Below are 72,089 nucleotides of genomic sequence, written 5' to 3' on the forward strand. Positions count from 1 at the left end.
ACATATGTTCACATACTTTATGGTCACATTTTTACCCTTTTCACACATAGTCAGCTAGGTTCACATTATTTAGCTTACTTCACATTTCATACAATTTATTACCACATAATTGATATCTTAATCACATAACAATAACATACATTCACACAGATCATACCACATACACAATAATGTATCACAAATATGCTAATGTCAATAACATGCTTATACGTATGCTAATATGGGAAATAGACTTGCACAAGTCTTATTTCCATTCATCGTAATATACTAACTAATACGCACTCACCTTGCCTCACTAGTCAATTTGAGCATTTATAACTCTTTGTCTTTACCTCGATTGATTCTACTTGCCAATTACTCCGGACTTGTTTAGGCTCCATATCTACATAAATATAATTTCTAAGATGATTATCAAAAGCCTAAACCTTATACTTCGATGCTAATAACTTAAACAAATTTAATAGACCAATATTCACTTTTTCCTTTAGGGGGTATTGATTCACTATGGGTGCATCGATACCCAAAATAGTTTCAAAATTTCCATGCATCGATGTCTTCCTGGGTGTATCGATACACCCCTGAATGTATCGATGCACCTTAAAGTTGTTCTTCAAATTTGATCTTAGTGCATCAGGACCTATTCATAGTGTACCGATACACCTATCCAGAATAGACTGGTTTCACCCAAAAATCATATACACTTCACCTAAATTTTCATGAATATAGTCCTTATTATGCTACTAACTCATCTATAACAACTTTAACTAATTTTTATCATTCCAACACTTTATAATCTCCCATATTTCATCCAAATTCTTAAAGCTAAGAATCATACCAAATTTTCCATGATATTCAAACTTAATTCTAACATTTATAACTTCTTATTCTCATAGATGACAAGTTAAATTTGGTTTTGAAATCTAATTAATACATTTCTATCAAAATTTCACTTATTCCCATCTTTTCTTTAATTCCAACTCACTCTCTTATCCTTGAATTTTAGGGTAACTTAAGCTTTCCTTAAGCTTAAGTATAATCTAAAGAACAAAACCCAACTTAAATTTTAACTAATTATCAACTAACAATAAAACTTACCTTTACATGGAGGCCTTCAAGTAGGAAAAAGAGAGGAAAAACAGATAACTCTGGAAGTTTTTCATTCATTTTCTTAACTGTCCACGTGTATATAGCCCCTAAAGGGAAGAAATAAAAATATTTATTGCAAAATGACCATTTAACCCTTTTTTCTTTCCATCTTTACTAATCAATCCTACTCATATAATTTCCAATTAAATCCCTAAACTTTTCACTTATTTTGAAATTGAGCACCAAGTTTCCAAAATTTACATTTTAGTCACTGATCCGATTATTGGGATGTTACATGTAATCATTTGGAACATATATGTGGTACTTCGATACACTTATTTGGTCCATTGGAATATGTATATGGTTCTTAAGGAGTGGTCCTTCGAGACATATGTGATATGTGGTCATTCGGGACATATTCTAAGTGCCCCTAGTGGGAATTATACGAGATGTGGTGACATCATTAGTACACAACCTCTATGTACTCGCATATTTTTAGTTCTCACATGTGTACATGGGCTAATAAAGAGGTTAAACAAAGATATTGTATGAAATATGTATATGTGATTTGTAATATGAAATAGATTATATGATTTATGTAATGTTATGTATTGCTTGGTTAATGTATGATATGGTGATTATGAATGTTATGTATAAGATTATATCATTATAAGGACTAATGATAAGATTACTAATAATGGAAGTGATTATATATGAGTATGTATGAATTGGTATATAATTTGATGTGATATTATAATATTTCATGTTATTGCATTGTCAGAAGTTAGAGTTATATCATAAGTTTTATATGCCTCACTAAGTCATCGGCTTAGCGTGTGAGTGTTTCACACGCAGGTTCCGGAAAGCGAGAAGAGAAGTTAAGAGGAGCAAGACATGTCAGCATATCCTTTACGAAGTTCAGATCAGAAAAGAATTTTGAATCATGTGTACCTTGTTATATTTAGTTGGCATATACTAAAAGAATTGTATTGGATATGCTCTGATATATTTTGTAAAATCAAATGTTTTAATTAAAGAACATTATTCATTTTCCTGAATTTTGGATTTAAATTTTTACCAACTTGTAAAGAAAACATTTTAAAAGTCAATGTGATACCTCGGACTCGGATCCGGGTCAGATGCAGGTTGGAGGTGTTACATTTAATGGTATCAGAGCTAAGGTTTAGTCGATTCTAGGCTTAAACCGAAGGTAAAAGAGTTTTAAAATGTGTACATACCAATACAAAGTGAAAATTTCTGATCTGATAGTGTACGGAGTGTGTTGTCTTGCTAATAGAATTAGATTATTACGTTATAATATAAGTATGATAATGAGAGTTTTGAAAGACGTGAAAGGTGATAGACCTGATGGTGATAGCAATTCACCTGTCCTGGCCAGGCAGGATGAAGAGCGGAAACCTCAGGAAGTGCCTCATAAGATCAAAGGTTGATTTCATAAAGTTGAAATCATATTAGAATAGTGATAGAAGGTCTTCACTGTTTTAAATCGGAAAAGCTATAAGTAGTTTTGTTATTACGTGGATAAGATAGAATATGGTGAAAAAGTGTCACCATAAGAACGTTAAAGAGTCTCCACTATTATAAAGTGGAGAAGTTAGATGAAGTAGTTTAGTTATTATGTGGATGAGTTGAAGTATAGTGAACAGATGTTAACATAAGAATGATAGAAGATCCAGAGATATGGTTATTAGTTTAGAAAAGTTTGAGAATAAGTATTTGGTGATAAGTTTATCATATATATGAAGTCAGAGTTTATAAATTTGAAATAGGGGAAGCGTAACGTGTATGGATAAGAGTGCAGTTTGATAAGTTGAAAGAATTGTTGTTAGGCTAATTTTAATGAAAATGAGGTATGCAAGTGGTTTGTGAATGGCTTGTGCCCAGATTAAAAGAGTATTAATGGTGCTTAAATGATCATCTTTTTATGAAGTGATTAATTGTGCTAAAATTCTAGAGAGAGAGCTCAGAAGGATTAAGAGAACTGGTATTTCATAGAGATTAGCACTATCAAAGAGAAACAAATATTTTGGGTTTCAAATACAACCTTGGTTGGAATTGGTTGTATTTCATGTCAAATGATCAAATCTAGACACGCTTGAGTAGTAGGTTCTGGTATTGGAAGATTAAATAAGGAGTTAAGAATGGATATGAAGTTAAGTTTAGAAATGAAAATGATGGATTGGATTAAAAGTTCTGCTAGAAATTATGTAAAGTGAAGTATAAGAAGCATTTTAAATGGATCAAGTGATATATATATTGTTTTGTAAGAGTTTAAGAATGGGTACATCGATGATTGGTTTATAAGATAAAGCAAGTTGTAATGCTTGAGTTTGAACCCAGGAAATTGCATTGTGAATGAGTAAGAATGTGAGTTTGATAAGTCAAATAAATTATCGATGAGTTAGTTTCGACCGGAAAAAGTGTATTTGATTGGAAGAATTGTTTCTGACTGGCAAAGTTAGGTGATGATGAATGTATTAAAGTTAAAGGATTAGAAGATGAAGTCAGGTTAAGCTAACAAAGTATGGTGTGAATTTGAAAATGGTGGTGTATTTTGATTATGTAAATGTGATGTGGTAAAGAAAATAAAGATTGATAGAAAAGTTAAGATGATAAAAAGGGATAAATATAGGGGTATGATGATTCGAATAAGGATATTGCAAAGAATAAGGTTCGAGCAAGTAATGTTAGCTATCAAAGTTATAAATGCGTTAAAGATTGGTAATCAGAGATAAGTATAAGTGATATGAAAAGAGTACGGGAATATGAAGGAAAAATATATGACCTGTGTTATAAGGAGATTTTGATTTGTAGAGAAATAAATAGATAAGGAAATTAAATGATCAAGTATGACAAGGGTTATATGGATGTGTAGATTATAAATTTGATATAGAAGTGAGAAACGTGTGTAAGGTAATATGGAAAGATTGTTAGATTTCGTAAAGTATATGTCTTAATTATATTTGATAAAGATGATATAAGAACAAAAGGTTTGAGTATTATGGTAAGGTAATTAGAGATTAATAAATGAAGCAATTTGACTCATGATTTTGAATGGAAATGATTGAGGCTATTGGTTATTGTTTATATGATAAGTGACATTATATGAATGTACAAAGGAAAAAGGTAGTTTAAGAACAAAACGAATTAAGGCAAGTTTCTGAAGGTGGCGGGAAATATTAAGGGAATGAAACAATATGAAAACATTAGAAGATATGTCTTATCGATGTATGTAGTGAAAATTCAAGGACAAATTTTCTTAAAGGAGGGAAGATTTGTAACATCCTAAAATCAGGGCTAGTGACCAAAATAGAAGTTTTGAAACTTTGAGGTCTGATTTTGAAAGATTAAAAAGTTTAGGGACTAAATTGGGAATATTTAGTGAATGATTGTTCAGTAAATATTTAATAAAGTAAGGGTATAATAATCATTTCATAAGAAAGATTTTTATTATTCCTTTATAAAGGAATTAACCACGTGGAATTAGGGAAGCAAAGTTAAGTTTCCAGAGTTCTCTTCTTTTTCTTCTTCTTCTTCCTTCCGGCGTGTAAGCTAAGTGGAAAAGGTGAGTTCCTTGTTAAGGGATTTTTCATTAAATTTTAAGTTAGTTTATGTTCTTTAGATGATACTTAAGCTTAAGAAAAGCTTAAGTTAATTTTAAATCAAAGAATGAAGGAGTTAGGAGAGATTAAATATTAGGAGTTTTTAAATGAAATCTTAGAAAAGAGTTGATAAGTAGAATTGGAAGCTAAATTTGACTTGTCAATAGTTGAATTAAGAGATATGAAGTGATATAATTGAAATTAGAACATATAGAAAATTTGGTATGATTCTTGATTTCCATTTTGAAAATGGGATTTTGAAGATAAAGAGGTATTAAATGTATAGGAATTGGTTTGGGTATGTATATGTGAGTTAAGAGTATAAAAGGGTTAAGATATGAAGGATTTAATTTGATATGGAGTAATTTTGGGGCTTAAAAAGGAAAATCTGGGCTATGGGTATCGATACTTATTCATCAGGTACCGATACTTCATGAGAAAAAATAAGGAAGGCATTCATGAGGTATCGATACCTGAAGAACAGTATCGATACCAATGGGTACCGATACTATAAGGATGGTATCGATACCATCTTTGAACGAGAATTTCATAATGCAAAATGGGTATCAATACCTAGGCATGGTACTAATACCTCAACTAGGGAAATATCGATACCCTACAGGGAGTACCGATATTACTTTAAGTAGAAAACGAAATTTAATCTTTCTTCTAGTCTAAGAAATTAAGGATTAGAATCATGATATTGGAATGCTGATATGTGTATAAATGTATTATTATGTAGATCTCAAGTGTAAGCATATTCCAGAACAACCTCAGAGTTAGGATTCGATTCAAAGAGAGAAAATCATAGAGGTAGTTTTGGAAATCAAGTGAGGCCAGATGAGTGCATACTAGTTAGTATATAATGTTTAGAGGAAATAAGACTTGCGACGAGTCTATTTCCTACCTTAGAATGTATAAATTCATAAGTATAAGCATGTGTTTATATGAGTATATGTGATATATGTTATTGTATATGTTATATGATTTATATGTATTCATGTTATGTGATAATAAATCATGAGACTATGTGTGAAATGGAGTAAAACATGTAATTATATGAGTATAAAAGATAAGTTATGTGATATGATATATGTGACAAGTAATATGAAATGACTTGGAAAGTTAATATAAGTTATGTGAAAGTGATATATTTGTCTATATGTGATATGTGATTTATATGACAATGAGTTATATGAAAATATATGATGTGATTACATGATCACAAGAGATAAGTCATAAGATATGAATGATATGATAAGAAGCTGTGAGCCTATGTGATATGAACAAGTAACTATGTGATAAGTATAAATATAATGCCCATGTTATGTGTAAGGAGAGATAGAGGTATAGTTGGCATGCCAAGAGTCGAGGGTTCTACGTGATCCTTCGGGACATATATGTAATCCTTTGGAACATATATGTGGTACTTCAGTACACTTATTTGGTCCATTGGAATATGTATATGGTTCTTAAGGAGTGGTCATTCGGGACATATGTGATATGTGGTTCTTCGAGATATAGTGGTCCTTCGGGACATAGTGGTCCTTTGGGACAAATTCTAAGTGTCCCTAGTGGGAATTATACGAGTTGTGGTGACAACATTAGTGCACAACCTCTATGTACTCGCATATTTTTAGTTCTCACATGTGTACATGGGCTAATAAAGAGGTTAAACAAAGATATTGTATGAAATATGTATATGTGATTTGTAATATGAAATAGATTATATGATTTATGTAATGTTATGTATTGCTTGGTTATTGTATGATATGGTGATTATGAATGTTATGTATAAGATTATATCAGTATAAGGACTAATGATAAGATTGGTAATAATGGAAGTGATTATATATAAGTATGTATGAATTGGTATATAATTTGATGTGATATTATAATATTTCATGTTAATGCATTGTCAGAAGTTAGAGTTATATTATAAGTTTTATATGCCTCACTAAGTCATCGACTTAGCGTGTAAGTGTTTCACACATAGGTTCCGGAAAGCGAGAAGAGAAGTTAAGAGAAGCAAGACAGGTCAGCATATCCTTTACGAAGTTCAGATCAGAAAAGAATTTTGAATCATGTGTACCTTGTTATATTTAGTTGAAATGTACTAAAAGAATTATATTGGATATGCTCTGATAGGTTTTGTAAAATCAAATGTTTTAATTAATGAAAATTATTCATTTTCCTGAATTATGGATTTAAATTTTTACCAATTTGTAAAGAAAACATTTTAAAAAGTCAATGTGACACATCGGACTCGAATCTGGTTCAAATGCGGGTTGATAGTGTTACAAGGTAAATTACACACTTGCTGAAATTTATTTTATTTACTATTTTACTCATCGCACTTTTAATTTTTTTTATTTGCTCACTAAACTTTAAATATTGAATTTTTTTGGTCACTCGATCATTTTTACATAATTTTTAATAATAAAACCTGCTATATGAGATTTACAATTTTGAAAAATAAAAAATTATTAAATTTTTATTATCAAACCTCAATCTTAAAACTTCAACCCCAATTGACCCCTTCAAATGAGCAGATCAGGGCAACCTCCAGATCTCAAAAATTACATGGACAAGAAGGTCCAAATCAAGCTGAATGCAAATCGGATGGTTGTTGGTACAGTTCGTGGGTTTGATCAGTTTAAGAATCAGAGTGGTTGACAACACTGTGGAGGTGAATGGCAAGGAGAAAACTGACCATAGGATTGGATTTGTTATCTAATTGAAAATTCTAGGAATTTAGATGGATCTCCATGGATTCTGCTCTTTCATTTCCAAACATTAATTGAATGTAGAGAATGGTTACATAAAAAATAAAGGGAAAAAAAACTTCAACCCCAAATCCAAACTCCAGATCTCAAATCATCGTTGGGACTCTTCTCCTCTCTTTTAGACCAAAATTCTAAATCTCAAATATCCTTATCCTGCGAAAAAGATAGAAGGCATGCAAAATAAAGGAAAAGCCTCAGATTAGTAGAGGAACCAGAGCAAGGAAAATATAATGAAAGCAAAAAAGTAGTGGTGCTAAAACCCACCAAAGCTGCTGTTGAAATAAAATAAAATGAACCCTAATCCCGAACTTAATCCCAACTCCAAGCTCAAACCTTTCCATTTCATATGTATTCTTCTCCTTCTTGTGTTTTGAAGGAATGAAGCTTTGGGGGATTGAGAAATAAGATGAGAAGGAAGATTCTGGGCAAAAAAAAGTATCATTAGAAGGAAGATTTCATCTCCTAGGTTAGCCTTTTCAATATAGTTCCATTATCCAAGAGAAGGAAGGAAGGAAGATTTTGGGGGAAAAAGGGTAATCAAGAGAAGGAAAGAAGATTTTGGGGGAAAAAGGGTAATTAAGAGAAGGAAGGAAGATTTTGTTGCTGGATTTTTTCAAGTTGAAGAGAGATAGAGAGAGAGAATGAGAAGAATAGGAGGAAGGAGAAAGAACGAAAGTGGAGAAAGTGGAGGATTTTTTAATTATTTTTTAATTATTTTAAAAAATTAAAAAAAATTATTTAATTTACGTCATAATACCGTTAAAAAGTTAATGGTGAAATGATTAAAAAAAAGTTTAATATATGTTTAGTGAACAAATTGAAAAAATTAAAAATACGGTGAGTGAAATAGGAGAGAAAATAAAATTCAGTGAGTAAACTTATAATTTATCTATTTTAATTTAAGCTTTATTTAAAAAAAAATCATCGACATCCATATATTGTATACATTTTAGCACTTTAATCCATACACTAAAAATTTAAAAAATATACAAAAAATTTAGAAATTTACGTTAAATTAAATTTTATTGAAAAGAAATTTTCTTAATTCAAGTTTTTCTTTAATCTGATAAAAATTATAAATGGATTTTATAAAATTCTAAAACATCAAATTTCGTAGGGACAAACAAACTTCAATTCAAAAAATCGATAAGTTAAACTCAATTTAAATTGACTCAACTCAATAAAAATTTAAATTCGAGTAAAGTTATTAATAGAACTCAATAATTCAAAATTTTTAATAATTAGTGGATTGATTTTTTATGTTTGAGTTGAGTCACTCAATATATATATATATATATATATATATATATATATATATATTGTTTATAGTTATGGAAACTAGTTTAAATTGAAATCAAATAGTATCATACTATTATAAATATTTATAATTAAATTTAGACAGAAACTCGAATAACTTGACTCGACTCGAAAAAATATTAAACAAAATTTTAGTATCAACTCTAATAAGATTTTAGAGGATAATATATATTATAGGACCTCAAAATTTTAGGGGCCTCGCACCTTAAAAAATGATAATAAAAAGTTTTTTTCCCCTTAAAAAAATTGATATCATTCTTTTATTAATTTTCATGATAAGATTTAAAGAAATATCTTTTAGTTTTTTTATTATCATCTCAATAAATGAATTGTAATTATTCTTCCTTAAAAAACCCAAAATAAATTAATTGTAATCATTTCTTCTTAAAACTTCATAATAAATGAATTGTAATCATTTTTTTTCTTAAAAACTCCCATTAAAATCATGATTCCTAATGAAAAAATATTTTAAGGTCCTCAATTTTTAATTTCGTTTTATTATAAAATATTTTAAGGGTCTCATTTAAAAAAGTAACACAAAATTTCTAGTTTTTTTTAGACGACGTTGCCCATTAAGACCACCTTATCTCCTCCCCAAAGCCACCAGCTCACATGAGATCCTCCAAACCATCATAAGTTCACAAGCCTAAACCTCACCTTCATCTAGGGCTGTAAATGAGACGAGACAGATCGCGAGCTACTCGAGATCGACTTGATCAATACTCGATAAATACTCGGATCTAATGGACTCGACTCGAGTTATTAACGAGCCGAAACGAGCTACTTGATATTCGACTCGAAAAGCTCGTGAGCAGCTCGAAAATATAATATATTAAGATATTATTATTTTTAAATAAATTATTAATAATATTAATATTTATGTATTGATTTTTTTTTAAATACAGTAAGATTTTCATATATTTAAAGTTCAGGTTCGAGTTTGAGGCTTCAATCGAGTTAAGTTTAAGAATTTTTTTCATTTCGAGCCTTTTCGAGCTGCTCACGAGCTTTAGTTTAGGATTTCGAGTTTGAGTCGAGCTTGAAAATTTCAAGCTCGCGAGTTTTCGAGTCGAGTTCCATTTCAGAGTTTTTGAGTCAAGTCGAGCTCAGCAATATTCGAGCTCGACTCGGCTCGTTTACACCCCTACCTTCATCAACCTAACTTCCATCACACCCCCACACATTTGCCTAAATCCAATAGCTTAACCCATTCCAATAGCCATTTTTCCTACCATGAACCAGTAAATAAACCCAACACATCAAAATTGAGAGCCAAACCCTACACCCATGCTGTCATATATGGTAACTAGTGGCGCGGATCCACAACTTGGTAAGGGTGGGTACATGTCGACCTTGAAATCCTAATTTTCTTCAATTAATTACTTATCTTACTGATTGTGTCTATCTTGAAATTTGAGTTTTCTTCGATTAGTTACTTATTTTATGGACAATGTCCACCCTGAAATTTTATTTGTACCCATCTCATTTAAAAATTTTATGTTGTTAACATATGTGTGCCCACCAGTGGCGGATGCACTCATGGTTGAGGGTGGACACATGCCCACCCTGAAATCTAGATTTTCTTCGATTAGTCACGTATTTTATTAATGGTGTCCTCCCTGAAATTTATTGTACCCACTCTAAAAATCTGAATTTTCTTCGATTAGTAGCCCATTTATTGATGGTTTTTACTCTGAAATTTTATTTATGTTTACCTCATTTAAAAATTTGTACCGTTAACATATATTTGTCCACACTCAAATATTTTTTTAGATCCGCCACTGGTGCCCACACTGAGAAATAGTTTTGGATCTGCCACTGCCCGTAACAAGGAAGAAGAAAAATCAAAACCATGAAGGGCAGAGATCCGATGAAGCTTTGGTCGGAACTTCATGGTTAGATTTGCGAAAATTAAATCGTTTGACACCAGTCTGCACAATAATGCTGGCAAGATGCCATCGTATTTGGACATAAATACATAGAATCTATCGGTGACACATCTTATTTTTCCTGCAGAGTGCAGACTAATTACCACATAATCATTCTCGAGTAATGCCCACGTTGTGACCCGAAACGTACAACTGCCTACAGTAAAAATTTAGACTTCAGCTGGAAACTTTCCCAACAGCTGCTTCTGCAAGATCATCTCTAACCACACAGAAAACTAAGATAAGATATTTGTTCTCAATCTCACCACACAAAGCAAGCCTTTATTAGAAGAGCACCGGCACTGGATTCAGTAAATTCTCAAATATTAAACATTGTCTAAATGCATGCCATTGGCGTTTTCTAAAAAGAAGCATAACAACTCTTACTTACGGTAGGCTTGATAAAATTCTAACCACAAGAAGAAGCAAGCGATAAATTTTCATTGGAGAATGAATGAAGTGGGAAATCACTGGATTGTGGTTTTATTTTAGCTGATTTTGATCTCTAATTAATATTTCTTGATTGTGGTTTTATTTTAGTTTATTTCCTTTCTAGAACAAGATTCTTATTTATGTAATAATAATGGTCCCTATTAAAAAGGACATATGGAATAACAAGTTTCATAAGGTTTCTATCTCCCTTTGATAAGCTGAATTGTTAATCACAGTAGATCATCGTAGGAACCGAGATAAAGTGAAGGCAACTGACTTCGACTTGCCTGTCAGTCATCCCGTCACACGATCCTACTCGTGCATTCTTAACACTGGACAAAATTATATTCAGTGCTCACTTCAACAAAAACAGCTGGCAGATAGTCCCATCAGCACTCAAGGCAAAGCCTCATAATATAATCCAACATACAACCATGACATGCAAATGAAAAGAAAAAGAAAAAGACAAGCCTTGTTCACCATTGTGGGTCTTTTTCTTTTTAAACTCCATTATGAGACCCATTTCCGATCAGACGGATCTGACTTGAAAGCACCATCTCTTAAGAGATTCGTTATATAACTTCACCATATGTCAATCAATGATGTGCAATAAATGACATAATGTTGGCAATCACATACCATTAACTTTTGAAGCTGTTCACAGCCAAATCTAGACAATCGCCTGAAATTAATAAGACTCCCACCAAATTTGTATGTTATTATGACTCATATCCCATTAACTTCACATCAAAACTTTTCCGCACATATCCGCCCAACAAATATGATATTGGAAAATCGATAAAACTTCAGTCTTTATGGAAGGGGAAACAATGTAGTAGACTAGATGTAAACTAAAATCCGTGTATGGGTGATGTCTAAGACAAGATTTTGAACTTAGAACTGTGTATGGGTGAAGGCTAAGACAAGATTTTGAACCTAGAACTGCATGGAGGAAGATCTCTAGCTCTACTATGAACTCGCCCTCCCCCTTTTTCTTAAATTTGGCAGGTCTAGGTGTTGAGGTTAAAAGTGGTCAAAATTTTAAGGTTGAATTGGAGGATGCTGGCAGTAGGATCCTGCTTCTTTCACAGGTTATTATTAAGGAACTGTGATTTCTAAACTTATTTCGACTGTTGAACAATTAGATTTATCTATAAATTCCGCTGCTATATAACTCGCAGGTTGCTTATATTTAAAAAACAGTAAAATCTGGAGAGAAAATCCAATTATGGTGAATTGAAAGAGAAAGGTTTAGCCAAAAAGGAAAGAATGGACAAATTAAAAAAACTATTTTTTTAGTATTAAATATGCCACATGGCAAACTTTTATTGGAGGGGCACACATAGGTACTAAAAAGGGGTAGAGGATTTTTGTTCTATTATCCCCTAACGCTCCCCTCGAGCTGGGGAATAGATATTATAGAGACCAAATTTAGATATCATTTTATCAAAAAAATAATTTTTGGAAGTATTTTGGTGAGAATATCTGTCAATTAATTTTTGACGGAGACAATCGCTTTCTAAAAAATTTAAATTTATATATAATTTATATTTTTTGTTGATATTTATTTTCATCTTTTAAAAATTTTATAAATTTATTACACAATATAAAATCTTTCGTTTATCATGTAAATCAAGATATTACGTGTTGGAGATTGCAATGTGGTGTGAGTTAGGGTATGGATTTAGGCGGTTGATAGGGAAGACCTTGAGTAGAGATCAAGTGAGGATGAAGGCATTACATTGTATCATGTGAGACCACTAATTGATGAGACTCATCAAATTTCTTCAATTTCATTATTTATTTATTACGGATATTGATGTTTTTACCCAAAAATTACCTAAATATATATTATTTACCTCTCAGGTATCGTTTCTTTAAATATCACTAATCTAGCACCCTTTAGCAATAAAACACGGTTTACCAAACGCTCGTCTTGCATAGTAGATGGAAGGCGTGGATTATCAAGTGCGCCTTCCGTCCGAGCTGATGCCACGGGGTAAAGCGCGGATCTTCAGGCGCTCTTTCAATGGGAATTTGACACTTGCTGGAAGGCGCGAATAATGATCCACGCCTTCCATTATTCCCCAAAATATCTCCTTTAATACTGCCCAACCGTCCCCTCCCCTTTAATTCCACCCGTCCCCCTCCCCCTCTCCACCTAAATACCCCCATCATACAACCCTTAAACCACACCAAAAAAATTCTCATCTTCCTTTTATCAATCATTCTAGTAAGCTTTAAATAAGTTATGTTATTGTTTTTATAATGTAAAACTTTTATTATTATATTATAATTATTTAATAGTTTATTATTTTATTATATTTTATTGTACTAATTTTTTTATTACTTTTTGCAGTTAAAATATGAAAAGCGGGTTGCTGCATTTAGATGGAAACCATATCTCCAGTCATTTTGTCAATACGATAATAAATTTAAATTGTGCTATTTTAATTATTGTGAATGTTTTATTTATTTATTTATTTATTTTACTATTAGTTTATATTTTAATTTATATAATATTTATTTAATTAGGGGAATATACATATATTAGATTCATTTATTCATAAAGTTAAGTTAGAGATGTCGAATCGTGTCTGGCCGTATTTAGCCGAGGCTGGATTCAGTTACATAGCGAGATATGAAGGGCACTGTAACCTTGAACTTCTCTTTATTTCTGCACTGATTGAGAGGTGGAGACCAGAGACACACACATTCCATTTATGAGTGGGGAGTGCACTATTACGCTGTTGGATGTTTCCATACATTTGGGAGTTTTGGTAGATGGGGTTGTTATTTTTAGTGTGGCGGGTGGTGATTGACATTCCTTGTACGAGGAGTATCTTGGAGGTATTCCGCCTACTTTCAATAGTGGTCGAATATCGGTAGAGATAGTAACAAGTTGCTGATGATGTCTCCCCATTGAACTTGATGAGATGATATCAAGATGTGGATTTCCCTTTAACGAGTTAAAATCATTACACATTACTTGAGTTGGGTTGATCAGCTTGTTGAGCTAACCCATAGTGGGAGAATAATGACATACCACAAACCGCAAATACTTCAACAAATGTGACATACATTTGTGTAGCAGTGTCTGAATTTTGATTTTGAGCATCAATCATCTTAGCAACATCGTTATCGTTGGAGAGTTCGAACGCTGTATAAGTTAACGAAAATAGTGATGTTGGAAATCTGTACTAAAGTGAGGACATTCTTCTAGTACTTCCAACATAGACCTTATTTAAAATTTTAATGATTAGCTCCTCAAGAGTGATATTTGTCTTGAAGGATAAGCTGACATAATGATTTGATGCGAAGACAATGATGGTTCTATCTTCCCGAATTTGTCCATCATAGTAAACAATAGTTGAAATACTCCTCATTTTGAGAGTTTGAGAGCTTGAAAGATTGAGAGTCTTATATATGCAAAAAGCGACGTTAATTATTTATAATATACGAATTAAAATATAAACTAATACTAAAAAAATTAGAATATTCACAATAATTTAAATAACATAATTTAATATTGTTATTGTATCGACAAAATGCCTAGAGATATGATCTCGCATTCTATTTTACAACCAAAAAAAATAAAACATAATTAATACTATAAAATTTGGTCAAACAATTCAATATGAAATAAATATAATATAGTAAAAACCAATTTTACCTTCTAAAAACTATAAAAACTTATATTTAGCTTGATAAAAGAAATTGATAGAAGAAGAATATCGCTGGATTTGTGTGTGGTTCGATATTTATAGGATAGGGGGTGGCTGATTGCTTGCCTAGGTAAATAATTGAAGGGGCAATAATTTTAAGAAATAATTTTATTCACGCCTTCCAGCACGTGTCACCCATCGAAGGCGCGCCTGAGGATCCGTACTTTATACCCCTATGGTACCAACTCGGACGGAAGGCGCACTTGATGATCTGCGCCTTTCATCTACTTGTGCAAGGTGCGTTTGGTCAACTACGCTTTACTACCCAGTGGTAGTAGATCAGTATTATTTGGAGAAATTGTATCTGACAGGTAAATAATATATATTTAAGTGGTTATTTTGGATAAAAACGCCTCAAATACTGCTCACAGCCTTTGTCCCCACAAATATGATGAGGAAATGATTGGGTGCCTTTTTAATACTGATATATTCTACGTGGACAATTTGTGGGGTACTTTTCTAACTAATTGACATAGGGGTTATTTCTCAAAAAAAAATTAAAGGGAATTTTTAATATAATAATGCCAATTTATATGACCCATTGTTGATTTTTCATGGTATTTTAAAAAATGTATAAAAGATATGTTGTAAAAAATTAAAATGAAAATTTTATTTAAAAATAAATAAATTTTACTTCATTGAGAGACTAAAAAAATAAAAAAAATGTTTAAGTAAAAGTTATTGATTTTTTTAAAAGGATAATTTAAAAAAATTAATTTTAGCGTTAAAACACTTGCACCTTCATGATATGACGTTTCTCAGATTTTTAGTGCATATTGTTCGACACATGTAAAGGATACCATCATCCCTTTCTCATAAACCAAGCATACTACGGCAAGTAACGCATATTTGCTTTGGATTACAACGGTTTATAATAAGAGAAATTATTAGTTAAATTCGGATCACGTTATTTATAGTTTCAGTCAATAAAATTTATTAATTTTAAACTAACTTTTAAAAGATTATTCATTAATTTTTATATGTAAGAAAAATACGAAGATTCTTAATTTTTGTAATCATATTTTTTTTATTTTTACAATTGAGATCTTTAATTTTTTCAATTCCACTTTTTACATTTATAATTGAGAACCTTGATTTTTTAATCTCGCTTTTTACCTTTATAATTGAGGCTCGTGATTTTTTCAATCTCACTTTCTATCTTTATTTAATCTCACTTTTAACCATTATAATTAAGGCCCTATTTTTTCAATCTCGCTTTTTTACTTTTATAATTTAGGTCCCTAATTTTTTTCAATCTAACTTTCTACCTTTATAATTGAAGCTCCTAATCTTTTTAATCTCAATTTTTTTATAATTAAGACCCCTAATTATTTTAATCCCACCTTTTATAATTTAGGCCTTTAGTTTAATCATTTTCTACGATTTATTAATATAATATTAAATTAATCGTTGAAAGTAATAAAATATAGTTTCATTTTATAAGGATCAATTTTTTAGTTTTGCTCAGGCCCCAAAGAGATGACTCTATAGTTATTTAGGGGTGAGCAAAACTCGACTCAGCTCGAAAAATCATTTTTTCAATTTCGAGTTATTCGATTCAATTCAAATTATCAATTCGGTTTTCGAATTTGAGTCGAGTTGAAGTTGTGAAATTTCGAGTTACTCAAAAAACTAAAAATTTGATTAAGTATTTTGACAGTTTTACGATTTAGTCTCTAGTTTCATCATTCCTTCAATTTCTCCTTCATTTTAAGTCTATTTTTACCAAATTTGAACCACATGCTCCTAAACCATCATAGAATACATATGTACTTTCATTTCTTTTTTTGATAACAAATTTTCTATTTTTCAATTTAGTCCCTTAATTTTTCATAATTTTCTTATCTCTTAAATTCATCCTTTATTTTAAGTTCTTTTTTACCAAATTTGAACAACATCCTTATATACCATAACATAATACTTATGTAATTTCAATTCTTACTTTTTTTTAATAAAAATGCACTCTTTTTTATTTAGTCCATTAACTTTGTATTTTACTCAATTTGGTATTTTGACTGCAATTGTTTGCAAATTCTTTATTCTCATCAATTCATTGACTCCTTTATAATCTCATCAATATTTTACCCTCAAAATATTTTCCTTAAAATATAATATTATGAATATATTTTATAATTTTAGATCATATTTGATATATTAAATAACATTATAATATGAAAAGAATATAATATATACATATATATATCTTATATGGTTAAAAGAAAGTAAAAAAAATTGAAACAAACCCTTGCCATAATAATATAAATAATTATAACAAAATTAGTATAGAAACTCGAATAATTCAACTCAAATTTTTTAAACTCGACTCAAAAAAATTTAAAATTAAATTCAACTTATAAAATATGATTCGTCAACTCTATTTTTTTTTACTCTATTTAATCAAATGTTAACCAATTTAATTACCCACTCCTTGTAGGAAAGAGGTAAAAATTTGTCTTAAAAAATAAAATAGATAAATATTATTGGTTAGAGTTGCGATTGGGTAAAAAGTGGAGTGAAAACACACTAATAATAAAATAAAGCGCGAGAAGGAATTAAGAGAAAACAGAACAACATTGAATACAGTGTTAAAAACTGAAAACACTTCAATCCAAACCGAAATACCTTTTTATTTCTGCTAATATTCCTCAATTATGTTTATTTTCTATTTCTGACTTTTCTGGAGATTGCTTCCTCCTTCCCCCCCGCCCTCTTTTTTTTGGTTTCTCATGTCTTTCACATCTTCATCCGAAGCATCTATAGCGGCGTCTGATCCTCACGCGTCGCTCCTCCGTCCTCGTCAATCCGATGGCCCGGCGCCCCGCCGTGTCACGCTTGCCCAACTATTGGGTCGAGCCACGGGACGGCGTGGCGCTTCCATGCTGGTGAGGGAGACGGCGGCACGTGAGTTGGAGGAGCGGAGGGCCGATTGGGGGTACTCGAAGCCGGTGGTGGCACTGGACATGCTGTGGAATACAGCGTTCGTGGCGGTGGCGGTGGTTATGCTGATCTGTACGGCGGACGAGAGACCTAATACTCCTATTAGAGTCTGGATCTGTGGGTATGCTTTGCAGTGCTTGGTTCATGTTGTTTTAGTGTGGTTGGAGTACAGGCGAAGGAACAGTAGTAGAACATCTGCTAGGGACGAGGAGAGTGGAGATGCAGTTTCTGGGAATGTTAATGATAGTGAAGATGATGAAGACGGTATTGTAAGGAATCTTTTAGGATCAAATGAATCAAGGTCAGTTTCTTTTTGTATAATTTTGCTTTTTTGTGTGTTTTTAAGCTACAAATCTTGATTGGGGTTTTTCTTTGTTTAATTTTGGAATTTTTTTAGTGGTTTCTTGTTCCTTAGTTGAACTTGGATGAATATTCAGGATTTCTTTTAGGATCGAATTTGTTCTAGTGCATGAAGTATTATGTTCTGACCTTGGAATTTTGATGAAAGTATTACATATATTTTTTTATTAGACTGGATTAGGGTTTGGGGTCAATTTGGCATTTTATTGCTTTTTTTTTGGATGAATTAGATTAGGGTTTGAGTATCATCTTGCCTTTCAATTTTGAAGGAATTGAAAGGCTTTGTTTTGGTGTTATCAATTATTCTAATTTTGGCACTTTTTTTATGGTTTGCGAATATAATTGGTTAAATTATCATTATCATTTTAGTCTTCACTTTCACGGTGAGTGCAATGTTTAAAGTTTAAAGTTTAAACTTTGGGAATGCTGCTGGGCAACGAATTAGGCTGCATCGTTTTTTGAAATTGGAATGAGTCCCTGGTTCAAATACAAGAACCAAAGTCAGGGCATAGCATTGAAAAAAGTGAATGTCAAACTGCCAATATCTATCAAATGGACTTAGCATTGAGCTTTGGATGATGGTAGAGTAACTCAAACATAACGATAAACACTTTTTCCGCCTTTATGCGCGATGGAGAAGCTTGGGAGATTGCTGTGTCTTATCTTGTAAACAACAACTTATCTACTGGCATTATATTTTAGTATAATAGTTTTCTATTTTGATTACTGATCAACCTAATTCACCAAAACAATGAGACTGTGCCAAGCTATCATTTGAGTGGATTCTTTGTATTGTCCATCTAGATTTACATTTATTTTCTGTTGTGGAAGCAGTATCTTGGAATGATCAAGTTATTATTCTTGTACTGATTTGATGATATAATGGGCAGTGTCACTAAACGGTGTGAATCATTGAATACCATGGCATCATTTCTTTGGTGGATGGTTGGCTTCTATTGGGTAGTTTCTGGTGGTGATATCCTTCTGCAAAACGCTCCACGATTGTATTGGTACGTTGTTGGCCAACCTGTTGTTTTGCAAGCTCCTTAATCTTCTGTTAGGATTGCATATTTGTTAATAACATATGATTTGTACCTCAACAGTAAAGAGAAATACATACAAGAGTTTTTACCTATAGTAGCCAAGTTATTGAAACATTCTACACCAGTTATCATCTCATTCTTATATAATATCTATGGTGTTCTCCTTGAAACGCAATAATTCTGTTACCTTTAGAATTTCTTTCCCTGATTCTCAATTGGCTGCAAAAAGAAAGTTGATGTTTTAGTTAAGCCAAAAAAAAAAAGAAGAAAATGTAATACAGTACTTTTACACTCCGAAAAAGAATATCGTCTTTTCCTGTCTTCTATTTTTTGTGGCTATGTTCTCCAGACTGTATTTTCTCTAAAGCAGATTTGTCTTGCAATAATCGGGCATGGATATGGGATATGATTTTTCAAATATCTGTAAATTGTTTATAGAAAAAGAGCATATGCGTTGGATGCATACCTGTATCCGACATTAACCCTTATTCCTGGTAACGTAGGTTTGTGGCATGTTTACTATGGTGTATACGGATCTTTAATTTGTGACATTTGCAGGTTGGCAGTGGTTTTTCTGGCATTTGATGTATTTTTTGCAATCTTTTGCGTTGTTTTGGCCTGTTTAATTGGGATTGCTCTCTGCTGCTGCTTGCCATGCATCATTGCAATTCTTTATGCTGTTACGGAGCAGGTAGCCGAAAACACATTTTATGCTTACTGAAAATTTTATAGAACAACTTGGTAGTGGTACTTAATAGCATTTTCTTATCTTGGGCTTATATTGATCAGGAAGGTGCATCAGAAGCAGATCTTAGCATCCTTCCAAAATATAGATTTCAGATTATAAACGACAGTGAGAAGGGAGCAGGGAAAATGATCCCCGTAGAAATAAGTAGTGGTTACTTTGCAAATGAGCTCATACTCTTACCTGAGGATGCAGTAAGTTGCAACTCGATCTGATACCTTTCTGGTGGCTGCTTTACTCAATGTGACCCCTTTCAGACGACAGCTACGCTATTCTAATCATCCTTTTTTTTGGCAGGAATGTTGTATATGTCTAAGCTCATACGAAGACGGGGTGGACCTCCATGCTCTCCCTTGCAACCACCATTTTCATTCAGCGTGTATTGTGAAATGGCTTAAGATGAATGCAACATGCCCTCTCTGCAAATACAATATTTTGAAGGGAAATGAACAAGTATGAAAGATAAGGAGAGCAAGCCTTGGATGTTGTCGGATTAATTTGTTGAGGATACTCTATGTACAGAAGAAACCTTATGTTATGAAGAGCTGAAACTGAACATGCTATATATTCATTATTGGCTTTTTTTTCGCGTTTAAATGGCTTTCTGGGGTTGACTTGATTCCTATGGGCCATCTTGTGTGCGAGTTTTTCCGAGTCTTGTTGAAAATAAAGATGATGTTCATACTTCAAATGGTATCACTTGTATTTGCTTTCATTATTGTAGTTTATAAGAATGAATGATTAGGGCTTTACTGTATATTGTTGCAGTTGGATTTGCTTCATTATTGCATTTCATTTCACATTGGGACGGATTTTTATATTTGGTATACTGGCAAAAATTGTTTTCAATGTTTGTCTTTTTTCAATTGTCCTTAGGTTTTTTTTTAATTAACGTTTTTAATAGCCAGGATGGTCAATCTTTTAACACATGACAACGTTAAAGGTGTAACTAAAAATAAAATAAATATTGCATATTTTCTTTCTTGACTTATAATTTTGTCTAATCTTTAAATAAAGGGTAAAATATACAAATGGTCCTTTGACTATAGGGTGATAATTTGTTGAGTCCTCCGAGTATTAAAAGTTACAAAATGGTCATCCAACTATTCATTATGTTCCAAATTGTAACACCTTAGATCAGTACGACAAATAGTGTACCGATTAGAATGTCACACGGAACCACCATAATGGTTAACCCCAAAAATTTTCTTTTAATTACTCATTTAAGCAATGATTTAAAAACCATTTAAATCAATTAAGTCAACCATAAATATATATATATATATACAAAATAAATTTTAAATTGGGGAGTTCCCAAAAGTACAAGTATATCAAAATATACAACCGACTTTTCAAAATAATGTTACAACTCGAATATACAAACAGGGTCTATAAATAATACATACACTTTAAAGAAATAACTCGAGATGTACTCTGCTTTAAACTCGGATTGGATCTCGGCTGCTCCAAAAGGCTCCTCGAATGCTCTTCTTACTAACCTACGTAAGTAAATAAATTCCAAACGCTGAGCTCACTAGCCCAATGTCACACTAACAACTAAACCATACTAAAAGTGTTCATTAAATGCTCTATCAAGTGTAACGCAATAGTGAGTATACTCGTATATTGCACTCTCTACTCTAGGGTAGACATCATGGTGCGACTGAGGGTTCTGCATCTCGGAGCTCACGCATCCCTTTAGTCTACCAAGGATGAGGCCCATAATCTCTACATTGGACACAACACCCTCGACTAAACCACCCCTCACGAGTGTCGAGTCTCGACCCTAGTTAATCAGTTTAAAGTGCCTCGCGCACCACCTAAGGATATCCGGACCGATTCTATTTCTCGATACTAGTATCATTTACTAAAGTGTCATGGGTGTCCTGATCATTTCCCGAGTGTTCAAACAATGTTAGTTTTATGTCACCTTAATTGATCTCGTTTTTATTTGTATTTGATTATTAGTTTGTTCTCACTTGTAGTCTTATTTGAGGGTAAACATCGGGTTCTTGGAAAACCTCATTCCTTCTTTAAATCTATTAAAATAATGCCCTCAAAAATACTATGGTATCGATACTAGCCTCCCAATATCGATATTGTCCCTTTAGTATCGATACTCCTTTAAGGGTATCGTTACTCCACTGCTGATTTCTATCGAAACTAAAGGAGTATTATTGATACTCCTATAGGATGTATAGATACTCTACCCTTGGTATCGATACTCCCCTAGAGTACCGATACCAAAATTGTATACTGGAAAAATGATTTCGATACCCACTTGGCTAGTCTCAAAACCGAACACTGAGTATCGATCCTCTTATGATTAGTATCGATACTCCCCTAAAAAATCACCATGATTTTTGCCTCATAAGAACAATATTGATATTGTTATTGTTCTTACAATATTGATACTCACCCTAAAAAATGTCATCCACATTACTATTTTGAGGTTCTCAATCATTATTAATGTTTTATATGCTCACAAGGGGTCATAAATAGGCTTTAAAACATGTTAAAACTCTAAAAAAAAAAAAATAGAATCTACCATGAAAATGCTCATCATGCTTCAAACTCAATTATTAAACTAAAATGCTTTTCTAATGACCCACAAATGTTATGAAGAAGTTGTAAATGTGTTACCTTAGCTCTTTGGCTGCTAAAATCCCTCCCAAATCAACCAAGGATTAATTTCTCTTTTTTCTTTGCCTTTGAGCACCCTCCCACTTCTTTCACTAAACCTCCCTAAAATCCACTTTTGGAGACTATGACTAAAACTTGAAATATGGGGTTTAAAACGAAACTCTTGGAATGAAGATTTCATTTTTTACCTTCACTAAACTCAACTAAGTTTAAATTTCATGAAGTTTTAATCTTTACTTCACTTGAAAGAAGAAAAAGAAGAAGAGAAGAAAGATAAAATGAAGAGGAAGAGTGTTTGGTGATATTTGAGGGAGTGGTTACGTGAAATCATAAAATATAGAGGAGTATTCTGTAATACCCCAATTTAGGGGCTAAATATTAAGAAATTATAAAGTGGCGGATTTAATTGGTATTTTGAAAGAAACAGTGGGTTAAATTATAAGATTTCAAAGTTGGCAGACCGTTTTAAGAAGTATAGGAAATTCAGTGGCTAAACCCATTATTTACCCATTTTATTTTGGAGAGAATTATAAATCTCTCCCCCGGTATGTTTTCTGAAAAATTTTTCCAGATTTTCCTCTTCATCAACCCCTCTTTGAACTCCGATCTACTCGCCGTCCGACCTCCGATTGACAAGTCGAAACCACCATCGTGTTCGTTGTCAACCGAAGAACAAAACCCCTCAAACCTTTCGTCGTGAATCGTCACCGTTCGTCGTTAATTTTAGTCGGAAGTACCGTCGGTAATAACTCGATTTTAGTTGGGTTTTCATCGATTGATGACGATAGGGTCATCCGTTTACAACACCTCCCGCACCATTGTGTTCCTTGTTCCATTCCGAGTCTGCCGGTGTCATCCTTGGTCTCCGTCGACGGCGGCGCGTGAGGAGGTGAAGCAGTCAAAGTTTCTGATTCGTTGAAATCGAGCTCTCCGCCGTTCAAAAATTTGAACCGAGCTTTGTAAGTATCTCGAAATCGCTCAAAATAATTTTTAGGATTTTTTTCGAGAATTTAGCATTGTTCACGCGCCCCCACACGCAGAGAATTTAGAGCTGTTCACGCACCGCCACTACGCGTGGGGAAGGAAAAAGTGACCCGTTTGACCGGTTTTGGAACTGTTTTGAACGGTCACAACCCGACCCGTTGACCGTTGACCGGCGTTGACCACTGTTGACCAAAACTTTGACTGGCTTTGACCGGGCATTAAACGACCTTTGACTTTGACCGAGTATACCTATCCTGACATTTTTCGACGTTCCAAATCCGATTCCGCTGTCTGTTTTTCGAAATTCGAACCCGAAGACCTCGAAATTGCCGGTCATACCCATTGACTTTGATTTTGACCGAAAATTCCAAATTTTCGAAAAGTCATATTTTATGCTTTCGACGTCATGAATCCGAATCTGAAGTCTGTTTCACCAAATTCAAACCCGGTAAGCTGTTTTTCAATGATTTATCACCTGATTCGATCCGTTTATAGTAATTAAGCTCCGTTTTTGATATAATTTATGTTGATATGTATCTAAGGAATTATTGAAAGTTGAATTGAAGATCAAAGGCGTTCGAATGGAATTTTTATGGTCGATCAGTATTACACGAAAATCGAGATAATACTTTACTACCTCTTTATGCTTTATAGAATATGTTGGTATTGATAAATGCATGAATGGAAATGTTTGGTCTCATATGTGTAATTAATGAAGATCTACACTAGATACGAATACGGTAGAAAGTAGATAACTGAATTTGGCTCAGATGACTATTATAAGAAATTGGAGGACAGTTGGAATTAAATTACAAGTTCTGGAATTAAGTGATAAAAGAATCAACCATGGATTGTAGATTATAATTTATCTCATTAAAGGTACTTAGATGATAAATTATGAGAATATTTTGATTAGGTAAAATTACGAAATTACCCTTATGTTGGAAAATGACAAGAATTATCTCTGGAAGTGGATTAATAAATCTGAAAAGAATTATTGATCTGCTAAAACTATTGATGTGCATAAGAAATGTTAGTTTTACTTGAAAATTATGGATAACCGGTGTTTAACCCCAGGAATGTTTATGCTAGATACTAGAAGTCTTTTAAGGAATCATTTTAAGATCAAAGAATGTTCGAGGAAGCAATTAATCATAGGATCTCTATATTATATTATTTTCGTTAAGAGTTAATATCGAAATTATCTGGTTAAGAAAGTACGAAAATGCCCTTGAGAGGTAAAATAGTCAGAGTTGACCCTGAAGGAGAAAGTACTTTGAGGATTTGTACTTAACTCGATTAAGTACAAATTTTAATTATTAATATTTGTCTTTGTAAAGAAAAAATTCATAATATTGCGTTTGTAAAATCCGAGAAGAAACTTGACCCGAAAATATCCGAGTTATGAGTAAATACCTGAAGAACAATTTATCGGAGGGTGCTCTTTTATTAGAATTGTTCGAACGGACTAGAATAGATGATAAATTGGAATTAAATAATAAGACCGGATGGAGGAAAAAGATTGAAATATCGTGGATCTGTAAAATAACCAAAATACCCCTGTAATGGAAATGACCCAAGAATATCACCAAGCTCATGAATGATGGGATATCCTCGAGCTCTGTTATGATTGGAATAAAACTGAAAACCAAAATGACCAAAATACCCTTATGACCTATATTAAGTAAATGTCTTGGACTAATTAAGGAATCCAAGTAAGCATAGGTATTGGACTACCTTTAAAGGTAATGAAAAACAATTTAAGTGAGTAGATCAACCCTAAAGCTATGTCAATACCTGAATGGCATAGATATTACTGGAACATACGTTCGTCTTCTCAAGTTTGGCTCAATGATAAATTTTGGAAGTATTCAGCTCAGCTCTAGATCGTATTCAGTACTAAGAATTGGATATTTGTTCGACAAATCAACCACAAATATTAAACTGAACGAAAGTACAATATGTATCCGAAATTTAGAAAATGTCCGATTTACTCTGGAAAACTCTTAAGTAACCGGGATAGACTTGACTGTTAAATGAAATAAGTAACCTCAATGATTGATGATTAAATAAGTGATTTGGACGAGTCTGGAAACGTTAACGAACATACATAATGAAATGTTTTTTTATGGGTCATGAACTATAAATCAAGCACGTCAGCATTTCATGATATTGTGGAAGCGTGAAAATGAAATAAAGAATATTGGAATATCTATGGATAAGAATGTTAGGTATAAAATAAATAAATACCCTGGAAGGACAAATAATTGACCAGTCGGTGAGCATTAGTTATGGGAATTATTCATATCGAGTAACTCGTTAATCTGATCAATCGACAAAGATTGTAAAATTTTTGAATCGTTGTTCTCCCTTTTCAGCTCAAATTAGTTAGGTTATATATGAAAATATAAGTAGCTCAGATGTAAAGGATTTTGAATACCCTTTTGATTATGTAGAGCTTTCAAATAAAAATGTATGAATAAGATATGATCTCGATAAGTCTCAATCTGAATAACTTATGATTCCATCAGTTATTGAACTCTTCCAATAGTGATTATAAATCCCAACATTCTATCGGTATATTGAAGATCCGTGTTTCTCTGCCTGATAAGATTATTATGTACTTATGAATAATATCTGTAAACTCTGGTGTGTTCCCTACCCACATGGATATTTTATCTGATTTTCGATTTGAATTCTGATCTGATACTTGACATGGATTTTGATCTGATATCTGATTTGGATTCTGATATGATACTTGACCTGGATTTTGATATGATACTTGACATGAATTATGTTTTGATTTTTGATATATCCGTTTACGGACGGAACATGTTTTATTTGAGGGTATTGTTGGAGGTTACTATATATGCAGGTTCCTCGGCTTTATGCTCGGGGCCTTAATTGGTATGTTGGTGGGTGTATGGTTTGGGGGAACCTACACATTATGGTGTGTTGGTGGGTGTATGGTTCTGGGAAACCTACACATTATGGTGTGTTCGGTTGGAGAGATTACTATGGTTTTTGATAAATGTTTTATGGGAGGGTGTTGTTGAAGGAAGTTATCGTTACCGTTACTGCAAGCTCCTCTGCTTTGTGCTCAGGGCCTTATTTGGTGTGTTGGTGGTGTATGGTTCTGGGGAACCTACACATTATGGTGTGTTTGGTTGGATGGATTAATATGATTTTTGAATAAAAATATGTTTTGAATTGCCACTGTTTTAAAAGAAAAGATATGTATCTTTTCACAGGTTTTGCGGGAACACACTAGATAACCTATTTTGATCTCCTGAACTCAGTCATCCGAAATATTTCTCTGAACTGAAAGCTCATTGTCCGTTACCACCTGAAATATCAGTAGGATCTCTGTTCAGCATAAAAATATGTAAATGTTCGGAAACAATAAGGAAATATATATTTATTTGTATCTGCACGTTCATCAACATCATCTAGTAGTTCTGTATTACTGAGCTTTCCAAAGCTCACTCAGTTACTCATCTTTGCAGGTTAAAAGAATCGTGCCAGTATATCTATCGACTTCAGTAAAGGAGTTCTTCCGGCGATGTTGCAGAGTATGGTACATGTGATTAGGAGGCATGTAATTGTATTTTGATTTATATACGAGTCTGAAAATCTGTTTTATTTTTAAATAGTGACAACTGATTTTATAAGTTACACGTTTCAATAAAAGTTTTAAATTTTCCGCTATTTTTACAGTGGGTCGCTCCGGTGGCCCAAATGTGACACCTCGGATCGGATCTGGTTACCCTTATCGGTTTGTGGGGGTTACATATTCAACTCTTGATTTAAAAAATGGATAATTGCACTTTTGGTCCCTCTTCTTGCTTTCTCATAATAAAATCATCACCACTCTCTAACTCTTAAGCCCAACTCAAGCCCACTATCAACTTAATTTAGTCCAAACTATTTCAATAGGTCTTTTGGGCTCAATTTATAGGTGTCAATCCAAACTACTGACTTGGGGTTCGAGGCGTTATACAAACTCATCATCTTTCATTAAAAAGTTGACGATAGACTGTTGAATATTATATGATAAAACTCATTCCAAAAATCACAAATGACTATCATATCTCAGTCATCATGTTAATATCCTACTCAAACTACAGTAACTTTTTTAATAGAAAATGATGAATTTGAAACATAATGAATAATCAAATAACCATTCTATAACTTTTGATAGTTGAGGGACCTAACAAAGTAACGAATGACCATTTTATAACTTTTAATAGTTGAAAGACTTAATAAAGCAATACCTTATAGTCAGAGGATCATTTGGGTAATTTATCCTTAAATAAATTAATTAAAATCACTATTTGATCGAACACATGATTAATAGATTGAAAAAATTTCATTACAAATGATCATTAGTTGAATAATTTTGTATAATTGTATTTATTATTTTCCATTTATGGAAATTTGAAATAATTTTACTTTAACCCAAAGAATTTACTGATATGAGATAATTTTGTATCAAAGGTAAAATGGTTTGAAGGATAAGAACACATTTCGATTTTCAATACAACCATATATCAGATCAGCACATGCTTATAGAGAATAATTTACTGATTTACAACCCACAAGAAGTCTAAGAAGATATGGATAAAATTGATAAAATGAAAGCTGTCTACCTCTGTTCAAGACTAGGAGCAGTGCTCCCATTGATTGAGCGTCTTTCAGCCAGCCTCAACAGTACATGAGCTGCAAGCAAATGCTGTCGCTCCAAGACAAAATATCGAGCCAAAAGATCAAAGTATTTGGCTTGATTAGAGTGAATAGGAACTCCAGGTTGACCCACTGAAGGGGTTGCTGATGTTAATGCAGATAGAGTTCGAACCTTATATGGAAGATGATAGAAATGTGAAAACCAAAAGGAAAAAGTTATTGCAGAAAATCGTCATCTAAGCTCTGAAGAAAACTGTGTTCAAAGGTTGACATTCAACTTTGAAATAAGACACAAGATCATAGCAAAAAATAAATAAAATAAAATAAAACCACCTCTTGTACAGGTTCACAACCAGCAGTCTGCAGAAAAGGCACCAAATCAGGACCTCCATATTCCAACAGCTCATTCTCAAGACCTAAATCAATCATAGTTCTATACAAGTACTCATGAAATAATCTGTCAGGTGATTGAACACTAAGCTGAACAATATGGCATATAAATTTTCTCTGTGAAGCATTATCAAGGACAGATTGCACAGCAGCAGGCCTAGATGGAGACCCAAATTCCCTCTGTGAACCCTCACCTTTCAGAGAACGTAAAGCACTAGTAATTATATCATAGCAATGTTCACCCTGAGCAATTGCAAATTCTCTGATTGCTTGATCAATTTGCTCATTGAAAGCATCACCCGCAGGATCAAGTGCCAGAGCTTTCTGTAGGGGTAAGCAAACCACAGCTTCATAAAATCTTCAGCATGTCTCAAGTTAAAGATGCAAGAATCTGATTTAAACAAATACTTGTTAAAGAAATCATATTCTAGTCTCTTAATTGAACAAAATCACCTTAAGTCCTCAAGCAGTTTGCAAAGAGTTCTTAAATCAGCGGATTCTGGAACTTTACCTAGGAATTCAAAGGCCTCCCTGGCAAGATTTTCCTTCTAATTAGGATCAGGAGTTACAGCAGCTCTTTCAAGACATTCCACAGACAAGAAAACTTATAATCAGACTCCTTGAAATAGCTAGGACATCCCTCACGTAATTTCACATTTATATCCACGGTTCCCCTGCCATCAGGGCCGGTATAATACTGGGACAACATTTGTTAGTGCAACCCTTCAGAAACTCTAATATATACTTTGAAGAAAAGAAAATCCAGGGAAAAGAAAAGAGTTCATATACTGAACTTCTATGATACTTTATATAAGATCCAATTACCTCCATCGAGGCAGAAATAAGTCTTGTAGCAAGGCAGTCACCCTCCTCAGAGCAAACAAATTGGTGGAATGTCGACTGAACCAATTCCTGGTGGATATTTGCATCAAACCCCTGAACCAAGCGTGTTACATGATGCTGAGAAACAAGCTGTAGTAAAAACAGAGCTTCAGCAGACGTAAGAAGCAACTGACGGATGCACTCCATTGCTCTAACCTGTAGCACAAAACTTTTGTAAGAAACAGATATGAGGCCTAGGGCCAAGTACATGATAAATGGATGCATCAGGAAATTCCACACCACCTCCATTGCAGCCAATTCAGCAGGACTATACGGCAATCGCCGTCTTTTATTTGATGTTCCACCACCATTAGACTCCACACTCCAGGAATAAGCACCAAATAAGTTTCTCACCATGCTCCTATCACTGGCTCCTAATTCTGAACCAGTTCCGTACAGAATAGAACCAGTCATGTCACCTAAACCAGCTACACATCCATAAAGCCCTCTTCTTTTGTTCCTTCTAGACCTTAAGAACATCTCCAAAGCACGAATCTTGTTCTCAAGGACTTGCATCGCCCCAACAGAAAGTCTGCACGCAATCAACCCATTTTCTGATTCTGCATCATAACCACCTTTCACAACCATAACAGGGAGCTCCCAAACAGGAAATAGAAACCTTGATGAGCACAGGCAGAGCCCTTCATGAGCATCTGAGAACACTGGCTCGGCCTCCTGAACAACCTGCCCCATGCTGAAACCCCCAGCTGCTGTTCTAGTATTAGATAATCAGCGAAAGAAGGAAAAGAGTGTCTTAGGATTTTATTAAACAAACCAATAATATACATAAGATACATCCGTAGAAACTGCAGTACACATAGGCGAGTAAACACAAAGGAACCTTGCGTCCCATATACAGCAGCAATAAATCAACCAATCCCTTCCTTAGCTAAGGCATCGGCTTCTATATTGGCTGTCCTGTTACAACCACCTTTCACAACCATAACAGGGAGCTCCCAAACAGGAAATAGAAACCTTGATGAGCACAGGCAGAGCCCTTCATGAGCATCTGAGAACACTGGCTCGGCCTCCTGAACAACCTGCCCCATGCTGAAACCCCCAGCTGCTGTTCTAGTATTAGATAATCAGCGAAAGAAGGAAAAGAGTGTCTTAGGATTTTATTAAACAAACCAATAATATACATCCGTAGAAACTGCAGTACACATAGGCGAGTAAACACAAAGGAACCTTGCGTCCCATATACAGCAGCAATAAATCAACCAATCCCTTCCTTAGCTAAGGCATCGGCTTCTATATTGGCTGTCCTGTTAACCCATCTAACCACCCCTACGAACTCGATAAGCCTGTGAACAATGTCTGTAACCAAAATTGCATAAACATCAGGACAAAAATCAACCCCCTTAATCCAATCCAATGCGATTTTGCTGTCACTTTCAACAATCAACCAGTCCTGAAGTCTATCTCGAAAATCCGCAAAGAATATTAGCCCTTTTTGAATAGCTTTTAACTCCATATAAGTCGGAGGCCCCGGATCAGCAAGCTCCTTGAAAGACCCTAGTGTATGTCCAGAGGAATCTTTTAAAACTCCTCCTAAACCACTCTTCTTCCAATCTTTAGTCGTAGCTGCGTCAACATTAATTTTCACAAAACCCTTAGGAGGGGGATGCCAAGGAAGAGTAGACATAATCATATTAGGTTGAAAGGAACAACAGTCCCCTAAAGAGGGGTCTGAAATAAGAGTCTTTTAGGATATACACCCCTTTATTTTTTTGCTAAAAACCATGAAGCAAGCCTAAATCTTGCTAAAAAGAACTCAACCTCATCCAACTTACCTCCTTCAAAAACAATTAAGTTCCTCAATTTCCAAGTAGTCCACATAACCACCCCTGGAATAAGAGACCAGATCTTAGAATTAGTCCTCAAAGCATCCCAAGCCAGGAGAAAAGTTTTTGCATTAGAATGGAAAACAATCTTAATTCTCCAAAAGTTAAGAAATTTGTTCCAAACAGACCACACCATCGAACAAGAGAAAAACAAATTCGACGGAGACTCTTCCTCCACCATACAAAGAGGGCATAACAGGTTTTGAATTCCTGAAACTCCTCTTTTCACCAGTTCTGTTTTAACAGCCAATCTCCCTAGAACAACCTGCCACATAAAAGATTCAACTTTTGGTGGCAACTGACCCTTCCAAACAATCTTATTCCAAAAGTAAGCCTCCTCCGAACCCAAAGAACCGAATGAACAAAGCTTGACAGCCGACTTAACAGTGAACAATCCATCACCGGTCCCTTTCCAAATCATTCCATCCGAGCTATCCATAGATAGAGTGAAAGACGAGATGACAGCCATCAGATTAGCCCACTGCTCAATCTCCCAATCATTTAAATTTCTGCGAAATTGCACTTCCCAACTCCATCCAGTAGAGCTATACTCCCCAAAGTCAACCAATTTTCCTGTCTTGTTGATGGAAATGGAAAACAGTCTAGGAAAGATAAGCATAAGACGGTAATCCAAAGCCCAAAGGTCCTGCCAAAATCGAATACATTTGTCATCTCCAACTAAACTAGAACACAAACTTCTCAGCTTAAAGCAAACAGGGTCCTCTTTAAAGTGATTAGAAACCACTGATCTCCACTACCAAGAAACTTTGTTTGGAATCTTATTTTCAAACATTAACAAAGAGGGATCCAGATTATATTTAGAACAAATAAAATCCCTCCAAACAGATCCCCTCTCGTTTGCATACCTCCAAGACCATTTTTCTAGAAGTGCTCTATTCATCAAATTCAGATTCATCACACCCAAACCCCCCTCCATCTTAGATTTGCAAACATTCGACCAGCTAACCCAGTGGATCTTACTTTTATCAACTCCACCTCCCCATAAAAAATTTGACATCATTGAATTGTGGATTTTTAGAACCGAAACTGGTATCTTAAAAAGAGATAAATAATAAATAGGGAGCGAACATAAAACCGATTTAATAAGCACCAATCTCCCCGCTAAAGAAAGAGACGCAGCCTTCCAACCTGTTAACTTTTTGGAAAAATTACTGATCACTGGATTCCAAATGGCAGCAGAATTCCTAGTAGCCCCCAAAGGAAGCCCTAGGTAGTCAGAGGGAAAGCTACCAACTGAACAACCAATACTGTGAGCCCACTCATGCACAACCTCATCATTTAAATTCACACCAAACAGTTTACATTTCTTCATATTTAGTTGTAGTCCTGACATAACTTGAAACACTCGAAGCACCCTTTTCACGTTTAGGATTTGCGTTTTCGAAGCACCACTAAAAATAATGAGATCATCCGCAAATTGTAAATGAGATAACTTAAAAGACCCCTCATCCCTCCTTATAATCAGTCCAGAAAACAGCCCCTGAGAAACTGCCTTTAAGATCAATAAATTGAGTATTTCGCCAATAAAATTAAACAACAGAGGAGATAAAGGACATCCCTGTCTAAGACCCTTCGCCATAGGAATTTCCTCAGTAGGAACTCCGTTAACAAGAACAGAAACTGAAGCCGTAGTAACACATCTTCTGATCCAGTTTATCCACCTTGAACCAAAACCCATCTTCTCCATAACTAGAAACAGGGTGTTCCAATCCACCGAATCATAAGCTTTTTTAAAACCAGCCTTGAACACAGCCTTGAAGCCCATTTTTCCTCAAAAAGTCGATTCCTTCATTGGCAATTAAAGAGCAATCTAAGATTTGTCGGCCTGGTATAAAAGCGAATTGAGTAGGACTGATTAAATCCGAAATACAACTCCTCAACCTCCTCGAAAGACACTTAGAAAGAATCTTATATAGTCCACCAACTAAGCTAATGGGTCTAAAATCATCAAGGTCACCACTATTAGATACCTTAGGGATAAGAGTAATAAAGGTATGATTAATACCATGTTCCCACTCTTTCCCCAAATAGAAGTTATTGAAGAACTTCAAGACATCTCCCTTAAGCACATTCCAAAATCTCTTAAAGAAAGCCATATTTAGACCATCTGGTCCAGGAGCTTTATTCCCATTACAAGACTCTAAAGACTCTCAAATTTCCTCCTCAGAGAATTCTTTCTCTAATCTCAAACTCTGCTCGTGAGTAATACTGGAAAAATCCAGCCCTATGTCTTCCACCTGTAAAGTAAACTGATCATTGAAAGCCTTGAAAAAGTGCTCTCTTACTGTTGACTTAATCACATTCGGGTCATGAACAAAGCTGCCATTGACAAGTAGCGCATTCAAGGCATTTCTTTTCCTCCTAATAGAAGCACAAGTATGAAAATATCTTGTGTTTCTGTCCCCATCTTCAACCCACTTCGATCTTGATTTTTGAAACCAAATCTCCTCCTCTATCTTATACAGCCTCCACAATTCTGATCTCAACACCCTCAACTCATATTCTATCTCGGAATTGGAACTCAGTAGATCATGATGAACATCCACTTCAAGCTTCTGAATCTTTAATTCAAGATCAGAAATCAAATCCCCAGGAAACTTGTCTCTCCTCCCTACCCAATTTTTTATTACTATTTTGATATTCTTCAGAATACTGAAAATTCCAGCATTCCTCTGATTTCTCTTACAATCTTGAATTGATGAACTTACCAAATCCTCAAAACCAACTTCATCCATTAAATAATTAAAAAGTTTGAAAGGTTTCTTACCCCAATTAACCCCACCATTTTCAAGCAATACAACGTTATGGTAAGAGATAGACCTTGGCAAAAGATATTGAGCTAAATCTGGAAATGCAACCAAGAATTGATTATCAACCAAAAATCTGTCCAATCTAACGTAGGTTGGGAATCTTGGTTATTACACCAAGTAAATCGGCCACCATTCAATGGCAAATCGATTAAACCAGTGAAGAGCAGAAATTGACTAAAAATCTCAACTGAATTCCTGTTTTGAGCTCTACCCATCTTTTAATCCTCATGAAGATAAACATTAAGGTCCCCTCCAACACAGATAGGATCACTAAGGCCTCCAATGAACAAGCCTAGCTCTTCAAAAAAGCCTCCTTTCTCCTCCTCGATAGAAGGACCATAGACATTAATAAAACTACATCTGAAATTATTGGCACGAAACCTCCTAGTAATAGCAATGAATCTACTGAATATAAACTGATTTTCTAACTCGAAAATATTGTCATTCTAGCAACAGAGTAATCCCCTGGAAGCACCAACCGAAGGGGATTCAATAAACCCTTGCAAGTTGAATAAACCACATCTTTTGATAACAGATTTCTGAAACAACTCCAATTTAGTTTCCTGCAGCCACAAAAATTGGGGGCAACGAGTAGACACAACTCTCTGCACCGCCCTTTGCTTCTCTTTTCTACCCAAACCTCTGACATTCCAAGTCACAATAACAAGCTTTAACTTCATCATAATAAATCGAAAAAATACTCATAACTTCCCCAAGAAATCAACCTTCCCTGAGAAATCAACCTTCCCTAACTACCTCCGATCCATGCTCAAGACTTAATATTTTTTCAATGAAAGTCTCCTTCCCCTCCTTGAAGGAAATGCCTAACAACTGACAAACTTCCCAAGTTGCCAAAGCTTCCTCCATCAAATTCGAAAACTGAGGAGAAAAAACAGTAATCACGTTAACAAGTCCACAGCTTCCCTAGTTAAAACTCTCCTCTCCCTTCTGTATTTCCTACCAATCTTTGAAACAGGAGGGAGAATAGACCGGTCCTCAGAAAGATTCTTACAAAAAATAGGAACCAAAGATTTATTCTGATCATTAGCAGAACCAATGATATGTACATCCTGTTCAATTCCCCTATTTTCTGAAGCAACCCTCTTAATGTTACCTTCAGAAGAGATTTGATTAACTCTTCTCTCCCTTCTTTTAGATCTTCCTGACCCTACAACAGAGATAGGAACTACTGACACATCCTCTCCCATATTTTCTGAAGTGAGCTGCAGAACATCATCCTTTCTAACAGAAATTCCTTTGTGTTCATTCTCAAACCAGTAATTTCTCACCCTAGATCTGCTATAAAATCTTCTATAGCTGGCCATTCTCCTTCTCTCTAAGGGCACACTTTTGGAATAAAGTGTTCTTCTATGCGGGAACAACGATCTGCCTCTTGCCTGACTCACTTCTGTTTCTTCCCCACTACTAGCTTCCTTATCCACGGCAACTACTTCCTCTAACAGATCCTCATTTGGCTTTTTTGAAATCCCTTCAGACTGAGACTGTAATCTATCCTTGGACCCACCAACAATCGAATTAGATTTGAAACTGGGCAAAGCAGTAACCAAATTCTGCATGTTTGTATCCACCAAAACAGTTTGCTGTAGCCCTCCTAGAGCCTCCACCCAGTTTAATTTCACAGCAGGCCCTGAAATTAATTTAGTAACTGGGGAATAAGACTCCCAATTAGAGTCTGAATGGGCTGCTGAACTACTCTGATCCACTACCTCTCTCAGCCCAATACCCGCATATTCCCTATTAGGACTTGAACCAAATTCAAATTTGTCTGACATTCCATTAATGTCGGGTTGTGTGAGAGAATGTTTTTCCAGAGAGTGTTCCCCACTACCCACCATCATCCCACTATCTAGACTTTTGTATACGCACATGTCCAACTTTGACCAAAATCCTTCAGCTGATATCCCCCTATCTTGACTATTCTGGAGCCACGTGTCAACCTTTGACCTGAATCCTTCTGCTGAGTTCACCCTATTGTCTTCTTCCTTCTCTGTGTTTCCACCATCATCTCCCTTTGACACATTGTCACTGCATCTGCCATATAAGAAATTCTACCTCATGTCTCCAAAAGCTTCAGAGATAGATTTAGAGCTAGATCCCACATTAATTTTCACTTTAAACGATCTTCTATAAGATCCTATAATAACAGATTCTTGTACATCAAAAGGACTTGCAACCCTTAACAGCATTCTAGCCAAAGAGAGGTCATCTCTATTTCTTGTTTCCTCCAGTATAGTAACAACCTTTCCCCACTTACCTCCGAGCTTCTCCAAGAAAGGTACACTCCAGCTAAGAAGCGGTAAACCAACCAACTCGACCAAGCAATAAGCCAAAGGGACTCCATCTTCACTTAACAATGTATCTACCCATCTTCAGCTGCCTTTTCAGCAACAACATTGCTTATAAGATTTTCAAAATGAACTACCTTTGCAGCTAGCATCAAACACACAGCAGCTGCTTCACCAACACCAAAACGATTAAAGAAATCCTCTAATATGGGTCTTGGAGAGTTCGACTCCAACAATTTTCTCAGAATATCAATAGTTCAATTGAAAACTACTTCCATCATGCCCATGGTACTGAAAACAACAATTCTCCTCCTTGGTAGTATATGTTGAGTTGAAAAGGTCACCTCTAGCCCACAACTTTCCGGATGCCCTTTCACAGGACTCAACTGAGCTTTCAAATCCACAAAATTCAAGCTCTGAATACAGTGATAAGACAGTGGCAGTTGTATCTGGTAAGGGAGGAACATCTGCCACAAAGAGCATTCGCCCTTCAACGGGCAAGGAAGATGCAGATTCTTGTAACGCTCGGGAACTCCGAACACTTGCTCCTAAATTACTGACAGAGATTACTGTGAGCTTGAATCTCTGCTCACAATGAGAAGTGAAGACATGGTTGGTGGTGACTAATCAGAAAGAACAAGAGTTCCAGCAGAAAAATATGTTGTTTCAACCTTCAGTGAAAGATCCTCAGTCTGAGTCCTACTGGCCAATGACATTTCGCCAAAGGTAAGTCCACCACTGACACCAAAAAGAGACGAAGGCCTAGTGGTTACAATTTTTAAACAGCTTGGCCTATGGTGATGATTGTTAAATCCACCCAAACCTCCGACAGTACTGTTACTTCCATTAGATAAGAAGGTGGAAAGGTACATTCTTCTACCATCTGATAAAATAAAATAGCAACAAGATGCAGCCACTTTGATTCTAGCGTGGATAAAGGGCCTCACTGGCTTCACCTTAATGAGAGCTGCTGGTAATGCGATTTTAATGATTTTCGAAGACAATGCTTCATTGAGAAGTGTGAAGTCGCAGAGTGGTTCTCCATAGTCGAAGCTTGGTCAGAGAGTTTGGTAATGGAGTGTCGTCGAGTATGGTTAGTTTGCGAGGGTGTTCATTTTCACGCATGGAATTGGGATACTTTCAAGAACATTGCTGATAAGTGGGGTTTATTACTAGCTATCAACAAAAGTTGTAAGTCTCCATCATCCTTTGATCGGGCAAAAATTCAAGTCCTCACAAAGGCTGATGAGAGAATTGATGCGATGGTGGAATTGAAGGTTGGTGACAACTTCTTCAAGGTCATGGTGCATGAGATAGAGCCTTCATTCAAACCAAACGCTTGAGCTCCTAAAGAAGACGAGTCTCATTAGATCTTGTCTCTTCAATTGTGGTTTTGTTTTAGTCTATATGGTTGTAGGTGTTGCTTTTAATTTGTATTAGGTTTTGTTGCGCTGTTTTATTCCTACTGCTGGTGGTGTAATTAGAAGTAAGGTGATTTATTGTGGCTTTGGATGAGGTTATATGAGGTTAAGGTGTTTATTGTAATGGTGTACATCACAATGAGAGGATATTCCTTGGTGTCTTTTGTATCGGATATTATTATCAATAAAATTTGAGGTACTCTTTTCTTCCTTCCAATGTTCGTTAACATACTTTTAGTATGTGAGCGAATACGAAGGGAGTTTTTAATGAGACCTCCAACTTCTATAAAAAAAAGGAGAAATTGAAACAAAAGATGATTTTGCTGATCGATTTTGATCCTCTTGGTGCTTTTGTTTGTCTACCTCCATAATGTGCATCTTTCTGATTTAACAAATTCTTTTCTTCAGCCACTTTTTTCAATGGACTGTGTCCACTAGGCCCCATAACAAAAACCTGAATTTTCATATCTTCAGTTCTTGCATATAGAATCTGCCTTTGGTATAACCCACCTGAAAACCAACAAAGATCTCTATTTTTGAAAGCGTATTTAAACACTTGCCAAACGAGAAGTACTCAAGGTCCTCATTGTTAGGTTATCTCACAATTTTATAATCAGAAGGGGGCAAATCATGTAGATAGAGAACTTCTAAATGCGTAGGTGAAATTATAGAAAAAGCAAGATGGCCACACGAGCCAAAAAAATTTAAGTAGCAGAACACACCTTGAAATAACACTCCCTACAACTGCAGTGAGGCAAACTTTACGGCAACGCTTATGCCAGCCTGAACTAGTCGTGTAATGCAGCTCATAGATGTGGCCATCTCGGCCAGCCATGAAAACACGACCCTTATCAGTACATGTGATACAAGTCATTGTAACTCCATCAGAAGGTATTGTATACTCTGGCAAAGACTGCAGTGCAACTTCTGCATAAGGATCAGCTTTATCACCCCCCCCCCCCTCCAGAGCAGCATACTCCTACAAGAATCAACTGATAACAAGCAAGTCTGGTAAGAGAAGTATAAAAAGTCTCACAATTTTCCTCGCTAAAAATGGGGTGCTTGAGTAAAAAGCCTAACGGGTTTCTCTTTTTAATTTTCTTTTATAATTTTTTATTATAAAATTTAAAGAAAAAAGGACCAACATCCTCATAATAGATAGAAAAAGGCATTATATTCTATCAAAAGGTTTTCCTTAAAAAAAGAAATAAATTCACAGCCACCAAAACTTTATCAGGGTAAAAAAAATCTTCAATAAAACAGCTTCTAGAAAATGTATTTTATCATGTTTCATACTTCTTTTTTGTTGGCTCTCGATTTTCTTTTCTTTTTCTTTTCTCAATTTCTACTCTCCTTCTCTTGCTTTGAACTCTGCTCATTTTTTATTTATGAAACAGAGGACAAATGCTGGTATGAAAGTAGAAAATAAAGCAAGTACTACTCTGATTTAGTGTTAAAAAAGAAAGCCTTGCCCTTATTTTCTCCTTCATAACAAAAGCATTTTCCTTTGCCTTTGGTCCCAAAAGCCAGAACTTTTTTTTTTTTGAAATAGATTAGGGAATGAATTAGACTTGAAGCAATCTTTTCAAAATATTAAATGAATTTTATTAAACCCTATTTTATTAGATATAATAAACATATTTTCTTTGATATTATTTATGTATATGTACCTTACTTACTCGGGCAAATGCATTTTTGCACATTGAGCGTCAGGCAATACAGGGGTCAAAACACCTAGACTGCACGTATGCCCTTGCCAGCATTGGATACAACTTCATATTATATTGGGACAGAAAACAAGAAAAAAATCACACAGACAAGTGAATGGAATCAAAGTCCCAAATTGACCATCAATTTTTGACTGAATAGCAGAGATAAATACTAAAGACTTGGTTTTTAGGGGGTAAATTGGTTAAAAAAATTACCTCTCTGGGGTGAGTGGAGTAGGGATGACTGGCATATCTGGAAGCTTCCAAAGCTTTCTCGAGGTCCAACTGGGACGCCACTTCACGGCCAATACGGTCGCTGACGACGAGTCCCGCATTGGTGACATCACGCAGTACAATCTCCTCCACCCACGGCATGGTAAAAACCCTAGAATCAGAAAGGGGGAGAATGTGATTGGATTGGGAAATAAGATCCCCAAGGTTTTCTTTTTTTGAAATACAACCGTAGCTAAATTCGTTTTTTACATGAAATCAAAAGGGTAAGGTAGAAAGGTTAGTGACAGTAAAGAAAGCAAAAGGGTGAAGACACGCTAGTTCTGTTGTATTGCAGTCTTGATATACGACAAAATAAAAGTTTTACTATAAATATTAATATTTTTGATAAAACGATATTATAAATATTTTATCGAAATCCTTTAATTCATTACATAGGAGAATAAGGTCAGTTAAAAAAAATATTTTATCAAAAATGTTAATTTCGTTAATTAATTTTCGGTAGAACTCAATATTAACATTTTCAGTAGAAAAAATAATGTTTTAAGTAATGTTTTACCGGAAATGTTAAACATTTTTTATAGCGCCCAATATTAACATTTTCATAAGAAAAAATAACGTTTTACCGAAAATATTAAAAAATATTAACATTTTCAATAATATTTTTTCTTAACCATATATTAAGGTTATCGTACCTGACATCCCAAACTTTTTTTCTTTAAAATATAAAATCATTGCAATAATTTTTTAATAGTCTCCTGGTTATAAAATAAATATTTAATTAAATATTTTTAATTATCGATAATATATTACGTTTTATAAATACAATTATTGAAACTCATAAAATTTATAAAAGATAATATCTTTTATCATTAAAATTATTCGATGAATTCGTTCAAAAATAATATTTTTATCTGGGATAAACAGGGTATCATTTTTCGCAAATTTTTATTTTGCGTTAACTACATGCATGATAATTTATCTTTGTGTTTTGTCCATTTTTTATTACTAATTTCAAAAAACATAATATATGGTCACTTTTATTTTTATTTAATTAAGATATGGCTACCTCGAGCTAACTGACGTTAAAATCAGTTAAATATTTTAATATATTCACACATTTAGTCCCTGATATTTATATATTATCTCAATTTAGTTATACTTTTAATAAATTAAAATAAATTATATATTTTTTAAATTAAAATAAAAAATATTTTTAATTTAAGTCAATAATAAAATATATTTAATAAATTGATATAAAAATATTTTTAGTTAATATATATAAAATTATATGATATATAATTCATATCACAGGTACCTGGTTCATAATTTTTTATTTTTTATTTAAATTATATTATTTTAAAAAAATTATATAAAAAATTCTAAAATTTAAAATTTAAAAGTATAATATATCTAATCTATACATAAAGTTTAAAAATTCAAATTACATAATTGAAATAAAATTTATTAAAATTTAAAATAAAGAAGTATAATTAAATTTCAAATATTTTGAAGTTAAATTAAATATTTTTAATTATCGATAATATATCACATTTTGTAAATACAATTATTGAAGCTCATAAAATTTATAAAAGATAATATCTTTTATCATTAAAATGGTTTTAGATGAATTTGTTCAAGAACAATATTTATAGAGAACAATATATTATCAGGGATAAAGAGGATATCATTTTTCGCAAATTTTTATTTTGGGTTAACTACATGCATAATAACTTATCTTTGTGTTTTGTCCATTTTTTGTCATTAATTTCAAAAAAACATAAGATATGGTGACTTTTGTTTTTATTTATTTAAGATATGGTCACCTCGAGCTGTCTTTAACATCAGCTAAATATTTTGATATATTAACACATTTGATCCCTGTTATTTACATATTCTCTCAATTTAGTCATACTTTTAATAAATTAAAATAAATTATATATTTTTCAATTAAAATAAAAATAAAATATTTTTAAATTAAGTTAATAATAAAATATATTTAATAATTTGATATAAAAATATTTTTAGTTAATATATATAAAATTATATGATATATAATTCAGATCACGGGTACCCAATTCATAATTTTTTTATTTAAATTATATTATTTTTTAAAAAATTATATAAAAATTTTAAATTTTAAAATTTAAAAGTCTATAATATATATAATCCACACATAAAGTTTAAAAATTCAAATTACATAATTGAAATAAAATTTATTAAAATTTAAAATAAAGATGTATAATTAAATTTCAAATGTTTTGAAGTTAAAAGAAATATTTTAAAAAATATTTTACAATGTTAACGTGAAATAATTTAAGAAATTAAGAATTTAGAACGTTTTGATGTCAAAATTTAAGAAATTTATATTTTAGAATGTTAGAGTGAAATAATTTGAGGATTATGAATAAAAATTTAATATAAAATATAATTAAAAAATAAAAAATATATAATAAATCAGGTAACGTGTCGGAGGGTACCCAATTAACTAACATTTTGTGACTCATGCTCGACCCAGAAACCCGACCGAGTACCCGACCCGGAAAATCTAGTATTTTTATTATAAATACCTTATTTTTTAACTAGGTTAGCGTGTCGGCAGGTCAGCTCAATCGGGTCGAGTATTTTTGAACAACCTTACTGGCATGACATGTGGCTTCATTCGATTGAAGGATTAAATTTATTTTAATTTATTAAAAGTATGATTAAATTGAGAGAATATGTAAATAACAAGGGCAAAATGTGTGATTATATCAAAAATATTTAACTGTTGTTAACGACAATTAACTTGGGGTGACCACATCTTAATTAAATAAAAACGAAAGTGACCATGTAGTTAACCCCTTTTTCATACATGTTTAAAAATTTACATTATTATTTTCAATTTTATCGATCAATAAAATGATAAATTTAAATATTAAATAACGAGAAAGAAAAATAGAATAAACGAGTTGAAGAAGATGATCAACAATCAAGTAATATCCAGATAGAGAGAATCCCTTTTTTCCAACCTTGCAAGGTAGTTTATACATGAATTCTTAGTGTTGGTGTTTGGACTATAATGATAGTTATTTGTCAATTCACATGATCAGTAGCTCTTGCTCTAACATGATAGATTTAACTAGCAGAGTAAATGAGCTTGTCAGTAATCATGTCTCTTATCCTTTCCTTCTCCAATCGCTCTTCGTCCCCTCTCAAAAACTCGTTGTCGGTAGTGATAAAGGAAAGAGGCGACTGAAGGTTTGAGCACAAAAGATTTAAGAATTTAGATTTTTTTTAGATTTTGTAAAATTTGAGACTTACAAAATTAATTTCTAAAATTTTAAATAAAATCTAAAAAGTTATAAATGTACCACGTGTCATTTTTTATTTCTTTTTATTTAACCTAGGGTTCATTTATAATTTTAATCAAATCTAAAAAAAATTAAATGCACCGTAGATTTTATTTAACCTAAAGTGCATTTATAAAATCTAAAAAGTAATTTTTAAAATTTTATTTAACAATGAACCCTTAAATATCTTACAATCACTTATGTTCGAACAAACGACCTTTAGACATAATAATTATCTATTTTACTATCGAAGTAACTTCGTTCGTGAATCATATGTCATGTTTTAAATGATTGAGATATTCTTTTTTTAATATCATTAATGGTCCCACTTTAAATAATATCAAAGAAAATGTTAAAAATACTATTTTGATAAAAGAAATTCTACACACCTAAAATAAATAATAAATATAATTTAAACCCTTATATTTTAATTAAGGCTAAATAGCTATTCTGCTGATTATATCATTATATCATATCTATGGTGGTGTTCTCCTCGTTATCCGTTTATCTTTGCAGGCAATGTTTTCTTAAAAGAGATATTAATCATTTTAGAATTTTATTCTGATATAATCATTTCATAATTAGCCCCAGCTATTTGCTTTCTTTTCTTCTTGCCCGTGTCTCTTTTCTCTTTCATTAGCATGCGGTGGCACTAGCTAGAGGTGTTCATTCAGTTAAAACGGTAGCTGATTGAATCGAATTACTATTAATCGAATTAATCGAATTTTTTTTCCTTTAACTGTTAATCCAATCGAATCGAACTTTTTTTTAAAAATATTAACCGAACGAATAAATTTCGGTTAATTTTTGAATTAACCGAAAGTTTTTAAAATTTTATAATTTATATAAAAAATGAATATTTTTTAATTCAAAAAACAATTTACAATTAATTTAAATAATATATAATTATAAAATAAAAATTTTATATAGATTTTTAATTAATTAATATTTATTTAGGTTTAAAAGTTATTGGATATTAAATTATTAATTGGGTTTTAAATAGTTTGGGCTGAGTCCATATGTTATATATAATATATTTAATATTTAAAATTTAATTTCAGTTAATTATGTTAATTAACCGATTTCGAACCGAATTAATCATTAACTGAATTCTAAAAAATTTATTAACCGTTCCCCGACCGAACTAATTCGGTGGTCGACCGAATTAACTGAACTAATTCGGTTCGATCGGTTAATTCTGTTAAAACCGAAAAATGAACACCCCTAGCACTAGCCTTCGTGTTGGTCCATATATATTTTTATTTTATATTTTTATTTTTTTATTTTAGAATAACTCTATCTTTAATATTCAAATTTCTCTACTTTCATAACACCCTTTTTTAACTTTCATAGCACGTTTTTTCTCTTCCTTTTAGAACGCTTTTTTTTTATTTTCTTACAAGGTTTAATTTAACATTGTCATGGCTGATTAAGATGGTGCTCATTTATTAATAGGCAACTTGCAATCACAAATAATTATCTCGTAATGTTTGGCTCTGATTTGCATTTTGTCGTTGATCTTTCAGTAGTTTAAATCCTTTATTGTGATTTGTTTGCCGTAACAGTCAATTTTATCCGTATCTACCTGTTGTTCGAGTTTCTCTAAATGAGATTTTCATTTTTTTCTTAGATGGTCCTAATATGATCTTGATTAATTTCTTAACTATTTTAGAAGAATATCTAAATTATGTATTAAATTTACAGATTTTTATCATAAATTTTGGATTTTTCTTATTTATTAATAAAATTAGTTGATTTATTTATAAAATATATATTAATTATTTTAGGAGTTACAGTAAAAAATTCAAATAGCAAACAGATAGTGATGTCACGACGGCATCCAAGAACGTTATCGTGGAAAGTAGTGGTGTACAACAAAATCACACCAATAACAATCTATCACGATAGATTTAATTATATCAATAATCGTGATAAACACAACAATAGTGAAAACACGGTCATAGCCGTAATTTAAATCCTGATTTTTTGCTACAACCAAAGAGGTCAAGAAAACAGAGGAAGTTGATTTAATCTAACAAAAAAGTCGTACTGTAAGAAAAAGTATTATGAACAGGGAAGAAGAAGATAAGAAAGAGAAAGGGTACAACAGATAGAACAAAGATACAGAAAGCAACCATTTCTCATCTTCTTCAGGTGACAATTTCTACGAATTCCCAACAGATATGGGTCGTTCAGCTAACCCCAGAGGGGACCGGGACCGGGACCTTTGCCTGCTGATCTCTCGAGCCACCCGTCTCATATCCGGCTGCTGCAGCGATGGATGCTTGATCTTCTCGAACTCTTGCTTTATCTTCATCACTTGGCTATGAATCGGCACACCTTTATATCCATCATCGTCTCTTGTAACCGAATTGTTTTCATGGCGGCTGCTGCTGCTGATCTTCATTTCCTCCATACTCTGAACTTGGAAATTGGAACCAAACCCTTTTTTTCCTGATACAAAAACTGCTAATCCTTCACCCCAAAGGCCCTTGTACACCTGCTTTTGGGGATGGGTTTAAGGGTTTATATATACGGTGAGAATAATGAAGACTTGATTTCTTCATGGAAGGAAGCCGACGGGCAAAGGCGTGCAAATTTCTCCACTTGTATTTATTTAGAAGACTCTTTCGATTCCTTAGGTTGAATATCCAAGTGGACCTGTCTTCCCTTTGAAATTTTGATGGACGGCTTGATATACACGTGTCATGTTAATGTTATCTTTATACAACGTGCAAATTGGCTAGTTTTGTTTTGTAATGGAATAGGTGGCCCGACTGCTGCCTCACATTAGGAAAAGGGAAATTTGCTTATTTTGACTGGCTTTTGTATGCGTTCAAAGGTCTCTGTGTATGCAAAAACGTTGGTGGTGGCTGATACAATAAAAATCTATTGGACTCTTAAGGGGAAAGAAGACATCATGGGACTTGTGAAAGTTATTTACCCATTATTTTTTAACAACTTTTATTGGTCAACTTGGAAAAAACATGGATTTGTGTTGATTTCTTTCATTAATAATACAACATTGAGTACATTTTTGCAAGATTGAGATCTTCATACTTCGATTTATCTTTTCATTGAGATTAGAAAGGCTGGTTAGAGCTGATTATTGAGTTTATCTAGTTAATTATAATTAGGATGATCCGTATGACATCTATCAATCGATAATCACCTTCACTTTCATAATCAATATCATTCACGTCACCGTCTCCGTCAAAACCTAGGGTTTGAGTTAACCCCATATATATGGGAGAAATTTTCAATTCTCGTTTTTCGTTTGTTTCATACATCGTTTCGCAAATTTTTAACATATTCATTATCTATAGATTATTATCTTTCTAACTCATATCTATCTAGGTTTTTTTTCCGACTTGTATTGTGATCTAGAAAATTTGGAAACATATACCTTTAAAAAGGTTTTGTTTATATGGAAAAAAACATACAATTATTTTCTCTTTTTTTTAAAAATTTTATTTTTGATAAAAAATATATATTTGGTTATTTGGAAATAATGTTTATTACCGTTTGAATTAAAAATTTATGCTTTTCAAAATACTTAATTGGTAAAAAAAACTTAAATATAAAATTATACAAAAAATGTAAATGTTAAATTACAAAAATTCTAAATAAATATTTGAATCGTGATATCTAGTCAGAAATCAAAATGTATATTAATCGATTTTAGGGTAATAATATAAAAAGTAACCTAGTTTGACTATTGTTATATTTAATTTGAAAGTTTATGAATTTAAAATTATAAAATTAGACTTAAATTAAAAATTAAAAATCCATTCGAGTTTGAAATTTTTTGAAATTGAAACATCTCAAATTTAACTCGTTTGAAGCTCGAATTCGAGTTTAAATATGAGCCTTAAGTACATAAAAATCTTATATTTTATTTAAAAAGACAACATATAAACGTTAATATTGTTAATAATTTAATTTTTAAAAATTTAAAATTTTAATATATTATTTTTTCGTATTACTCACAAGCTTTTAAATTCAAATATCAAATAATTCACTTCGACTCATTAAAAATTCAAATTGAATTTGTTTAAATTGAATATATATTAAGTTTCGACCAACTCAAAATTAAGTATCTTAGGAGTTGTTTGTTTGCCTCCTAATGAAACCATTCAGCGCGTTTGTTTCGTACCTCTGAATGACTCAGTGTTGATTGATTCAACAAAACAATGATGAATGATTCAGCACAGAAATACATTCTGAATGATTCAGCACAGAAGTACATTCTGAATAATTCAGAGCCATTATCAAACAACATGTCACATTCAGAGCTAATTTATACAGAGCCTCTGAATCATTATGCATTTAAATCATTCAATGCTTAATCATTCTGAAATAAACAAACATTCCCTTATTTTTTGTCTCATGTCATTTACATCTCTATCCTCGTAGATTAATTTAGGATATTCTACAAGGCTATAATTGCAAACCAACCACCATTTTACTTTAATTGAAAATTATTGAATTGTATTTAGTGAAAAGTATAATATATATTATTATGATGATATTTTTATTTTTATTATATAATTTTAAATAAAATAAATTTAAAATTATTATATGAAAAATGAACACAAAATTAATAGATGGCAAATATATTCTGAGATGTCGGCCTGCTAGCAACAGACGTTGGGTGAAGCGTGAGACGGTGCCACCAGCGGGACGGAGAATTGTTTCTTTCTCGGTTAAAATCATTTCCGAAAACGGGAAAATATAAAGGGTAAACTACGCAATGGTCATTGATGTTTAGATAAATATTTGTTTTGACTATTGATGTTTGAAAAGTCACAAATCAATTACTAATATTATCGTTTGTTACAAAATGATCACTCGTTAACCGCCATTAACAAATTGTTAATGCACTAACAAAATACTGACGTGACACATTAAATTAGTTGACTCAACATATTTGACCAATCGTTTGACTTTTCTTATTCTTATTCTTCTACTTCTTATTCTCTTTATGAATAGTCATGGAAGATAGTTCAAGAACTCGGAAGAGCCACACCATCATGAGAAAATCAATCATTATTGTTATCGTTTATTATAAAATGATCACTCGTCGTTAATCACCATTAATAAATCGCTACTGCACTAACGAAATACTTACGTGATGTATTAAATCAGTTGACTCAACATATTTGATCAATCATTTGACTCTTCTTCTTCTACTTCTTCTTCCTTTGTGAATCCGCCATAGAAGATAGCTCAAGAACTCGAAAGAGACACGCCATCATGAGAAGATCAATCTACACTTTCCTTCAAAACTATCATTATTTCACCACAATCGTCGCTGTCCTCGCTTTCCCTTATGCACTTTCCATCCTCCTTTCCCCTATCTTCCCGGCTATCCACAACCACCTGAAAGTCATTTTCATGGCAGTCGAGTTACCGTCATCGTCCAACTTCTTCAATGTCCTCGGTCACAAGATTTTTCATATCGTTTCTTCATCGATATTCACTCTCCCTTTCACCCTTTCCTTCTTTCTGTTATCCAAAGCCTTCATTATCTTTACAATGTCATTCTCTTCAATTTTATCTCTTTACAGTCCCCTGTTTTCCACTTTCGTATACAATTTCTTTCTACTTTTGGCTGCAAATTCAACGACTTTCTCTCTTTTATTCTTCGAGTACCATTTTATTAATTGGCTGGGGTTCTCTTTGTCTCCCAATTGGCTCACCTTCATGTCGGCTGTCGGTGCTATCATATATTCGATGATTCTTGCAAATGTGATTGTGATTTGTAACTTGGCTTTGGTTTATTCTAGAATGGAGAATTAGGGTTGTTGTGGGGGATTATGGCTATCGTAGCGAAGGTGATTATGGTGGGTTTTTATTAGCTTTGGAAGGGGTTTTGGTTGCTTATTTGTACTCTGTTTTTGTTGTTCTTGATATTGTGGTGAGTTGCATGTTCTCCAAGAGCTGGAAAACTGGGTGCTTGGTGGATCATCCACAAGGAATATATTGTTACAAGATTGAGATTGTTGCAGAGAGATGTGAAAGCATTTGTGAAGAAGAAGAGGAGTCAAACGGTTAGTCAAATATGTTGAGTCAGCTGGTTTAACGTGCTAAGTCAATATTTCGTTATTGTAGAAACGATTTGTTAACGGAGGTTAACTATAAGTGATCATTTTGTAACAAACGATAATATTAGTGATCGATTTGTAGTTTTTTAAACATTAATGGTGAAAACAAACAATTACATAAATATTAGTGACCGTTGACGTAGTATACCCAAATATAAATAAAACAATTTAATTTAAAAAAATAGAAGAAACGGATTTGATTAAAAAATATAATATTTTAGATTAGATTAATTTAAAATGTGATATTTTTATAATTTTTATTGTAATTTAAAAAGATAATAAAAAATATTATTAAAAATCACATTTTAAATTGCAGAAAAAATATTATATTTTAGATTGTATGTAATTTAAAATGTTATACTTTTTTATTATATTATACTTCTTCAGATTTTATATATTTTATTTATACTGCAAAAATTAAGACGCTGAGTGATGACGTGGTTGAACTCAGCAACTGCGGTAGCCTCATCACCAATGGGATTTAAACTCGTGTCCAACCAATGAGTTGACTCAATCTTTCGACGTAATCTGTTTTCGTGTTGATGCAGCTTTCTTCTGGCCTTTTCTAGATAAGAATGGTTGTGGTCAAACAAGCTTTTCAGCTTTGATAAACACCCACTCTTTCATGTTTTTTTTTCTCTTCTGATAACGATCAATTATGATATAATCAACCTTGTAATGAATGTTCCAAGTTGAATTTACAGTTTAAATTCCATTATTGACATTTGACAAATGTTTATTAGTTTTAACGAGAGAAAAAGAGGTAATAATAAACTCGAAATTAAATGAAACCAAATGTTCATTGACTTTGAAACGAAAGTAACCAAAAGCCAAAAAAATCTCTCTCCTTCTCAACCCCTTGATCTCAGACAAACCCATCTCCAGGGGTGGCAACGGACAGCGCGAGGACGGTTTTATATTATCCATTCCGTCCCTAACATTTACGGTATGATTTTTGAGAATCCCATTATATGTATGTAGACATCCGTTTTTGATCGAATTTAATTTTTTTTATATTGTTATTACTAGTATTATAATAATTACTTATTATTATTTCTAGTATTATTATTATTATTAATTTATATATAATTATTTTTGTAGGCCCCAATTGAACCCCACCATCTCAAAATGCTTCTATGCGTGAGAACGTGGGCACTCATCTTCTCCTAGAACACAGCAGCAAGCACACCCATCTTCTCCTATAACTCAGCAGCAAGCATCCATGGGAGTGGGGCCAACATCTCTACTTTGTCCTCTTCATAAGGACTATAAAAATCAAAATCCAGGAGGCCACTCAGGGATCTGTCTTTTTACTTCAAAAAACCGTTGGTTCCTACGGAGGGAGACCTGTGAAAAGGAAAAACACAAAAGGGGGGCCTTTCAATTTCCTGGCACTAAAGAGATATACAATGAACCGGTCATCAGTAAGGGGAAAACGAACTTGAACCTGCACGAACACGGAATATCCCCAGGCGACAGCTATCAAGGCGGGACTATCCATCTGCGGTCCTCCGACGCCTGCACTTCAACACTGTACGGATCTTCTTCAACCCAAAAGCGGTAGGAAATATCATATGATGAGTCAGCAACGAGGACATGAGCCGCCGAATTCGCTGAACGGGAAACTGCTAGGAACTCACATGCATGAAACGATTTGGCTCAATTCTTCAATTCCCAAATGAGTGCACTAATTTTAGAGAAGTCAGTCTCTGGAGAAGAAGCCTTTGTAATCACAGTTCTTGAATCTCCCTCAACCGCCATCTTCGAGAATCCCAACTCCGAAGTAAAAATAACGTCGGCTCGATGCAAGAGCTGTTAAAAGCGTCGCAAATTGTTAATTTGCGACTCCGATCGCTTGAAATTTTTGACTGTGAAAATTACGCTCGATTCCGGTCCGCCTGAACTTCCTGGAGCTGCTAAGGTGATTATCGAGGTTGTTGAGACTGCCAGCCCTGTTTCGGGAGAGATTGGAGCTTATACGAAAGCGGAGGTGTTTTTTTTTAAATGTGATTTTTTAAGGTTTATTTTGTCCTCTAGTTTGAGTGTTTTGAATTATATATATGTTTGTTTGGCTACTGAGAAATTGGAGGAAAATTAATTACAATGCGGTTTTTTTACGGACATGGGTTAAATGAAGTATATGAAATATGAACATTTAGGATGAATTTTAGTTTTGAGTTTAATATGCTGAAATGGAAATGTGGTAAATTCTGGTTATTGAATTAGTATAATGTGGTAATTAGCTATGTTACTTGGACTCTTGCATGAACATTCAATATGGGTATGTTCAATTTTTGTGAATTTGTTTCTGTTGGATACGAGAATTATTTGACAAGGGTATGACTTTGGTGAGTTGTATCCCATACTCGTGTCCAGATGTTTGTTCGATACTTGAAAAAAATGAAGAGTTTGAGCATCATAGTTGATTAAATTTTGTGGAGACAAATACTTCCTTTTAAGCTTATCGAGCATATGGAATAATGACAATGCTAATGAATGGAATATTGTGAATGGGAGGATGTCCATGGCTGCATTTTTTATATTTATTGAAGGTTTAGATGGATGAAAGAGTAGAAAAAATATCCATTGGATAAGGTTGCATGTATGTAGTCGTTAATAAGTCTGTTCCAGTGTCAAGTTTTCAGTATTTTAATTTGTATTTTTAATTTTATTATGTTTATATTTTAGTCATTATAATGGGTCAAAGGTAAGTAATTTGAATCGGGTTTTTAAATTTAACTTTTAATTTTCGCAATTAAGACAACCGATAAATTAATTGGTACCGAAAGGGCGGTTCAAGGGAGCTAATCATTCCTTGACTGTAACCGACTCTCGAACCCGCCACGTTTCTGGTAAAACGCAGATCAGGTAAGATGGTGTCCGACCCACCTAAATTCATTTTAAAATGGTCGGTGGCGACTCGACTCAATTTGTTTAATCCAAGTAGAAGCCCAATTCTGGGCCCAACCGAAAGACGGCTGCGACATGTATCAGGGATTTTTTTGTCTCCATATTCATTGTTTACAATCCTTGCGGGTTTCGGTTAATCCCCTTCCTAAAAAATAAACATTTTTTAAATCAATGTTACTCCTAAAAATTGTAAGATAGATTAGATTGTTTCAAATTGGTCTCTATCTATAACATGAAAGTTTCAAACGTCAATATTCATCTAAAACTCAATGTATATGTACAATCTTAACCATTTTCAATATTAACAAAGTAATGTATATTAAACGAGAAAAGATTTAAACTTTTATTTTAATTCATTTGAGATGTAACAATCACAACATGTAATTTCACATATCCACCAAACATGAAGTGGGATAAGTCCAAACATGATTCATATATCAAAATTGTGGGTGGTTTTTCTCAACACTTTTTTAGCTAAACCGATCTAATATAGGTAAAAAGATTATAAATATATTTTTAAATTTTAGTAAAATATCGGGGATCCCTACGGATATTTTTCATGGATCCCCACGGTTATTCACACGGGTACAGTTTGGTTATCCCTACGATTCGGATATAACAATCCCTGTCTCTGTCCCCATTTGAGCTTCGGGGATAAAACTTCTCCCATCCCCATCCATGTGGGTGAAGATTTTGGTTATTCCTCATCCCCATCGGTTAAGATTCCCACATTTTCGATTTTTCCCCACCAAATTGCCACCCTATCTATCTCAAAAGATGAGGAAGCTCTATATCATGTAATTGTTTTTTTGTATAACCACTGGTATTCGATCTATTGATCGACTAATCCAGATTAGGTACTGCAGAGGCAAAGGCGACCCTCCTAACCCAGTTTGCTCCATTCACAATCGTCGTTGATCGGCGACAAAATCTCAACTTTTCAACACCATTCGAAAGCATGTTCCATCCTCGTTCTAAAAATCCCCATAGTTTCCACAAAATAGCCTCGGGGGAGAGTAAATCGGAGTTTGAAACTCTCGACTCCTCCACCTTAGTTCATCGGCTCCCCTTTAAAAATCTTTCGAGTTCTAAAGCAAGCACAATACACACACTCCCACAAACACATGCAAGTGAAAATCAAACCGAAGGTAGGAAAAAATATTACCTTTTTATTTTTTCGAAAAAATGCCTTGAATGTCTTTAGAATGCTTTTGAGTTTTATGTGACTCTCGTGATATCTCTGTGTTTGTGCGTGTAATATTCGTGTAAACTCTCGTAGTAAACTTTCTATGAGATTACACCTTTATTTATACAAAAAACGCATGCTATTTTTAGCCTACTTTAAGTCCTAATCAAACTCTAACTCTTGTTGTTTTGCTTGTTGTGGTGGGTTGTTGATGTCTCACACGTTCACGTCAGTTGGAGGCTGAGAAAGACGGGTTTGTTGCGTGAGAGGCGGTCGTGCAGCCGTGGGAGTCTCGGTCATGCGCGATGCGGCGTCGCTTGGAACGCTAGGGTTTCTGGAAACCTTAGCCTGCTGGTCTGCGTACTTGTTGGGTTTGGGTCACTTGGGTCACGTAGGGTATAACTGGCTGCTGGGATGTAATGTTGGGCAGCTGGGTTGGGCCCAATTCTGTAATATAAAATAAACATGCATTAATATAATATGTGTTATTTAATTATAGTATGTAACATAGTATGTATTTATCGTATAATACAATACATATACATTATATACCATAAATAATATCACATTAACATATAAATGTCATGCAATAACATTGCATAAAAATGTGTGTTATGCAACGTATGTAATAAAATATATTCGTTAATAATGCTGATTCAAGGGACAAAATTTGGTGTCTTCAGCCCTCTTTGCTCATTATCGTGTAACGAAAATAGAGAAAAGATAAAAAGACACCAATTTCATCCATGAAGATAGGTTTTTCAATTCGGATTGAACTACAAAATAACTCCCTCGTCATGAGGTTGGAATCATATATGGCCCCTTCGTGAAGTTGAGCCTTGGAATTGGACATCATTCGTCGTGAAGTTGAAATCCAATGTAAGTTGCACTGTTTTGAGGCCAATATCCTTCGTTGTGAAGTTGAAATTGACTCTGAAACTGGAAAGTTTGTTGATAGACACTCCTTCTTTGAGTTAGATATCCTTCGTCGTGAAGTTGAAATCCAATATAAAGATGGATGCTACTTGTGTGCACGATTCCCTTCGTCGTGAAGTTGAAACCGTGGGTGCTTTGCTGCAAATGATGTCATCTTTGCTTCGTTCTCTTGGTTGAGTCTTCATATTTAGTTCTTCAAGTCACAAGTTTTTTCTCATCGTGATCATTCTTCCAGAAATGTTGATCCCTCAAGAGAGGTGTTACTGATTCAACTCCATATGTGATGAATTGAGCAAGAAGTTGATGCTGATCCAACTCATTCGGGGATGAAATCAAGCAAAAGTTGAACAATCTTCTTCATTATGGATTCTCTACATGTGGCAGTAATAATTATGTTTGAAGTAGCCGAAGGTATTGACCCGAAGGTTCTCAAATCTTTGTTGAGATCCGCTTCTTTCAAAAATGAAGACGTGATTTGATTCTTTGCTGAAATCTTCTACTTCAACATGGAATTTTGTAATGAAACCTATGCTAACTTTAGAATTCCTGTCAAATATTCAACCTCTGGACACTCTCTCGAGTGAGATAAAATTTCTTGTTTCAAGGGAAAATTGTCTCAAGTGAGACGAAATTTGTTTCAAGGGAAACAATCTCAAAGGTTGGTGTTTCAAGAGAAACTGTCTCAAAACTCGTTTCAAGAGGAACTGATTTAAATATTTTGTGTTTCAAGGGAAACGTTTTCAAAGTTTATGTTTCAAGAGAAATTGTCTCAAGGGAGACAAAATTTTGTTTCAAGGGAAACTATCTCAAGCGAGAAAAAATCTTCTGTTTCGAGGGAAACTGTCTCAAGAGAGACAAAACTTCTGTTTCGAGGGAAACTATCTCAAGCGAGATAAAATATTTTGTTTCGAGGGAAACTATCTAAGCGAGATAAAATATTCTTTAAAAACAGTCTTGAGTGAAATGAAATGCCTTCTTTCGAGTGAAAACGGTCTCAAGTGAGACAAAATCTGTTTAAAGAAAAATAATCTCAAGTGAGATACATTATATGCATTAAATGAGACTGTCTCAAGCGAGAAAAATTTATGTTGAATCTGAAGATGATTGTTCCTTCTTGATGAGGATGTTTTATTGTCTTTTGATCTCATATTCTCCTGAAGATCTGTAAAATGTATCTAGATGTAACTATCCTGATGATGGATGTTTGATGTATGCCAAGATAAAATTTATTTGCTGTTTTATTGAATTTATCCTCAAGAGAGGAAAAATCAATGTCTTTATTGCACATGATGATGAATGCAAAGATGCAAATTTCATACGTCATGTATGTATGTGTTGATGTATATGTTGAAGCTGGGTTTATTCTATCACTGACTCAGTCTGCCTTCATTTCTACCAAGGTGTACTATTGCAAACCTCAACTTGAGACAATTTGTTTTCTTTCCTCCAACAAAGTTTGCCCAAAAAACTTGGCTTCTCTTGCCCCAGCTTGAATCTTGAGCTTCGGAGAGATATTCGTTGATTTTCAATATATGCTTCCAGAGAACTTATCTTTTTTGAAAATGTTTTCCTTCTTTTTATTTTTAAAATTTTGAAAATTATCGAAATGAATTTTTGAAAATGTTACTTCTTTCTAGGTTTCACAATTGAAGCAAATAATAAAACAGGAATTCATTGGATATCAAAAGAATCAAAGGCTCTTTTAATCTTTGATAGCTGCAAATCTTTGACAAATATCAAGATCGAAAAGTTGGTTTAGAGGTGAGTTATTTAAATTAAGGGTTGTTTCATCGATTCGGTCATTGTAAAGATCATGGCATTCCCCTCTTTCTTGATTTGGCATTTTGATCGGAGGCGAACAAAATGACAAAACTAGCATAATCAATGGCTAAACCTTTCAGAACACTTCTATTTCAGTTCTCTGAAATCTTACATTTGTTCAAGCTTCGTAGACTCACATAGTCAAGGTAGTGCAGGAATATCGGTCTGAAAATGAGATTTTTGAGTGTTCGTGTGAATTCGACTATAACAGGTGTTCCTCAACTCCCTTAATCCATCTTTACCGAAACTCCTTATTTAATTTTGCCAATGTATGGCTAGCTGGATCCATAAAGCCGGGGCGTTTAACCAATTGCTCTAGAGGGACAACTCAATATCATTGTATAGATATTATAATCGCCTTTATCAGGCTAGCTGAATATTATCTATAAAGTCGGGACGTTTAACCAATTGCTCTAAAGGGACAACTCAAGCTTTATTGTATATTATAATCACCTTTATCAGGCTTAGCTTGTAACCCCCTAGACCCGGCCTATGCATTTCGACTAAGTCTAGTGGATCATATTATGATTCTTTAAGACATTTTCCGAAACCGTTATTCAATCAATGTAAAATCACATTATAAATGACATGAAATTATAATAAATCATACTATCAAAACCCAACTTGTAAATATAATACCAATAAGTAATATATTAATTTAAAACATATCTTAAAAATCAAATCACGATAAACCGAATAGTAATAGCAAAAGTGTCATCATATTAAAATCCCATACTTTAAAATAAGGTCCATGTTAACAAAATAAAGTCAACTTGCAAGGTAAAAACATTACAATCAAATATACTTCAAGAGATATGTTGATCCTCCAAGTGCTCAATCCAGGGTATCTAACCAACAGTATCTGAAAGGGGGAAAACATTTTCGAAAAGTGAGCTAGGCTCAGTGTGTCCCAACATTACCATAAAATTACAATAGGTACACTAAACAAATCATAGTCCATTAAGTCCCATAAAATTATACTGCAGTAAGTCTCTTTAAAAAGCGTTACCATAAGGGAACATCTTAGGGCCTGAGAGCCTACCCAAGATAGATTTCGGGGCCGTGGGGCCTACCTAAGAACACATCTTAGGGTCGCAGGGCCTACCCGAGAATGATCTCAGGGCCGCAGAGCCTACCTAAGAGTCACATTAGGTCCGTAAAATTTTCCAGCTTGATCAGAGCTGTACTTTATAAATTCGTATTCCAAAAATTCAATTGCAACCGTGTTATAAATTCCATAAATCCATAAACATGGTATCATATACCATTTCAAAACAAATATCAGATAACAGTCATAATCCATAAATAATCACATTAAATCGGTGCATCAACAATACGGTAACCAAAGAATTCAGTGTACCACATATTAAAACAAATAAAACAGTTCAGGAATAAATAGGGAACACACCTCGATAATAGTTTCAAATAGTAGATCTACTGATTGTTGGTTTCACCACGCTCTGCTATAGTTTTCGAACCTATTTTGTAGTAACACTATATTACTTATGGGTAACATAAATAAATCTCTAAAATCATAAAATTTACGGGTCTTACGGGTGAATACTGGCATACGTGGTTTAACTGATCTAGAAGAGCTGGGTCGAGCTGTCGAACGATCCGAAGAGTCTCGTGTACCTTCAAATAATAATAATTTATCAGCCCCAAATCTTACTTAATTGTTCAAAGCTAAAATTCTTAAGTATATAAGCATTTTCCGGGTTTGACTATCAATTTGGAGGATTTAGAGTCTGAATTTGGCTAAACGGATTGAGGAATCGGAATCAGGACGTCGAAAAACATAAAGTATGACTTTTCGAAAATTCAAATTCTTGGTCAAAGTTAAAGTCAACCACTTTGACCGTCAATTTGGAGACCTTCAGGTTCGAATTTGGTGAAACGGACTGCGGAAATGGATTCGGCACGTCGAAAACTATCAGGATAGGTATACTCGAAAAAGATTTACAGTCGTTTAAGGGTCGGTCAAAGCCATTTTAAGTTTTGGTCAAAGAAAGTCAATGGTCAACGGTCCAGTCAACGGTCGGGTCGGGTCAACAGTCTGGTTGGGTCAACCCGGTTCAGACCGGTCAAATCGGTTCAGACCGGTCAAATCGGTTCAAAACTGGTCAAACCGATTTTTCCAGCAGCTCACTCTCCCTGCGGCGGCGCGTGCGGCGCGTGAACAGTGCTACAGTGTCGGAAAATTCCCGGAAAAATTCCTAAAAATTATTTTGAGCGATTTCGAGATACTTACAACAATCGGTTCAAATTTTTGAACGGCGGAGAGCTCGATTTCAACTCGGCCGAAACTTTGACTGCTCCACCTCCTCACGCGCCGCTGTCGACGGCGAACAAGGTTGACACCGGTGAACTCGAAACAGCACAAGGAACACGATGGTGTAGGAGGTGTCGTAAACGGAGCAACGATCGGTGGTGAATTTGAGATTTTCTCGGCGATGGAGCTAAAAATAACGTCGAGACTTTGACTGTAAATTCCCGACGTTTGGCAGCGTTTCACTTCAATTAATTTGAAGGGTTTGTTCCTCGCTTGAAGATGAACACAACGGTGGTTTCAAAACAACGATCGGAATTCGGACGGCGTCTGGATCGGGGTCGGAAACCGACGTAAGGGGGAGGAAATTGGGAGCATTTGATTTCTATTTTCAGAAACCAAATACACGCATATAACATCCATTTCTACCTAATTTTATTGGGTAAATTCAGGGCTTGGTCCCTGAATTTTCTTTAACTTTAATACAAGCTCCAAGTTTTATAATCTTTCAATTTAATCCCTAATTTTTGCTAATTTTCACAATTAACACCCAATTTCTATTAAATATTATTTTGTAAATATTCGGGTTGTTACAATTCTCCCCCTCTACAAGAAATTTCGTCCTCGAAATTTACCTTATGAGAATAGTTGAGGAAACTGAGCCTCCATTGACTCCAATGTCTCCCAAGTAGCTTCTGAGGGGCCTCGATTACTCCATTGAACTTTGACCATTGGAATGTGCCTATTCCGAAGAACTCTCTCATCTCTTTCTAAGATATGAATGGGCTCTTCCTCATATGACAAATCAGGTCTCAGCTCTACTTCCTCAACCTGAATGATGTGACTTGGATCTAGATGGTATCGCCTTAACATAGACACATGAATAACATCATGAATACGACTAAGATGGGAAGGCAACTCGAGCTGATAAGCAACAGGTCCTACCCTCTTCAAGATACGAAATGGTCCAATAAATCTTGGACTCAATTTACGCTTACGCCCGAATCTCAATACTTTCTTCCAGGGTGAAACTTTCAAAAAGACCTGATCTCCAACCTCAAACTGTACATCCTTCCTCCTTTGATCTGCATAAGATTTCTGCATATCAAATGCCTCTTTCAGACGGTCACGGATTAATCTGACTGTGTCCTCCGTCTCACGCACTAACTCAGGTCCCAACGTTTTCCTATCACGCAACTCAGTCCAACAGATCGGAGTGCGACATTTACGCCCATAGAGTGCTTCATAGGGTGCCATACGAATGCTGGTCTGATAACTGTTATTGTAAGCAAATTTAGCCAAAGGCAAAAAGTTCTCCCAACTACCATGAAAATCGATTACACAATCCCGCAACATATCCTCCAGAATCTGAATTACTCTCTCAGATTGACCATCAGTTTGTGGATGAAAGGATGTACTATAATCCAATCTTGTTCCCAAATTCGTATGTAACGCCTTCCAAAATCTCGAAGTAAATCTCGGATCTCGATCAGAAATAATAGACAATGGAACACCATGTAATCTGACAATCTCTGAAATATACAATCTTGCCAGTTTGTCCAAAGTATAATTTACTTGCACAGGAATGAAGTGAGCTGCCTTTGTAAGTCTGTCAACAATCACCCAAACTGAATCTTTTTTCGAATGAGTCATAGGCAAGCCAGTAACAAAATCCATAAACAAAATCCATAGTAATACGCTCCCATTTCCATTCAGGAATCTTGGTAGGCTGTAACAAACTTGATGGATGTTGATGTTCTGCCTTAACTTGTTGACAAGTCAAACACCTAGCCACAAAATCAGATATGTCTTTCTTCATCCCAATCCAATGATACCTCTCTCTCAAATTCCGGTACATCTTATCTCCTCCGGGGTGCATAGCATATGGACTACTATGAGCCTCAGTAAGGATAGTCTGCCTCAACTCAGCATCATCAGGCACACAATATCTACCTTTAAAGCATAAAACTTCATCCTGATCATTTGCGTAATCTGAGTTTGTCCCCTGCTCTACTTGCTCAAAGATGGAAAGCAAGAAGCTATCAAGGGGCTGCTTAGCCTTGATCTCTTCAACCAAGGTCGGCTTAATTTGCAGTTCTGCTAACAAAGTGACATCGTCATATAAATTCATCATGGCCATTAAAGATCTCAACTCCGATACCGCCTTTCGACTCAAAGCATCCGCTACAAGGTTAGCTTTACCAGGGTGATAATCAATCACGCAATCATAATCCTTTAGAAGCTCTAGCCAGCGACGCTGTCTCAAATTAAGCTCCTTCTGGGTCAAAAGATACTTTAAACTCTTATGATCCGTGAAAATGTAACACTTCTCTCCATAAAGATAGTGTCTCCAAATCTTCAACGCAAAAATCACTACTGCTAACTCCAAATCGTGAGTAGGATAATTACACTCATGCGGTCGCAGCTGACGGGATGCATAAGCCACCACCTTACTTTCCTGCATTAAAACACAACCAAGTCCTGAATGTGAAGCATCACTATACACTGTAAAATCCTTCCCGGACTGTGGTTGAATCAACACCGGTGCTTGAGTCAAAACCGCCTTTAATTTCTCAAAGCTCTCATGTTGTGCCTCGCCCCAGTCAAACGACACATTCTTCCTTAACAACTTTGTCAAAGGAGAAGCAATGATCGAAAAGCCCTCGACAAAACGTCGATAATAACCAGCCAAGCCCAAGAAACTGCGAATCTCAGAGATGTTCTTGGGTCGTTTCCAATTCACAATAGCCTCGATCTTGCCTGGATCAACCTGAACACCTCGCGCAAAAATAATATGCCCCAGAAACGACACTTCTTGAAGCCAAAACTCACACTTGCTTAGTTTGGCATATAGACGATGCTCTCTCAAAGTTCGCAGAACGATCTTCAAATGCTCGTCATGCTCTGCCTCAGTACGAGAATAGATCAGAATATCGTCAATGAAGACCACCACAAATTGATCCAAATATGGTCGGAACACCTGATTCATCAAATCCATAAAAGCTGCAGGAGCGTTTGTCAAACCAAAAGGCATCACTAAAAATTCATAATGACCATATCTAGTGCGAATGGTCGTTTTTGCAACATCAGATCCTTTAAATTTCAATTGATAATACCCCGAACAAAGATCAATCTTAGAGAATATAGTAGCTCCTCGCAATTGATCAAATAAGTCATCAATCCTAGGTAGTGGGTATTTATTCTTGACCGTCATCTTGTTCAATTTTCGATAGTCAATACATAATCTTAGCGACCCATCCTTCTTTTTCACGAACAAAACTGGAGCTCCCCATGGTAAAGTACTATGTCGGATAAATCCTCGATCGAATAATTCTTGCAATTGGAATTTTAACTCCTTAAGTTCCTTTGAAGCCATATGATAAGGTGCCATAGAAATAGGTGAAGATCCCGGATAAGTCTCAATCTCGAACTCTACCTCTCTATCAGGAGGTCACCCAGGAAACTCCTAAGGAAAAACATCAGGAAACTCGCTAACTGTACGAATCTCCTCGATTATGGACAATGCACCTTTAGTGTTCAAAATACAGGCAATGAAAGTCTTATATCCCTTTCGGATCATACGATCAATTTCCATTGCTGAAACTATATTGGAGAGATAACCACGCCGTTCACCAATTAACACAACAGCCCGACCATCTGAAGTCTTCAAGGTAGCCCGCTTGTACTCGCAATCCAGATTTACCTTGTGTTTATTCAACCAATCCATCCCAAGAATTAGATCAAACTCCTCTAGAGGAAGCTCCATAAGATCAGCGAGAAAAATTTCTCCCTGCACCTCCAAAGGACAACGCCGAAATACTTTATTCACTAATACCGCTTGTCCTACTGGACTTGTAACTGTAACAGTATTTTCAGTGTTCTCGATCGGAATCTGAAGGTTTCGAGATACTGAGCTCGATACATAGGAGTGGGTGGAGCCATTGTCCAATAGTGCAAAGTATGTAATGGAATAAATAGTAAATGTACCTGCAATAACCTCAGGCTCATCTCTGTCATCACGACGTCTAGTGGCATAAACCAAGGCTGGTTGTCTAGCCTCAGAAACTGTTGGCCCTCTATTTTGCTGAGGTCGGGCTCTACTGTCTGTCCTGGACGCTGAACCACGAGCCTTTACTTGGCTACGATCTCTATTTGGAGTCTGTACTGTAGTCTGAGAACGCACAGGAGTCTGGGTAGCGATCCGCTTAGACGAAGCTAGCTGAGGACAATCCCTCCGAAAATGTCCACTAGATCCACAATGAAAACATGCTCCGGTCTTCCTATAACACTCTCCTCTGTGCCGTTTCCCACAAAAGTCACACTAAGCCACTAGAACCGGAACCGAAGAACCACCTCTACTAACAACTGAAGGTGATGATGCTGTAGGCCTGAAGCGTGTATTGCTCCTCTGAGGGGCTGAAGTACGAGTCCTCTTACTGGACTGTGCGGACGATTCAGTAGGGCCAAAAGATTTCCTAGATCGCTCCTGATCAACACGCTCTCTACCAGAAGCTAACGCCTCCATCTCCTCAGCATCCTTGGCTCTGCTTACCAGCACATCAAAAATCTCATCTTGAAGGGCTACCACCTGCCTACGTAGCTCGTATCTGAGTCCGAGGGTAAATTTACGGCATCGATCTCTCTCGGTAAGCACCAGACTGATTCCATACTTTAACAATTTCAAGAACTCTATCTCATACTCTGAAACAGTCATGTCACCCTGAACCAAGTCCTGAAACTACTGTCATCTCTAGACTAAGTAGCGCTCACCCAAGAATCGGCTCCGAAAGCGCTCCTTGAAGAAATCCCATGTCAAACGATCGGTAGGAACACTACCGGTCACTGACTCCCACCATGTGTGGGCATTGCCATCTAACATCGCTAATGCCCCCAAATATCTCTTAGTTGAGTCCAAACCCAACTGATCCATGCGTCTTCTGTATCCTGTAGCCAATCTTCTGCTTCAGTAGGAATTCCTCCAAGCTGTCCTCCAAAAGTCCTGACCCCATTAGCAATTAGAGTCTGCGAAATAGGAACCTCAGATACAACACCAGCAGCTCTGACTGCTCCCTGTATCAACTGTAGAAACTGTCTACCAAAAGTCTCATCCAAAGCAACTCCGGTAGATTCTGGCTCAATATCAGTCACTCCTATGATCGGTGTAGTCATGCCAATACCATCGGTAGGAGGCAGATTCGTTGGGGTCGAAGGAGCAGGATCACCTATCGGAGGTGGGGGATCTACTCGTATCTCATCGATCGGATCTGCAAATCTAGCCACTCGACCTCGTCCACGGCTAGTTTGACGACCACGTCTAGCACTTATTTTTGGTGGATCTCTAGTTTACTACAGAAGATAAAACTTATGGTTAGACAAGCACTTGGAGTCTCTAAACACAATTAAAATCTTAATAACTTTGTGACATGGCCTTAGGAACTTGTTTTGTAAATATTTCAAAATCGTATTTTCAATGTGGACTCATACACAGTCCGAGGTTTAAAAACCAAAAGCTCTGATACCAATAAATGTAACACCCTAGACCCGGCCTATGCGTTTCGACTAAGTCTAGTGGATCACATTATGATTCTTTAAGACATTTTTCCGAAACCGTTATTCAATCAATGTAAAATCACATTATAAATGACATGAAATTATAATAAATCATACTATCAAAACCCAACTTGTAAATATAATACCAATAAGTAATATATTAATTTAAAACATATCTTAAAAATCAAATCATGATAAACCGAATAGTAATAGCAAAAGTGTCATCATATTAAAATCCCATACTTTAAAATAAGGTCCATGTTAACAAAATAAAGTCAACTTGCAAGGTAAAAACATTACAATCAAATATACTTCAAGAGATATGTTGATCCTCCAAGTGCTCAATCCAGGGTATCTAACCAACAGTATCTGAAAGGGGGAAAACATTTTCGAAAAGTGAGCTAGGCTCAGTGTGTCCCAACATTACCATAAAATTACAATAGGTACACTAAACAAATCATAGTCCATTAAGTCCCATAAAATTATACTACAGTAAATCTCTTTAAAAAGCGTTACCCTAAGGGAACATCTTAGGGCTTGAGAGCCTACCCAAGATAGATTTCGGGGCCGTGGGGCCTACTTAAGAACACATCTTAGGGCCACAGGGCCTACCCGAGAATGATCTCAGGGCCGCAGAGCCTACCTAAGAGTCACATTAGGTCCGTAAAATTTTCCAGCTTGATCAGAGCTGTACTTTATAAATTCGTATTCCAAAAATTTAATTGCACCGTGTTATAAATTCCATAAATCCATAAACATGGTAATCATATACCATTTCAAAACAAATATCAGATAACAGTCATAATCCATAAATAATCACATTAAATCGGTGCATCAACAATACGGTAACCAAAGAATTCAGTGTACCACATATTAAAACAAATAAAACAGTTCAGTAATAAATAGGGAACACACCTCGATAATAGTTTCAAATAGTAGATCTACTGATTGCTGGTTTCACCATGCTCTGCTATAGTTTTCGAACCTATTTTGTAGTAACACTATATTACTTATGGGTAACATAAATAAATCTCTAAAATCATAAAATTTACGGGTCTTACGGGCGAATACTGGCATACGTGGATTAACTGATCTAGAAGAGCTGGGTCGAGCTGTCGAACGATCCAGAGAGTCTCGTGTACCTTCAAATAATAATAATTTATCAGCCCCAAATCTTACTTAATTGTTCAAAGCTAAAATTCTTAAGTATATAAGCATTTTCCGGGTTTGACTATCAATTTGGAGGATTTAGAGTCTGAATTTTGCCAAACGGATTGAGGAATCGGAATCAGGACGTCGAAAAACATAAAGTATGACTTTTCGAAAATTCAAATTCTTGGTCAAAGTCAAAGTCAACCACTTTGACCATCAATTTGGAGACCTTCGGGTTCTAATTTGGTGAAACGGACTGCGGAAATGGATTCGACACGTCGAAAACTATCAGGATAGGTATACTCGGAAAAGATTTACGGTCGTTTAAGGGTCGGTCAAAGCCATTTTAAGTTTTGGTCAAAGAAAGTCAACGGTCAACGGTCCAGTCAACGGTCAACGGTCGGGTCGGGTCAATAGTCTGGTCGGGTCAACCCGGTTCAGACCGGTCAAACCGGTTCAAAACTGGTCAAACCGGTTTTTCCAGCAGCTCACTCTCCCTACGGCGGCGCGTGCGGCGCGTGAACAGTGCTACGGTGTCGGAAAATTCCCGAAAAAATTTCTAAAAATTATTTTGAGCGATTTCGAGATACTTACAACAATTGGTTCAAATTTTTAAACGGCGGAGAGCTCGATTTCAACTCGGCCGAAACTTTGACTGCTCCACCTCCTCACGTGCCGCCGTCGAAGGTGAACAAGGTTGACACCGGTGAACTCAAAACAGCACAAGGAACACGATGGTGCAGGAGGTGTCGTAAACGGAGCAACGATCGGCGGTGAATTTGAGATTTTCTCGGCGATGGAGCTAAAAATAACATCGAGACTTTGACTGTAAATTCCTGACGTTTGGCAGCGTTTCACTTCAATTAATTTGAAGGGTTTGTTCCTCGCTTGAAGATGAACACAACGGTGGTTTCAAAACAACGATCGGAATTCAGACGGCGTCTGGATCGGGGTCGGAAACCGGCGTAAGGGGAAGGAAATTGGGAGCATTTGATTTCTGTTTTCAGAAACCAAATACACGCATATAACATCCATTTCTACCTAATTTTATTTGGTAAATTTAGGGCTTAGTCCCTGAATTTTCTTTAACTTTAATACAAGCTCCAAGTTTTATAATCTTTCAATTTAGTCCCTAATTTTTTACCAATTTTCACAATTAACACCCAATTTCAATTAAATATTATTTTGTAAATATTCGGGTTGTTACATAGCTGAATCTTATCCATAAAGCCGGGGTGTTTAACCAATTACTCTAGAGGGACAGCTCAAGCTTTATTGCATATATATATATAATTATAATTTGGGTATACAGATTCAACTCTTTAAGTTTGTCAAGAACCTGTTATAGTCTAGGTGTTTTTGAAAGTCAAAGAATCTCATATTTTGAGTTAAATTTCCAAACAATTGACCTAAACTAGATTTGCTTATCCGACTATTTTATCTGTAAAGATCATTATCATCACTGAACGTCATTAATAGAAGTAGAAACCAATTAGCTTTGCAATTTCAGGTACTTGATGCCCCATTTTATCCGCTCCTAATACATGTCTGAATGCCAAACCCTTGATGGACTCTTCATGAGAAGAGAAAACTAGCCCAGTCACTGTAAGAGAAGAGCATGTAGTCTGATGTATCTTTTAAATTAGGATCAAGGGGTCCTTGTTTTGCGGTGTTCAATCGTGTCATTTATCAAAGATTTACCACCTCAATTATTAAAAAGCTTTTAATTAAGGTGATATTCAAGGAATTCAAGATTAAAATTTGCTCATTTCCTCAGAAGGAAGCATTTTATTTAAAATGTTTGAACGTCAAGTTACTGTTAAACATAAGAAGCACAAAAGAAAAACAATTTCAAACAATATGACATGCATGAGAATACAACAAAACTCCTGATGGATGCCCCCAATCAACTCCCGATCAGAATACGCCATTACACTTTGAAAGCCAATGCCCCTGAATCGATCAGATCTTGGATCTTACGCTTCAATGCCGCACAGGTCTTAGTGGTGTGCCTTGTGCTCCCAATATGGTAGCTGCATATGGCGTTAATATCATGGCCTTCAGGATATGGGACCTCTCTAGATTTGGATTGAACTAGAATCACAAGATTCTTCTCAACTAGAGTTGGGAGCAACTCTTCATATGTCATTGGGATTGGATTGATGCGAGACTTTTTATAGAAGACATTATGAGGTCTAATCCCCATATTAGTTAGGTGCGATCTCCTTCGGCTGATCTCAACTCTTTCCTCAATAATCGAATTGACCATGCCTTCTTGGTGGTTAGACAAAGGATTTTGAGCAACATCCCCTCCTTCGATTTTCCTTGTTTTATGACTATTTCTATCATTTCTTCACCCATTACTATGTCAGTGAAATTTCCAGATGTGATTACGACCAGGTGCCCAAAAATGACTTTGTATTGCCTCCATTTTGAGCTTCCCGGTTTTCTTCTCATCCAAGGGTAGATGAAATTGCATAGCTAAATCCCCCCATTTTTGTGTGTATTGCCTGAAACTCTCGTTATGCTTCTTTTCCATGCTTTGTAGCATAACTCGATCGGGCCTCATGTCATTGATGTGTTTGTATTGTTCCAGAAATGACTTGGCCAAGTCCTTCCAAGTCTTGATATGGGATTGGCTTAGCTGATTATACCATCGGATGAATGAGCCCGACAAACTCTCCTGGAAGCAATTGATTAGGAGTTGATCATTTCCTCCATATCCTGTCATCTTTTGGCAGAACATGGTAATGTGGGCGGATGGGCAGTTGTTTCTATCAAACTTCTCGAACTCCAGGGACTTGAATTTCGGAGGAAGAACCAAGTCTGGTACTAGACTGAGTTCTGCGGCATCGATTCCATGGTAGTCACAGTATCCTTTAACTACATTCATTTGGTCCTCTAATCGCTTGATTTTTTCTTTCATCTTCTTTGCTTTGTCCTCTTCGTCCAAATCTGGTATATGGTAATAACTCAGATTATTCTCAAGGTTAGATACAATAGTCTGTATCTTTGCAGTAGATGGAGTCTTTGCTTTTGCAACGGATGAGTCCCCTTGACGTTCTGGTAAGATTTCAGATGAGACAACCACTTGCGGGGTAGGTGGCATAGTTACCCCTTCCAATGAACCTGCCCCAGGTGCACTTGTTTGACGTAGGCCAGCTAGCTTGGTAACAATCTGATCGACCAATGACTCTTGGTTCTTCGTGATTGTATCCAGAGTACTCAGATTACTCTGGTTTGTCTTATCTTCTAGATCTCTCTGTAACTTCATCACATTTTCCTCGAGTTGAGCAATTTTTGCTTCCATATTCTTCTTTTTCAGGCGGTGTTATGCGGATGAGGTGTGTCCAATGCTTGACGTGGTATATCCAATATGTGTTCCTTTCGATGAGACATGCTTCTTGTTAGTTAATGCAAATGTAAGGAAAAATAAAAAATATGCAAAATATGTCTAAATGCATGATGGATGCAATTTCGAGGCATTGATCCAAAAATGTGTCTGTTATTAGAAATAATCCTTATTGGGGACAAAAGTCTTACGTCTGAAGAGACAATTTTTTTTTTATGGTATAGATCCCGAACATCCTCTGACAAGTTGATTCATCTTCCGTCCTTTCGGTCACCGGTTGAATATTCTGTCGAACTGTTCCGGCTCCTTTGGCTAAACTTGTGCAAGTGACGAGCTGCTTGCCCCAAAAAAAGTCTCGAATGACTACTTTTCTGACTTTCACTCTCTACCAGGCTTGTTTATAATGAAAGTGCTATTGGAGCCCTCCATCCGAAGTTTATCGGCCTGTTTCTTGAATTCGTCAATAATGGTCTCCAACTTAGCTAGGGTTTCGCCATCTTGTTCTCGTAGTTCTTGAAGGGACCGTCTTGCCCCTGCAACCTTTGTCAGCTCATCCTGGTCCATCCTAAGTATTCTCTAACCATAGTTGGATTTTTGAGTTTTTCATCTATTGTATTATAACCCCTTTGTCCATTAATGCAGATTATTCAAGTTTAACAAATACATTTTTGGTGGACCAACACCTCTTTTAAATGATGTGAATGATGAAAACAAAATAAAAGAGGACAAAAAAGTTAGTGAGGTAAATCAAAACAATAATAAAATGAAAAATCCTACCCCACATGCTTATTTCAAACAAATCCTAACCGCATATTTGTCTAGTTCACATGCTTTGAACATAAAGTAAAGCAGGAAATAACTCAGGCATCCTAGGGTTTGAAATGAGGTTTTGGGTGGGTTCTAATTCCCTGTAGTCTTTCGGTTTATATTATAGCAAGGTACCCGAGTTCTCCTTGCTGGTGCCCCTTTGGGCTTGCCAGACCCTTAGTCCTAAGCCTATTACAAGATTGTGTGGACTAAGTTAAACTCGAGATGACACATTCGTTTATGTCTGTGTGGTGAATAAATTAACACGAAGATATAAGATATATGAATCCCGAAGGCTACTTGCTAGGCCTGTGCGGTGAATAAATTCATACGAAGGCGTCGCTTTTACCCCCATTTAAATAGGGTTTGGAGCTCAGGTTTAGAGCCTAAAGTGAAAAACCAGCTCGGAAGGCTGAAATCATTAGAAAACGATTAATACAACTATTTATTCGAAAATATAATCAAAAGTAAGCAATAAGGATTGAAATATTACCTTAAAATTTAAACTTACCCTTTTCGTTAAAAAGACAACTAGAAATTACCTTAGCCTGACTCACTTACATGTCCCCAGCGGAGTCATCAAGCTGTCGTAACCGTCTTTCGGGTGGGCCTGAAATTGAGCTTCGACTTAGGAAAAATGATTTGGAGTCGCCACTGATAATTTATTTCAAAGCAAATGGGTTGATCGGATACCTTATTTCTTACCTGATCTGCGTTTTACCAATGACGTGTCGAATTTGGGAGTCGGTTACAGTCAAGGAAGGGTTAGCACCCTTGAACTGTTCTTTCGATACTACATAATTTCTAGTTGTCTTTAATTAAGAAAATTGTAAGTTTAATTAAAAGAAAAAAAATATAACCCGAATTGCTTACCTCTGATTGACGAACGTAAATCCTTAGAGAGAATCAAATGTTAAGTTTGAAATGAGAAGTCGAATTGGATTATGACATAAAATACTAAAAAATAATAATAAACAAAATAAGGAAAAAATGAAAATGATAACGACATAAATAATATAATGAAAACAAATGAAAAGATAAAACAAACATGCCTAAAATAAAACGAAAAAATGAAGAAAAATAAAAAAATAAGAAGACAAAAAATAAAGCTAAAAAAAATAAAAGAAACATAAACAAAAATAAAAATAAAAAGGTAAAAGAATAATGATAATAAAAATATAAATAATATAGATATATAGTAAGGTATAGTATTTAGTAAAATAAGCAAAAGTAATAAATATATATATATGAAAAAAAAAAATATATACATATACATATACATATACATATATGAATAAACATTAGGATCAAAATAAAAAGATACATATATATATATATAAGAAAAAAATAATAATATATAAAAAAATAATACTAATAGTTACAATAAAAATAAATAAAAATAAATAAATAATAAAAAATAGTAAAAATAATAAGAACGAGACCAAATTGAAATGAAAATCAAATTGCGGGGTCAAATTCAGAGCCAATCGAAGGAAAAAAAGTGTGAAACTACATGTATTTAAAATCAGAGGGACTGAAATGGGTATTAACCCATTTTAAAACAGAAACACGCGGATCCTGTGCATGGAGCGGGTCGGCACGCGGGTTTATCTAGGGTCGGCGGGTCGTGTATATAAGTTAATTTTTTTTAAATCTCATTTCTCTTCTCTTTACACCGAGAGCCCCTTCCCCTTTTGCCTTGTTCTCTCGCATGTTCTTCAGGCTTTGAAGAACACGGCGTACCTCCAACAAAATTCCAGAAAACGACCACCCTACGTTGCCTCGCCACCGCCGTTGATCGGCGGCAAAATCTCAACTTTTTAACGCCATTCGAAAGCTCGTTCCATCCTCGTTCTAAAAATCCCCATAGTTTCCACAAAATAGCCTCGGGGGAGAGTAAATCGGAGTTTGAAACTCTCAACTCCTCCCCCTTAGTTCATCGGTTCCCCTTTAAAAATCTTTCGAGTTCTAAAGCAAACACAGAATACACACACCCACAAACACATGCAAGTGAAAATCAAACCAAAGGTAGAAAAAATATTACCCTTTTATTTTTTTGAAAAAAAGCCTTGAATTTCTTTACAATGCTTTTGAGTTTTGTGTGACTTTCGTGATATCTCTGTGTTTTTTGTGTAATAATCGTGCAAACTCCCATAGTAAACTTTCTATGAGATTACATCTTTATTTATACAAAAAACACATGTTATTTTTAGCCTAGTTTGAGTCCTAATCAATCTCTAACTCTTGTTGTTTTGCTTGTTGTGGTGGGTTATTGATGTCTCATACGTTCACGTCAGTTGAAGGCCGAGAAAGGCGGGTTTGTTGCGTGAAAGGCGGTCGTGCGGCCGTGGGAGTCTCGGCCATGGGTGATGCGCCGCCGCTTGGAACGCTAGGGTTCTGGAAACCCTAGTCTGCTGGTCTGCGTACGTGTTGGGTCTGGGTCACTTGGGTCACGTGGGGTGTAACTAGCTGCTGGGATGTAATGTTGGGCAGTTGGGTTGGGCCCAATTCTATAATATAAAAAAACATGCATTAATATAATATGTGTTATTTAATTATAGTATGTAACATAGTATGTATTTATCGTATAATACAATACATATACATTATATACCATAAATAATATCACATTAACATATAAATGTCATGCAATAACATTGCACAAAAATGTGTGTTATGCAACGTATGTAATAAAATATATTCTTTAATAATGCTTATCCAAGGGACACAATTTGGTGTCTTCAATATCTAATATGCAAGC

General features: G+C 34.8%; 2 protein-coding genes, 2 long non-coding RNA genes and 1 pseudogene across 4 annotated transcripts; 1 reads left to right on the forward strand and 4 right to left on the reverse strand.

Annotated features, from left to right (window-relative positions):
• Positions 1-4,632: 4,632 nt before the first annotated feature.
• LOC120178807 (E3 ubiquitin protein ligase RIE1-like) lies at positions 4,633-20,454 on the forward strand. Its single transcript, XM_039184589.1, has 6 exons — positions 4,633-4,644; positions 17,609-18,135; positions 19,085-19,204; positions 19,796-19,928; positions 20,027-20,176; positions 20,280-20,454. Exons 2-6 carry the CDS (start codon positions 17,624-17,626, stop codon positions 20,439-20,441), a joined length of 1,077 nt encoding a protein of 358 aa, XP_039040520.1. The 5' UTR covers positions 4,633-4,644; positions 17,609-17,623; the 3' UTR covers positions 20,442-20,454.
• On the reverse strand, positions 19,854-20,284 carry LOC120178808. The gene is made up of 2 exons (XR_005521548.1): positions 20,166-20,284; positions 19,854-19,914 (listed from the first exon to the last, which is right to left on the reverse strand). It is a non-coding gene; the product is annotated as an uncharacterized LOC120178808 (long non-coding RNA).
• Positions 20,455-28,254: 7,800 nt separating the features above from the next.
• LOC120178976 lies at positions 28,255-37,748 on the reverse strand (annotated as a pseudogene).
• A 556-nt stretch (positions 37,749-38,304) lies between these two features.
• On the reverse strand, positions 38,305-40,206 carry LOC120178853. The gene is made up of 3 exons (XR_005521558.1): positions 39,637-40,206; positions 38,689-38,958; positions 38,305-38,476 (listed from the first exon to the last, which is right to left on the reverse strand). It is a non-coding gene; the product is annotated as an uncharacterized LOC120178853 (long non-coding RNA).
• A 5,170-nt stretch (positions 40,207-45,376) lies between these two features.
• Positions 45,377-45,669, reverse strand: LOC120178835. Its single transcript, XM_039184612.1, has one exon. It carries the CDS (start codon positions 45,652-45,654, stop codon positions 45,403-45,405), a length of 252 nt encoding a protein of 83 aa, XP_039040543.1. The 5' UTR covers positions 45,655-45,669; the 3' UTR covers positions 45,377-45,402.
• Positions 45,670-72,089: the final 26,420 nt, after the last annotated feature.

This window comes from Hibiscus syriacus, unplaced genomic scaffold, assembly GCF_006381635.1.
Source record: "Hibiscus syriacus cultivar Baekdansim isolate YM2019G1 unplaced genomic scaffold, ASM638163v2 tig00112383_pilon, whole genome shotgun sequence".
Classification (NCBI taxonomy): Eukaryota; Viridiplantae; Streptophyta; class Magnoliopsida; order Malvales; family Malvaceae; genus Hibiscus; species Hibiscus syriacus.

Excerpts from the sequence above, each read along its gene's own strand:
- LOC120178807 (XM_039184589.1), top strand. The coding sequence starts at position 17,624 with ATGTCTTTCACATCTTCATCCGAAGCATCTATAGCGGCGTCTGATCCT. Across the intron at positions 18,136-19,084 it reads TTAGGATCAAATGAATCAAG|TGTCACTAAACGGTGTGAAT; the intron begins GTCAGTTTCTTT and ends TATAATGGGCAG. Across the intron at positions 19,929-20,026 it reads TTTATGCTGTTACGGAGCAG|GAAGGTGCATCAGAAGCAGA; the intron begins GTAGCCGAAAAC and ends TATATTGATCAG.
- LOC120178835 (XM_039184612.1), bottom strand. The coding sequence starts at position 45,654 with ATGGAGGAAATGAAGATCAGCAGCAGCAGCCGCCATGAAAACAATTCG.